At 38.4% G+C, this 72,089-nt stretch overlaps 1 protein-coding gene across 7 annotated transcripts; it reads right to left on the minus strand.

Annotated features, from left to right (window-relative positions):
• Positions 1-8,468: 8,468 nt before the first annotated feature.
• tfec (transcription factor EC) lies at positions 8,469-41,438 on the minus strand. 7 transcript variants are annotated; one of them, XM_084710986.1, is made up of 8 exons: positions 41,317-41,438; positions 18,300-18,554; positions 17,463-17,564; positions 15,178-15,298; positions 13,272-13,328; positions 13,082-13,157; positions 11,831-11,978; positions 8,469-9,466 (listed from the first exon to the last, which is right to left on the minus strand). In XM_084710986.1, the coding sequence occupies exons 1-8, from the start codon at positions 41,341-41,343 to the stop codon at positions 8,978-8,980; spliced, it is 1,275 nt and encodes a 424-aa protein (XP_084567112.1). In that variant the 5' UTR covers positions 41,344-41,438; the 3' UTR covers positions 8,469-8,977. The 7 variants fall into 7 exon arrangements, with proteins under 7 accessions (XP_084567112.1, XP_084567111.1, XP_084567116.1 ...); XM_084710985.1 differs by lacking the exon at positions 41,317-41,438 and adding an exon at positions 24,920-25,109; XM_084710990.1 differs by lacking the exon at positions 41,317-41,438 and adding an exon at positions 24,294-24,384.
• Between the last annotated feature and the right edge of the window lie 30,651 nt (positions 41,439-72,089).

A 72,089-nucleotide genomic window follows, 5' to 3' on the forward strand; every position in this document is an offset into this window, starting at 1 on the left:
TCAATACTTTCATTAAGGTAAAGGGTATTCATTTGTATTATTCTGCCCCCTGACTTTGACTTTCATCAATTCCTACACTACGCTAATTAGATTTGTGTATTTTTTCCCAAGTTTGAGAGGAGAAAGGAGAAAAAAAAATCATTGAGAATCAAAATGTAAATTGAGCCTTTTGAAATTTCACTCATGCTGACTTTTTTCTTAGATACTCTTCATGTTTTTTTAGCATAGCGAAAATCTATATTTACCTTCCATAACTGCTTTGGCCAATTACCCGTAAACATCACTCGCCGCTTTGTAGTTGGGAGTGACTGTACTTGGAAATGATTGATTGGCTCTGTCTTGTTTGCGGCGAAAGATGAGATGCAAGCGGGGGGACGTTTCGATTTCATTACAGCGAAACACGCACTAATAACACTCTAAAACATTAATTCAGGGAGGCTTTGATGAGAAATCCATTTGGGAAGTATTGGCGTGTGTGTTTTTAGACTGGTCTGTTTGCTGTATTATTAATGCATGACTTCAAGATTAGAAAACTACATGTAAATGATTTTTGAATGATACAACCACACAAAACAGTAAGATTTTAATGGTCATAACGAGGCCAGAGTTTTTCATCATTGCATCACAAACACAAAAGCTTCTGCTCAGCAACTTTATAAAAGGTCAGTTCACCCCAAAATCAAAAATACATATCTGTCCTCTTAGCTATAGTGCTATTTATCCACCTAGAAAGTTTTGCTGTGAGTTGCTGAGTTTTGGAGATATCAGCCGTCTTCCAAGAATGCGGCGACCCAAAAACTACAAAACGCCAACCTGTCTTTTGTGCCCATGGCCACGGCTGTCTCCTCATGATACAAATAGTTTCTGGCCGTATTCCTACAGCAGGAAAGGATGCATCTCGTCATCCTGCTTACCTCAGAGGAAACTTTCTTAGCTCCGAGCCAGCAGCTCTCATACCAACTCTTTATCCCTCACCATTATTCATCCTCAAGGGCTCATCAGCTCACAGTAGGCTCATCAGAATTATTACTCCTCCTCTACTTGTCTTTATTATCCAATTTCCCTCCTCTCTCCTCCTTTCTGCCACTCATTGCCAATCAGCCACCTTGTGAGCCAGCCCTTCACCTTCCACTAGGAAACTTTTCGCGCTTTGTTCGCTCTTTCAGCCCTGTTGCCGCTCAGTTTGTCACTTCCCAGTATGTGTCATGTAGGGCTGCAACCACCCATAGGTTCATTATTGATAAGTCTTAAAAAATAGTGAATAGTGAGTCTGAATGTTCGAATGTCTGAAGATTTAGGATTTGAAGTGACAAAGACAAGCAGTAAATCCTAACATTTAAGAAGCTGGAACCAGCAAATGTTTGACATTTTTTCTTGAAAAATTGATTGATTATACCAACTATTTCTAAAATTATGCCCCTGATGTGTGAACTTAACAACAAAGCACAGCTATGAGTGAGTGATAACATGAAATATTTCAGATTTTTGCTGAAATACTGAACAAAATTATGATGAAAAGATTAGTATTCTCAAAATAAGACCTTAAATGTAATGAATTTTGTTTACAAAGGTTTTAATTTTGTTCTTTTCCTGTCTTAGTTTTCAGGTTACAAGTGGGTTAAGCCTATTCTAGGTGATATGAATGTGAGTGTTAATAATAATTTATAGTGTTGAAGTACTTGGTAAATAATTCTTTTCTATTCTTTTCTTTTTTTTAAACTTAGTCTTTTATTGTTGATTTTTTCATCCATATATTTGCATGTACAACAATCCACATTTAAGACAAAACAAAATTGTAAAATAAAAATATAAAATACATGTTTGGGAGTCGCATCACCAGCAGTTCATCTTTTGTCTTAGTGTCTTAATCTATATCGGTTGTTTCTGTCTGTTGTCTTTGTCGCTGTTTTTAGCTTTGAATAATGTCCATTTCTCCCACTTTTCTTCCATCTGTGCTTGTTGTAGTCTCAGGCGATGTGTCAATTTTTCCATTGTGTATATTTCTTCTACAATCCCAATCCACTGGTCTTGACTGGGAGGATCTTCTTTACCCCATTTCCTCGTAATAGCTTTCTTACCTGCTATCAACAGTATTTTGATCAAATACTTATCCCTTACTCTTATAGTCTCTTTAATAAAATTAAAATTACAGAAATATAGCACCATGTAGCTCATAGGAATGTCATACTCCAAAATCTTTTGTATAGTTTTGTGTACCATTTCCCAAAAGTTCTGTACTTTATAACATTTCCAAAATATGTGTGAGTGATCTGCACTCACTGCTCCACATTTCCTCCAGCATGTTAAGTCGGTACCCTTATACTTGCTCTTGACCTTGGGTGTAATAAAAAACCGAATTAAATTTTTCCAGGAAAATTCCCTCCATATCCGTGAATTGGTGGATGTTTGATGATTTTTCCATATATCTTGCCAATCCTCATCTGAGATTTTCACGTTAAACTCTGATTCCCATTTGTCTTTTATATACTTAGTTGAGTGTTTATACACCATCAATTTTTGGTATAGAGCAGATATGATTTTAATTTTTATTCCGTTGTATGAATTTATTATAATTTGAATCACACCATTCATTTCCATGGAGGGATCCACCCTGATTTCCTTTTTATAATAATCTCTTAATTGGAGGTACCTGTAGAACTCATGCTTATCTAAACCATATTTATCTTTCATGTTTTGGAAACTCTCCAGCTCCCCGTCCTTCTGTAAAGTGTACCATGCTGTGACTCCTTTGTTTATCCACTGTTTGAACCTTTTATCATACATTGCTGGTTTAAAATTACTGTCAAATGCTACCCATTTAAGCACATCTCTTTCTTTCTTTATCCTGTAGTTTTTCAGTACTCTGAACCATAATTCCAATGTAAACATTGTAATTGAATCCATACAATTTTTAATTTTCTTGTATGCATCCTCATCTCCAATTATGCTCTGAATTGGGTATCCTCCAAATTCTTTCTCCATGTCTTTCCACTTGGCTGTATAATCTGGTGTACACCAGCATACGATATGTCTTATCTGGGCAGCATAAAAATATTCTCTGAGTTTTGGGAGTCCCATACCCCCCTTATCCTTTGGTAGCTGGAGAGTTTCATACCTTACTCTAGGTTTCTTACCTCCCCAAATGAACCTTGATATTATCTTATCCCAGGTCACAAATTGTGTTTGGGGGACCTCTATAGGTAAGGACTGGAATAAATAAAGAAGTCTTGGTTGTACATTGATTTTAACAGTCTCAATTCTTGAATTGAGGTCTAGGGGCAGAGTAGACCATCTCTCAATGTCTTTTTGTATCTCTTGACTTATCTTATTATAATTTGCTTTGTAAAGTTTGGACAGTCCTTTAGTGATGTTAACCCCCAGATATTTAATTTCCTTTGTATTCCAATTGAAATGAAATGATTCCTGAATCTCTTTTGATGGAGTATAATTAAGTGCTAGAATTTGTGTTTTTGAGACATTAATTTTATATCCCGAAAGATATCTGTACTTTTCTAGGAGGTTCATCAACACAGGTAGTGACTTATCTGGTTGTTCTAAGAAGGTTACAACATCATCAGCAAAAAGTCCTATTTTGTGTTCCTTGCCATTTACTATAACCCCCTTAATTTCTTCGTTTTGCCGTATTGTTTGTGCCAGTGGTTCTATGAAGAGAGCAAATAGGGTAGGTGATAAGCTGCATCCTTGTCTGGTTGATCTCTGAATATTAAATTTGTTAGTCAGGCTTCCATTTATTTTGATTCTCGCAGTGGGCTGATGGTATAATGTCTTTATGCACTGTACTGCTTTACTGCTGAATCCAAATCGTTCTAACACTTTATATAAGAATTCCCAGTTTACCATATCAAACGCCTTTTCTGCGTCTATGCTTACTAGTATAGTACTTCGTTTTTTCTTTTGTGCTTGATCTACAATATGCAGTACTCTTCTAATATTGTCGTGTGTTTGACGTCCTCTTATAAATCCTGTCTGATCTTCCTCTATCACTTCTGTTATAAAAGTATTCAATCGGTTAGAAATAATTGTTGTATATATTTTATAATCTACATTTAATAGTGAAATTGGTCTATAATTCTCACAATGTTCTTTATCCCTTCCTGGTTTTGGTATGACTGAGATGATAGCTTCAGCCCATGATGGAGGTATTTTATTGTTGTGGAGTGTCCAGTTAAAAGAGGCAGAGAGTAGTGGCGCCAGCTCCTCCCTAAACATCTTGTACCACTCTGCTGGGTATCCATCACTACCCGGGGATTTATTATTCTTCAATGTATTTATTGCATCTTTCACCTCCTTTACTGTAATATCAGCTGTTAATGTCTTATTTTGTATTTGACCTATTGATGGTATATCCAGTGAATTTAAAAAAACTCTCATTTCCTCCTCATGTGCGGATGTGGGTTGTGTATATAATTTCTCATAATATAACCGAAAGATTTCCTCTATTTCCTCTGGTTTATCTATTAATTTATTTGTATGAGGATCTCTGATTTTATGAATATTATTTAACACTTGTTGTTTGCGTATTCGCTTTGCTAACAATTTCGCTGCCCTTGAACCTGCTTCGTAATAATTTTGTTTCAAGAATATGTCCCTTTTTTCAACCTCATCTAGTAATATGTCATTTATCCTTTTTTTCATCACATTGATTTCTTGATATATCTTTGGATCTTTTGTTTTCTGATAGCCCTGTTCTAATTCCCTCAATCTCTCTATATTTGTTCTATATGACTCTAATTTAACTTTTTTTTCGTGTGCTGTTTCAGCAATCAATTTTCCCCTGAGAACTGCCTTCATGGCATCCCATAATATTGTTGGGTCTACTATTCCATTGTTATTGTCTTCTATATATCTTTTTATTTCTGCTCTTATTTTTTCTTTTCGTCTTTCACTGTTCAGTATTCCCACATTCAATCGCCATATAGTATTTCGTTTTCTATTTCTTAGGCATAATTTTAAATAAAGTGGATTGTGGTCTGACACATCTGCCCCTCCTATCCTACATTCTTTCACTCTATGTTTATCACCTACATTCATTAAGAAATAATCTATCCTTGAATGGACTTTGTGAGCCGCTGAGTAATGAGTGTAGTCTTTTTCTTTAGGGTGTAGGCTTCGCCATATATCCATCATTCCCATCTCTTTTAATGATACATTTATAAATTTTGTTATCTGCATTTTAGTTACTTTGCAACTTGTAGTATCCATACTATGATTCATAACTACATTTAAATCACCTCCACAAATTAAAATTCCTTCTGTTTCTACTGCTATAACATCAAAAAGGGCCTTGAAAAAGTATTTATTGCTCTCTGGAGGCGCATATACATTTACCAGTGTAACTTGTTCATTTTCTACTTTTCCCTTTACTATTATATACCTTCCTTCTTTATCTTTGATTTCCTTTTCATACTCAAATTGTGTTGTGTTTGATATTAATATTACCACTCCTCTCCTGCGCCCCTCTTTGTAAGTACTGTGATATAAATTCCTGTAACCATACCTTTTTAATTTTTCGTGTTCTAGTCTGGATAAGTGTGTCTCTTGTAAGAATAGAATTTGTGCTTTTTCCTTCTTCAACTTTGTCATTACCCTTTCTTTTTTCAGTCGTGCATTAAGACCATTCACATTCAGCGACATTATCTTGATGTTGTCAGTCATAATTATGATTCACTACTCCCTGAAAATGTGCTCCCAAACAATGCAGAACAAAATAATCATGAACATCCATTAACCGAACATAAACCACAGATCTGGCAAACTTCCAACCTGGGGGTATTCCTTTACTTCTCCCCAAATCCCCGTTGGTGGGTGAAGGGGAAATCCTCATCTTTAATAAGGGCCCCTCCCTAGACCTTGAACTACACCCAATTTGTGGGGTACCACAATATCTAGACATGTCCAACTTAAATAACTCGACCTCTCTCAGTCGGTTTTTAACATATTTTATAAACTAAAGAAGTCTGAATGTTTTCAGATATTCACACTGTGGATCTCTTCTTTTATCAGTCATTTTAACCCCTATATGAACATAATTCCGTACAGTGTTTAGTAGTTAAACTTTGTTAATTATTCTGTTGTGGTCTTTGTCTATACCTGTTTTTCCATTGTCCACTTAGTTGTCTCCTTCCTCGAGTAAAACGTTTCTAAGTTCTCCACTGGTAGTTTTGTAGCTTTTCTCTCGCTCGATGCGCCGTCCCGGGTCCCCGTTCTTTCCCCTTCACTCGTTGCCACACCTCCGCTCCTCGCTGCCTCTCCTCCGCCGTAGGTGGTGCGTTCCCACCTGGCTCTTCCACATTGTAGCCTCTCTCCTTCATGTTCCGCGCGGCTTCCCTGGCACTTTGGTATATCTTCGTTCCGTCGTCCCAGTGTATCCGTATTTTAGCGAGCGGTGTCTGAAAACGGATACCTTTTTCCTTAAGTACTTTTTTAATGCCCGCATATGCCTTTCGTTTCTGGACGATTTCTGATGGATAATCGTGGTCAAAATATATTTGTTTGCCCGCTACTTGTATCTTTTTCTGCCAGGCTTTCTTCAGAATCATTTCTTTCGTCTCGAACTGTAGGAAGTTGACCACGATTGATCTGGGGGCAGCGTTCAGAATCGGTTTTTGTGCGAGGGCTCGGTGGGCTCGCTGGATCTGTAGATCGGTTCCCTCAGGGAGCTCGAGCTCGGCTTTTAAAAGTTCCTCCAAATATCTGGTTGTGGAGCTCCCTTCTATGTCCTCTGGTAGTCCAAATACTCGAATATTGTTTCTCCTTGATCTTCCCTCAAGGTCGGTCAATTTTTCTTGCATTCGACGTGTTTGCTCCATCATCTCTGTTATAATATCGTTAGCGTCCGTCCTCCACTCCTCAACCTCTGCTATGCGCGTCTGAGCTTCGTTGATGCTCACCTGTTGCGCCTGTAGCTCTCGGTTGTTCTCTGTTAGCTTACGGTCTATTTCTTGTCGGAGACTGGTTATTTCTTCTTTCATCTCCCTCTTCAGCTCGTCTTTAAATGTGGTCAGTTCATGGCGTAGCTCCTGTTTCAAGTCCTGAATATCTCTACTGATAGTAGCTAGCCCGGTTCGCAGCATCTCCGTGTTGTCGTGTCCATCCATTTTCTCAGTTGAATCTTTTTCGTGTTCGCTGACCTCGTGTTCGGAGATTTCTTCCATAACAGCTTGCTTTTCGACGTTGTCTTGCTTTTTATTATTTGTCCGACTTCTTCTCTTGCTTGTCCCACTCATATCTTATTTTTGTCTGTCGAGTTCTGCTTCGCTGTGGGCATATTTTACCCGACTCTGGAGAGCTAGTTGACTAAGCGTCTACCCTCTCCGCCATCTTGGATCGCATCCTCTATTCTTTTCTATGATTAATTCTGGTATTTTATCAAAGACAGCAGGTAACATAGATCATAGGTAACATGTAGAATCTATGTATTAACCATTTAGGAATAAAACTGTATTTAACTTTTGTTTGTCATGTTGGTTGATGGTGTATGAATCCAGACTTTGTGTAAATGTCTTCTGTGAGATGACAACAAGAAGCCAAAATCAGGTATATCAAAAAAAATGGGGCTTTATTATATCTTTCTCACCCCTGCTAAGAATAAAAAAGGTAACATGTTAGATAATAATATATATCTTTTTTATGAATACACGGATTAAAACATATATAAATACACAAACACTTATTTAACAAAAACACTTAAAAGACACAGACAAGACCAACGACATGTTAGGCATTGCGGTGAGTACATCAGTTAAATGTTCATATCTTTTTTTAAAGACAAAACTGGGAGTTCGAATAAGGCACATCACACAATTACAACTCCGACTTCAACTAGTAAAAATCCTTTTGTGAAGCAGTAGTATTTCCATCTTTAAAAGAACAGTTTTGGCAGTTTTTCAGTGATTATTTTGGGTATTTTGTTACAGTGTACAGCTACCACAGTGTTTACCCCAAAAAAACAGTACACTCTTAGAAATAAAGGTGCTAACTAGAGCCATAAAGGGTTCTTGGACTTCTCATAGGAGAACCCTTTTTGGTGAACCGTCTGTGAAAGGTTTCACTCAGAACCCCGTTCTACAGAGAACCCTTCAGCTGTGTCATGGGTCTACCCAGAACCCTCTCTGGGGGTTTTATCGGAATTTTTCCACCCTCTAGGGGTGTTCACAAGAACCCATCCAGGGGTTTATATTTCAAGGGTTACAGCTGGAAGCCATCCAGGGGGTACTATCAAGAACCCATCTGTATTACAAAGGTTTTATCTGGAACCCACCAAAGAACCTTTTTATATTCCAAGGCTTTCATCTAGAACCCAGCCAGGGGATTTTACCAAGAACACTTTTACATAATGGTGCAAAGAACCCTTAATGAACACTTGATGAAAGAGTTATTCAAGGATCTCAACAATCCTTGAAGAAATATTTCTTCAAGAAAGGGTTCTTAATGGAACCTTTAGAGCCCCTGACAAACCCTTTTGTCAAAAAAGGGTTCTTTACAAGCAAATGGCTCTGGTTAGAACCTCAGTTCGTCAGGAAGGACCCTTTTGGAACCCTTATTTCTAAGAGTGTCGACATGGTCATTTACATCTTGTACATGAAGGCTGATAAATGTCTCCCTTTTTCTTGTGAGTCTGTTTCTGCTCTGTCCGGGAGGCAGAGAAACATATCGATTGTCTATAGTGAAGTTTAAAAAAGAGCAAGTAGATGAGCAGGAGGTCCGTGAGCAGTTCCTGGTCCCGCTGAGCAAAGCTTTCTGGGCCAGAAGAGCTCTAACACCCACCTGATCGACAAGAATACACACTTTATATACAGGTGGCACTTTGAGGGTCTCTGTCAGGTGTGTTAGCTGTCATTTAAATTACTTGTAACCCAGGAGTGGTCATTATTGTACCCCCAGAGCCATCAGTCAGTCTTTTAAAGGCTCTGTGGATGCCCTTTACCACTGGGGATCACAACCGAAGAGGGCGCCCTTATAGGTCGTCACCCTCTGCAGAGCTGAAGCTGCTTCTGCGGCTGCTGTCTTTGGACGCGGCTCCGGGCGAGCCCGCTGAGAGGAGCGGGTCGGTGCCGAAGGGCGAAAGTGGGTCGTCCATCAGGATCTCGTCGAGCCGATGCTCCTCCTTGAGGGTGACGCTGAAGAAGTCTGTGAAGTGAGACAGCGGGTCGGAGAACGTGGTGCAGCCGTCAGCGCCGGGGATGTGATCCTGCGGGCCGCTGGCGGCAGGCATGGACGGCACGCCGGACACCACTATTCTCTGGAGGTAGTCGCTGTTGGGGTCCTCCTGGTAGAGGGGCGGCTGCTGGGCTTGCTGGGCCTGGGGAGATGACTGCTGCTGTTGCTGCTGCTGCTGCTGCTGCTGCTGCTGTTGTTGTTTGAGGAGATGGGAGGAGAGTTCAACTGTCCCCAAGGCTGTAGCCATGTTTGGGAGGCCATGTGCTCGTGCCTGGATCTCAAGCTCCTGGAAGACAAAGGAAAAGAAACCATTAGTTAATGGTCTAGGGACAGACATGAATATTTTTAAGCACTGGCCCCACAGGCAACCACGCCCCTAAATTTGGTAGCCAGTACATTTTTGGTGGCCCAAATGTAAACTTGTGTAAAAACAATACAGGAAAGGCAATTTAGCATTACTTAACACAGCTGTCCTGAACTGTGACTCTTGTGTTGTCCACTTTTATGAATAATTGAGATGTGGTGTTTCCTGAATTGTTTCAGTTGAAAAACAAGCTAGACTTTTCAGCTAGTTAAGGAAACTGGTATCACACACAGCAGAACATTATGTGTTATCTCAGACTTAAATCCCTGCTTCCATTCACTCCTAAACTTCGCTGGTGTATTGTTTTTTCATGGTCCACCATTTGGGATCACGTTAGCTGTTCGAGTAGTCTAAGGGCCATTTAAGGGCATGTAGGACACCAAACCGTCCAGCAGATGTGTCATGGCTCTACTTAGGTAGGAACCTTTTGTCAGGGTTGTTAGATGGAGGACCAATAATATTTTTTAACCGCTACGCCTGGCATGCCACATCAGGTGAAACTTCTCTTGTTCTATTGGTAAAAAGCTGGATTTATGGAGCTGTATGGATGCTCATTTTTCTTGTGTTAAACACGTTGAAGACAAGTAATGGTGAACAGCAAATAATCCACAAAAAAACTGAAATGTTTGTGTTACTGTAACATTGTGCTGGCAAAGGCTCACAGTATTGAGGTAAAACTTAAAAAGATAAAACTGGTCTATGTGAAATATGTGATGGTCACAGAGTAAGTTTTCGTGGCTACGGGCCATTGGGCCATGGTTAATGTCGAACCCCTTGGAACTCTTTCTGAAGTGTTGTTGGGGAAAGTTCCTCCACACCTCAAGATAATACCTGAATAAATATCTAAAAATGTGTGAATTTCCAAGAATATGAGTAGATTATAGCGAAGAGTATTATCGGGACAATCACCACCACACCTTCTCCACGTCTCCTCCACACACTGAGGTAAAGGCTTGTGTGCCGCACAAGGGGAGTTTAGGTGTTGACACACACGCTCTTCTCCCACACACACTCTTATCACAGACTATATGATCAGCAGCCTGTTTGACCTTTGTTAACTGTTACTTTATCGTCAGTGGTGGTCAGAATTTCCTGGACACTTTTGTCATCTTTTTTTGTGTTTTTCCCATCATTGGATTACACTACAAGAAAACATAAACCACAAACTGTGAGTGTGCAAAAATGTGCAGGTGTACGTGTGCATGCATGTGTCATCAAGCAGCCCTTCAGTTAGTGCTCATCATCTATTTGTGACCTTCTGTTTTCCCACAGAAAGAGCTGAGGTCATTGTTTTCATTCATCAGGTAATTAGCACTGAGCTTTGAGATTAGATCAGAGATAAAGGGGGGTGGAAGGGCTTCGTGTAAACAACAGTGCGGGTGTGTAGTTAAGCTTTTGGGGTCGTAAAACTTTGGTGGTGGAAATTAGCAGAGGTGAGAACGTCCTAGGGATGAGTGAGTCAGGTGGGGTCTGATCTTTGGCATAATGAAACTGGCCTGTTAGGACACCCAGAGGAGGCTGTTTTTAAATAAATCACTGATGTGAAAATGGAAGTCAATCCTGCCCTCTGACTAAGTGCACAGGAATTAGTGGGACATAAGTGAGTTGACTGGCCAACGCTTTGTATTGTATAAACTACATTTTTTTGAGGTGGGACACTTGTTTTGTGTTAGAGGAACATGAGAAGCCGTCAAGACTGTGTACTTGTCAAACTGCATAATACATTTTTTAAGCATCTCATAGCCCAAGTCCAAAATAGTTTATTACCAAGCTTATAAAAATGCAGTTGTAGTTCAAAACTATAACTGTATTGTCCTGTAAATAACATCCAATATTAATCTATAATGGAGTCTTACAGTATATTCATATATAATGTGAAATAATCTTGATTTGTAGGTCTCAATATGCCTTGTTGCCCTAAGTTTACACCTTCACCTCTCTCACAGGATAAGTTATATAATAATAATAATAATAATAATAATTTAATCTTTAATACTGCAAATTTCCCCTGTTGTGGGATTAATAGGGGATTATTTTATCTGAACATAGTTTTATCTAAAGTACTGTAACAGCTTATTAATGATTTTGTGTTGTGTGTTTACAACCCAATTAATTTTAATAATTATAAACCATTAATAAATCATTTACAAAGGTGGTTTTATGAGTTAAGGATTTCCTCATAAGCTCTACTTTTGTCATGCTTTCTCTGTGTATTATAGTGATTTATCAGTGTTGTAGCACTGTGTATACGATACTAAATCCATTTAGACTGTTATATTTTATTACCTGGATCCTCAGCACCAGCCTCCTGTTGGCCTGCTCCAGCTTCTTCTGACGGCTCTCCAGCTCCCGAGCGTGCTGCTGCTCCTTCTGCAGCCACCTTATGTACTCCACCGAGGCCTTCAGGATGGTGCCTTTGTTCCAGCGCATGTCGCTGCAGAAAGAAGAAATGTTAAAAGATAACCTTTTACACAGAACCCCCTGATGTCGGCAGAATATCCTCTGCAATAAAAAAAAAACGGGGGGAAAAGTTTTAACACAGAGGTTTCTTCCCTTTTTATGGTATGAATAAGAAATGGTGATTTACATGGGGCAATTATTCATCCTTGGACATTACATGGGGACACTGAATGGGAATTTTAATAGAATAGTTAAGTAGCTATGTGGAAAGTCCATTCTCCTACCTCCTTGTTCAGTAAAATTAATCCTCGAGTAAAAATAGGTGAGGGAAAATGAGCTAAGTAGGAGGACGGGGGGAAAAATGGAGCATTGGACTCGAGGTGCTAGAGTGCAAGTCATTCTTTTGCAGATATTATTGCTTTTTTAAAAAAGGGAAAGGGGAGCTACTGCAGTAAAATAGTCCTTTTCCACACAAGTGAGACGTTGGTCTGATCAGCACTAATAATCTCTTTTATCCCGTGTTAATGGCACGACGACAACGTCAACCTCCCATTTAAATTCGAAGCAAAGTTCAATTGCGAAAGATGGCCGGCCGGATTTCGATTCAGCTCTGCGCTCCATCTCTATGTTCCAATTGTGCTTCAAACTTTGATTCAAATGGTGTGGCCCGCTTCTTTGCATTTGACCCCTTCCTCATCATTCATGCTTTGAGCTGAACTGCTGGGACCCAGTGAGAGGATGTACAGCTCTTGGAGCGTCGACTACAATGGGAGTTCAAGTGCACCCTTGAAATATGACTGAAATGTGCTTGAGTACTCATTTGAATTCAATGAACAACGTTTTGAGTGTCTTTGTGCTTCGAATTTAATATGCTTTCCCAGCCAGACAAGGTCTCAGAGTTGTTTCAGTGACATAAAGTGAAGCAGTGGCATTGTTTCAATAATACACTTAGATTAAAAAACAATTGGCTTCATTAAATTTTTGAGTTTCAAGTCAAACTCTTATGTTTTTAGATAAATTAAAATAAGTTTTAACAGCCCATAATCTTTATTTTAGTTCGTATCAAAACTTAAGGCTGTGAGTTTGATTCAGAACTCAAAAAGAATTAGTTTTTTTTGACAGGGTTTTGCAACTTACGGGTCATTTGACTTTGGTATGAGTGTCCCCAGCTCTTTAATCCTGTAGTTGATGTTGTATCTTCTTCTTCTTTCAACTACGCAAGAAAAAGAAAATGGGCATGCAATGATTAGGGCATTGTGAGGCTCACCATACCGTGTGTTCAGATGATAAACCATGAAGGAGTTGAAAGGCAGTGGGAGACACTTACTCAAATTATGGTTGTCCTTTTTCTGCCTCTCTTTGGCCATCACTCTTGTGTCATGTTCTGTTAAAAAAAAATCACATAGGGGAAACGGATTGATTAGCAACGCACACTAATTTAGGAACTGAAAGACAACGAACACTAAACGTCACAAAAGGTCCAGTGAGGAGACGCACAATCAGTTATTTTGAGGGAGTTCAGCACTGGGGTCACCCGAGTTACACACACTGAAAGAGCCCAATTTATCCCCCTCTAGCATGTCTGAAGCTCATTGTGGAGGAAAAAAAATGGTGATCACTTCTAAACTACTTACTCCTTAATTAAGACAGTTTAGTAAATTCACTAGTCTGCCCGGGAGAGGGACAAAAATGCCAGTGCATCCATATTTGTATTCACATTCTTCCAAATTACATAATTGGGGACCTGAGATTGGATTTCCCAATTTGTCTCTGTTGATTCAATCAAGACAATTTAAACTCTGTGTAACAGCCCATTGTCCTCTCCGCCCACACTCAAATGAAACAGATGGCAATTTACTTATTTGCCCGTTGAGAGTGAAGGGTTCTTCAGGCATACTTTCTATTTCCTAAATCAATTAGGCTTCTCTGCTTGATGCATGACATTAATAAGAAACGTCTTAAAGGGCCCTTTGTTTTTTTTCTTTAGCGCTGTGACGAAATGACTACACGTTTCTACGGCCTATTAACAGAAGCGATGACAAGCAGGACAGTGTTTGTCAAACCCTGGATACAAATCAGCATACACATCCGTCTGACACAGGTAATCGATTTTATCAGGAATAGACACACACAACACGTTGCCTTTTTTAGCTAACACAGGTACACTCTGTTCTTAGCACCCAACCAGAGCATCAGTTGACCCGTCCTTAGTTCCACCCCCTGTCGCAGAGCATTGATCAACTTTCTCCTGGCTTCTTCCCTGTACTTAGATATTGCTAAGTGCTAGACTCATCCATTTTGAAAAGAAAACCAAATTTTGAACATGGTCAAAACATGTTGCTGGAGGATTTGTAAAAGTGACGTATACAGTCACATCTTAAGTTAGCTAATGTTAGCAAAAAGTTTCCAAAAGCATGCACATCCAAATGTGATAATAAATACTAGGCGCTGGACAAAAGTACATGTCAAAAACAGGAAAAATAGAGTCCACACACTAGATGATGCTACCATGAACATGTATCCAATTTTAGCAAAATGTTAGCTTACTAGCTAGCTAATCTGCATCAATCATTAGCTAGCTAGCTAGTTAGAGACAACGTATCACTTTTCTTGTTATCTTTATTATGTATTATTTGTCATATCTGATTCTAAAGTGTCTCTGGGTGACTTGAAAAGAGCTTATAAAATATATTATTTGTTGTTTATTACTGTTCATTATCTGAAAACTAATTTTAAGAAAACACTAGCTCAGTAGCTGGCTAATCTACATCAACTGTTAGCTTGCTAGTTAATATAATAATTAATATACAGAATAAAATAACACATCCAAATACGGTTGATGTAAATAGCTAGCTAATGACTGATGTGTGTTAGCTTGCCAGTTAGCTAGCATTTTGTCAACAATAACTGACAGATGTAACTAGCTAGCAAGTGATTGATGTAGATTAGCCAGATAACATTGGCTAACTTAAAATGTGATTACACGTCACTTTTACAGATCCTCGCCCAGGAGATAGTATGTCTAAGTACAGAAAACAGGAGAGGAGAAAGCTGGCCCAGGTTCCACGAGATGCTTGTTGTTTAAGAGAAATGTGCCTTTTTTTGTTGCTTTAATTCCCTGAGGTGCCTTATTTGAACAACCAGAATGATGTGTGTGATTTAACCTTTACAGCAAGGATAATAATTCACTAATTGGTTAGTTGTTTGATCAGTGCTATGGTATGAGTTCATACCTGTGTATTCCCTTTTTACAGTGAGCTTTGTGGGGTTAGATGTGGGACTCATTCCACCATTAGGGGGGTTCATACCTTGTTCACCCCCATAGACGTCCAGCATGCTGCCACTGAGGGACACCTAGGAAGAAGACAGAGGAGAGGGAAGAGACAGAAAGAGAAAGGGTCAGTCACAGGGGAAGCTTGCAGACACATTTGCATATAAACACACATGCCTTCCACACTTTAACAAAAACCACAACACAATGTTGTTTTTAGCTGCTGTGTGGCTTTGTTTAGTGTTGACAAAATGACAAGAAGCAAGGTGTGTGATCAGAAATGGCTGTCAGGCCCCAGGCCTCTGGCTTTGGACTTCCCAGCAGGGAAGTTGGAGTATCCACGTCTCCCTCAGCAGGACAGGGCAAACCCAGTGCTGTAGTCATGAATTGTTGCTGTGCTTAGATTGCCTTGTCTTGAATCACAAAGACTAAAAACAACTCGACAAGAACATAACCTTGCTGAAATCAGGTCAACAAATGGTTGCCATCCAGCCTTACTCCATCTAACACTGACTTTCACCCCAGGCTTGCAGCCCTCTGAGGTTTGGTACAACCAGACACGGTGCCTTGATCTGCTAATGCCACCATTTTCATTCAAAGTGCTCCTAACACAGATGTGCTCTGTGTTGAAAATAGCATCCCATTAGATGAAAAGGCTAGCTAGGTCAACTGCTTGAACAGAGGCAAAACTGTTTTCTTACGGGTGTCTTCTTGTCTGGGAAAAGCATGCATCAACTCTGTGATAAGACGTCTTTTCACGGACTCGGGGAGATGTCAAGATATAGCGTGCTGACACACATGTGTGTCTAATTCGCATTTGTGCATTTATGGGAAAATGCTACAGAAGCCACCATGCATTCCAAGATGCGCACAGCCAATTTTGTCCGCGACATGTGTGTCAAATCTAACTACGAGGACTGGTGAGTGTGATAAGGCTCCATGTCAAGTCAAGAGGAGTTGGGAGGGAATGGAAAGCAAGAGGGAAAGAAATAAAACAGAAGAAACTGCAGACATTTCAGATATCGGAAGCCGGTTTGGTTTGCATGCGTGCCTTTTTTTTCTCATTATCTCAACAAGATGGGAGAAGAAGAGGAGGAGGAGGAGGGGACAAAAGTGCTTATCAAAATGAAAGATTGCAACAATTCCCCCACTACTCCTATTGTAATCACTTCAATCCCTCTCTCCATCTGTGTTCCTGGATGTGTTGACACGGCGAAACGGCGTGATGCATCGTACTGTATGACTAATTAGGATGAATTGATCCATTTAAGCATGGTATCATTTCTGAACAAGCCCATGGGGAGTGTATGCATTAGCCCAATCCAATGGCTCAGTAACTCTCTCCAACAAAATCTCTTCTAACTCCTCGCTCCTCTGTCGCGCTTCTGTCCTCATTTGGAACCTACTGGCTCTCCCATTCCTCCTCCTCCTCCTCCTGTTCCCCCTCACTCCTTACCCCCTCCTCCCTCATTCCTACTCTGTCACAGTATCTGTAGTGTTTTGCTTCGTTATCTGTTTGTATGATTCTTTGTCTGCCAATATCTCTCTCTGTATTGAAGGAGTTAGGCCAAATTCCCATCCCACAAACTCTCTTTGTATTTGGTCAAGGTGTTGCTATGTTCTGGCCTTGTCCCAGATTTTTGCATGAAGTTTTTGAATTCCTTCTTGGCTACAATTTCTAGTTGTTAATCTTTCCTAGAATGGAGCTTAGTAAGACAGTTACTATAAATTGAGTCATTGAGTATACACCCATGTCCAAAAACTTCCTTTTTAACTTAATCTGCATTGTTGATCTTCCTGAGTAATGTGAGAAATGTTGCTAAGCCCCAATGAACTTTGACTCATCTCTAGACTTAAGCTGACCTCAACCTAAGGCAGGTCCCTTTTTTCCCAAGCAAGTCAAGCCTGTGCCTAAATGTTTGGGTGGATGAACCCCACTTTCAAGTCTGGTTCAACTTAAAAAAGAAAAAGAAAAAAGAAGTCATTAGTCAAAGCTACCACAAGTGATCTCGAGAAAGGTCGGGTCATCACCAACCCAACGTCTTGGGTTGGAGGCTCGGCCCAGGTTCTTCAGAATCACTTGTAGAAGGTTTAAGGAATTTAACTTGACATGAACCTAACTGCAGTAATCTGAGCAGGTTAACAAACAAAGGCTATGTTGCAGAAATCAATACAAAAGACCTTCAGACTGTTGGTAGTCTTAAACAGTGTTAGTATGTAGCTGTAGTTAATGTGATTCATACTTACATTGTTTTGCATTATGATGTTAGGCTCCATGCAATCCAAGCCTCCATCATTGAAACCGGATTCAAGACTAATTAGGTCATCAATAACTTCATCCATTGGAAACTAAAAGAAAACAGTAGTTTCAGTGTACTCATGGACAGACTGATGATGTTTGTACCAGAATTTCAATACTGTCCAAGTCGGATCTTTGGTAAATCTCAACATTCAAACCAAAATAGACACGAGAAAAGGGGAGGGACTGTCCGGAGACTAATCCAATAACAGACAAGTTCTCCACTGCCATGTCATTCATAAGTTAGTTAGCGGCGTTGGCGGGAGAAGCACGCATCTGTTATCAAACTAGTTTCCTCCTTTGAAAGGGTTCTCTCATCAGAGACTGCATGTCTGAAGTTATTGATGAGCACATCAGAGAGAAGGGGAGATCAATAATGGCATCACTTTGTTTAGATGATTAGTATGAAGAGCTCTCTGAGATTTAAAGCCAATCCAGATCTAGAATCTTACAGGTTATTGATACTTGTGTGATGTTGACTGTCTATCTAAACAAACTGTCAGCCATGATTTATCTCTCCTAATAACAGAATTAAGAGGAACTAGGACAATCTTACAGATGGCATAAAAGTGAACACAGAACAAAGTATTTCTTTTGACAAGAATGTGAAGTGTTGACAGGAAAACGTCAAGATTGTTGTGAAATCTACAAAAATTATGACCAACAGTGCGGACATATGTGACCCAGTCTGTGGTTCATATTTTTTGTCACAGCTTGGCACACTTCTTTCAATTTCAGTTCCATATATTCACATTCACACTTTCTTTTTCAATAACTCCACTCACCTCACTATCGTGATTGGCCATCGTGAGCAGAGTAACGGGGCTGTTGGGATTGCTGCTGTCACTGACGGAGGCCATGTGTCCATTCCTCATGATCGGCACTGTGGCCAGCGGCTGGCCGGGGGTGTGTGGGTGCGGAACGGCGTGGCCCTGCCCGGCCGAAGAGGCCAGCTTGGAGCCCAGCGTCAAGTACTGCTTGACCTGCTGGTTCTGGCTTTGGTGGAGGTGGAACTTGGAGTTCTCCAGGTGGCTGTGTACCTGCAGCAAAAAAAGACAAAAACAAAAAAACACACAAATGATGCACAAGTTCATTTGAAAAGAAGTGAAAAGAAAAGAGGGTGAGAGGTTGGAAAGAGCGCTGACTAACAGCAGAAGAGGTGCTCACAGCAGCTGTCAGCTTTGCGAAAAGATGATCTAATTCAGTGCACAGGAATAGTTGAGTCAGTATTTTCCCATTGTTAGTCATTTTTGCTGAACAAATTTACAGACATACAACGGTGGTGTATTTTGTTAACACAGTGAGTCATGTTTGACATGCAAACAAAGTGTCTATGACAATTAGGACTCAATCTGAAGGCCATTCTTCAAGTCAAGTATCATCATATTCGATATATTTAGTGCCAGTTTCTGACTGAAAAATGGGGTCAACAACATAAACTTTTTCCCACAACTGATCTTAAGTTGACAAACAAAATGAATAACTCTTTGTTACCATCATATTCTATCGATCTGCATACATACACACGTATTACATACTGTCTGAAGTCAAGATTACTCAAGCAGTAAGAAAAGCTTTCCAAATATGGTACTGTTACTATAGAAACATGATAACACCATTCAACAAAACATGTTGCTCAGAATTTTTCTAAATTTCAGTATCCTTACATTTGAAGCTCTGGTTGCGTCCCGCATCGTGAAGTAACTGCAGTCAGTTAAGTGTGGCATTCTCAGAAAAGCAGATAATCTTCAGACTGGTTTGTTTTGGTGGAGCAGCAGGTCAACTTTAGGGATCCAGGTCTGCTGCTGCTGCTGCTGCTATCCTGTTGATCTGCTGACTTCTCAGTGACTGTCTGTACTTCCCAGTCCCCTACCAATGTCTTATAAAGGGCTCTAAGTGAGCTAATTAGGCCCAAAGCTGGGGGTAAGCCTTTATGTTGCGTAGCATGTTAATCACTTCAAACACTGGACTGTCAGATCACCCAGGGTTTGATCACTGCAGGATATCAGCTTTTAGTGTCTATCACTAATTCATTTGGACCGCCCTCTTCTGTCACACTGACCAATCAGCGGTGAGCTCCCGAAGTCCTCTGCTGCCTGCTTCAGGGGTTGTGGCAGCACAATTGACCCTTGTTCCCCAGTGGGGGTTTTAAATAACTCTTCTAATGCCATTTTTAACCAAGCCTTTTCATTCATTCATTGCTTTCAATGTAGACAGTTTAGTATTATCAGTTTCCCAAACAATAACGGCAATAAAGTTATTTTGAGGACTTTATTACTGTAGGTTGAGCGTTATTTTTAGGATGAGCTTCTCATCTAAAAATGTCTAGTTTACTTACTGGTCTTGCGCTCACAAAGAAACTCACTGTTCCAACTTGCTTTATTAGTTCGGGAGAATTTCTGGAAATACTTATTAATAATCTACACATTGTTAGCTGATGTATTATAATATTAGTCTTGTCAACTGTGCATTGTCATCTTGACTGCGTCTTCTTACCCAGATTTTTTTGTAAGTTCCTCTTGAAAGTATTCAAGTCACTCTAGTTCTGTGAGTCTGTCTGAACTCTTGTCTTATAACCACATGAATATTTTTTCCCTGACCTCAGCTAATCAATTGGAAATAGAAGAAAGTCTGATAAGCAACAATGCAGTTGTAGTACTTGAGCAGATTTATGGACTGTTCATTGTGACTTAACTTAATATGTGAAACTGACTGATTAAAGGAAATGTCATATTAAAAAAAATATTTTTAATTCTCTTAACCATCTCTCCATCTCCCATATTAATAATGTCACAGTTAGAGTACATTACCATACCCCCAAAACAAGTGTCATTTACAGCAGATTCTCACTCCAACATGTCAAACGTGTCAGCTTGACCACTGTTCCTATGCTTTCAACTATGACGCGTCATTTCGAGGAGCGCCCCTCTAGGATTATGTTTTAAAGTACCAACAAAGTCAGGTGACGTATCATAAAGAGCGAGAAATTCCGTGTATGGAGGAGGTGGGTTGGAATGGATGTGTCAAACAAACTTAGGACTTTCACCCAGGAAACCAGGGTTTGTATCCCTTGTGAAACCAAAAGTCACTGTTGTCTTTTAAAGGCATTTCATTGTGTTGCGTTGCATTACTTATGTAAATAGCATATTGTAACCCTAGCCATGATGTTTTCCTAAGCCTACCCAATAAGTTTTGTTTCTTAAACCTAACCAAATAGTTTCCTTGCCTTAAGGTCACTTGTTTCAGGCGACATTACGGCATCCACTGTCTATACTGGGAAACAACAACGACCACCAAGCTAGACACCTACATGCTTAAAATGGCACATTAACACTTGGGTCACTAACAGTACAAATGTAAACAAGCTAGCAGTTGTTACCCTTCCTTTTGCAGTAATTTAGACATTTTGATGCCAGGGCTCACCTCCTAATGTGCAAATGTACCACCAAAGCAAGCTACCACGGTCGCTGTATCCAGGGCACCATCCAAGATAACTGTGATCCATTTAGAGAAATACAAACCAGCCAGAACCAGAGTTTCTTTAGCTATATAAGACTATCTAAAGCTCACAAAGCCACTTTATTTTTGTGCCTTTATTTTGAAAGTCTATCCTGACATTGCATATTTATTATTGCTAACTTGATGTTGGAGCCCTGCACATGCTAAACTGATGCTAGAAAAGTACCTACAGCGTCATAGTTAGAATTTTTGGGCCACTGGCCACAAGCTGGACATCAGAGTACGTAACTTTTTCTAGTCACCTCTAGTTATAGAATTGATGCTAAATGCTAAATACTAGTATTTAGCCAAAATGCTGAGCTACAATAGCAGAACTGGGAAAGAGTCATAAAGTCAGCTAACTCACATATGTTTAGATATTTACCTTAAGTTTGCTGAAATGAGCTAACACTAGCCACCATTAGTTGCTGGTCCTGCCAGATCAGATCGGACTGTAGCAACAGAACCCCTTAGTGAATTCAGTTGAGCAACAGTGCCTTTTATTGCGTGTGATTTCAACTTTTAATTTTTAAGAGGAACAATGTCTCATTTCAAAAGTTACATCACGTCAGAAATTGCTGGAAGTGATTAAATGAGTTGCCCTCAAGTATGAAGCGTAATATGTTTTTAGTTTCATGTTAAAGCAACAGTGTAAATGTAAATGTCACCAGCACAACACTGCAAAGTAGTGGTAGGGACTTTTGGCTACAGCAACTTTGGCATAGGACTTTATACTAAAACTCAGCATTAAATTCTCCTCGTCAGCTAGACTAGGTGCCCTTATTCACCCAAGTAAGAGGAGGCTCATCACAATACTCAGCCTGTCAGTGGTGACTGGGAGCTCTTATCTGACTCCTCCAGGCCAAACAAGATGCCAGTTGTTAGCCAATCAACATTTTTTTCCACTACGGATAGCAGGAGGGATGCCTTGACTGCGACACACCACATCTGCTTTGTGTGACAACAGTTTGTCCTGGTTTCACTTCAGCTTTCTCACTACTGTAAATGCCGGAGACACGCTTGTTATCCACTTAAGGGAATCTGATTAGATTTGAGAGGTAATGGCGCTTCAGTCACCGAGGCCAACCTTGACAATGGCCGGCCTGTGCATGTGTGAAGAGGACATGCTGAAAATTATCAATGCCCGCCATACACACAGGACGGGAATGAGATAAGAATCTAATCAGTCAAGGCTCAAGTTTGGGATTGTAGTGACTATTCTGATGTTTGAGACACTTCAGTTTTTCTCAATATGGCCACTGGCACCTGCTACAACAATTGAGGCTGTGTTTGTGGTTACTGGTGGAGAAGAGGTCACAGGTTCACTTTCCATTTACACACATTTGCACAGTTATTCCTAACATGCAAACCTGTGGCAGATTATGTACGCTCTTAGAAATAAAGGTTCAAAAAGTGTTCTCCCTAAAGAGCTGACATTCTAACCAGAACCATTTGCTTCTGAACAACCCTTTTTGGAATAAAGAGTTCATCAAGTGTTCTCTGGAAGGATAAAGTTGCCAGTAAGAACCCTTTTTGTCCCAAAAAAACATTTTTGGAATGAAGATTTGTTTAAATTCTTGAAGAACTCTTTCATAAACGGTTCTTTGTGCCATCATATTAACGGGTTCTCTGTAGAACTCCTTGGATGGTTGGAATATAAGAGGGTTTGTCATAAAATCTTCTGGCTGCATTTTTGTAAGCCCCTTGGAAGGTGGAACCCCCAAGAGAGGGTTCTTGGTGGAACCACTGTGTCATAGAAGTGTCCTCATTTAGAACACCTCAACCTTTAATGTTGGGTTCTAGGTGGAACTCTATTATAGGGTTCCAGGTGATACCTTTATAAAAAGTTCTACCAGGAGCCAAAAATGGCTCTCCAATGGGGACAAGCCCAAGAACCTTTATGGTTCTAGTTAGCACCTTTATTTCTAAGAGTGTATTGTTTAATTTGTATATAAATGTATCTTATTAGTCGGTGCATTTGTATTTTGCCTTTCTAAAGTTTTTAATATGGCCAATATTTGATGCAACAAAATATTCCTTAAGTTTATTTCTGCACAGTTTGATTTATGTTTCATAAAGTTTGAATAATAAAATTAGGACGTTAGGAGATCAGCTGGATCGTCGTGACTTCATTATCTTCATTAGAGACATTTAAACCACTGGCATGAGGATGTCAGAACCAGACAACACCCAAGTTCCACTCACACAGCCTTCTTTCTCAATCAAACTTCTCCTAACTCCTTCACTTACATAATTTTAGTGCTTGTAGTGATTTTAATTACACATGAAAGCAGCATGTTAAACAAATCTAACAGATACTCTACTGTGCTGTCCTGTCATGTCATTGCGTGTGTTTTTGCAGCGGTTATATAGAATAGGTATCTGATTAATATGTGCAAGTACACAGAACTGCAGCTGCAAAGCATGTCACAGCAAATCTCTCATTTTCAAGAGGAAGTAACACCCGTATCCTGCATTACAGAAAATATATTCCCAATTATATTCATGATAAAAATTGCATTCTCCACAATTCCCCACTACACTGAAAATAATTTCTCGACAAACTTTAACAGAATAAAATATAGGAAATACACAAATGAATTAAGTTTTTTTTTTTTTCAAATTAAGTTACCAAGTTACAAACTCAGTTGTTTTAAGTGAGATGTACTCAATGACCTGACCAACAGTTTGCATTAATACAAGGTAAATTTAAGGCAGGTCAACTTGAAAGTTTCCAAACTTTCAACTCTATTATTTGCTTTACCCAAAAGTAATATGCTGCTGCTTAACAACCAAGTAGCATGATTTCAGGAAATGTTGTTTTTAGTAACCTTAGTGGGTTATTTCAGTTTGTTAAATATATTGTATGTAATTGCTAATGTTAGCCTGACTTAATGTTAGCCTGACTTAATGTTAGCATGACTTAAACATAGCTGGTTAAATTCAGTTGTTGGGGGGAAAATGTGGAAAAGACGTGGATGACGTCAGACGTACAGCACTAAGAGAAACCTAACTAATGCGCTTTCATTGAAATTAGAATAGGAACGTTAAGTGTGTAATATCAAGCTGTTTTAATCAACAATGTCACTAAATCAGAAAAACAAGACATTACTTCAACTACTGACATACACTGTTGAGTGTGAAAGATAAAAACACAGCTTTAGATTACAGGCACACACACACTCAATTCTAAATCCTAGAGTCCAGTTTAATATATCCTTTCAAATCCTGACTTCTTCAGCCTCTATTTGTAAGATATATTCAATAGTGGTGTGATTTACCTCTGAGTTAAAAGGTGTATTTCTCTAGTCCCATTGAAATGCTGCACTCGCAATGCCATTGTAACAGACAAAACTGACAGGTGTTTCTCCTAAATGAAAAGCCTCTTGCATAAGTCAGTTTCAGTCTTGCCCAAGTTCTCCTTTCACTTCAGAAAAATCCAACAACTTATGAAACACTGGGCGATGGTGACATTAACTAGCTGTACAAATTATGGACAAAACCCAGTAGGAGGTTTGGATTCATTTCTGCAAAAATGCTGTGTTTTTACAACATATTGACACAGTTCGGGAATGCAGAGTAGCAGCGCTTAATTATCTTTTTTCCCATCTTGAATGTAGAGATAAGATGAAAGTGGAACAAAAAGCCTTCTCAGACATGCTTACTGTATTTTTGCTGAGCCTGCTAACCAGTAAATAGCTGTAACCACACACCCTAGATTGTGTAATGTGAGGGGAGATAAGGCTGGGATAGCAAACTGATCACAAAGTTTGCATTCCACACTGACTGTTCAGTTATTCTGCCTTTTATAAAGTGCAATTTCTCTTGCATGCACACGCAAACAAATGCACACAAAGACACATGCACGTTTCTGTATCTGATTTGTCCCCGAATTTCCCTGGCCTACCTGTAGAAGCTGGATCTCTGTCAAGGTGATCACTTTGACCACGCAACAACGACTCATGGCTCCCAGAGTGGCGCCGTCTCCCACCACAGGAGATGCAGATTCTTACAGGAGAGCAAGAACTGTCACGGCGACAGCTGTGTCTCACCGAGACCGGGGCAGAAGAAGAGGAAGAAGAAGAAGAAGAAGAGGTGCTGCAGCCTTCTTCCTGAGCTTTTGCAGAAATATCGGAAAGGAAGGCATGACACATCAGCTTATTTGGGAGCTGCACGGGCCGTTTCCTCTGTGTGTGTTCGTACGTGTGCGTGTGTTTTTGGTCAGGGAAAGGCCTGACAGAGGCAGAAATACAGATGGCAGTTAGGGGGGTTGGGGTGTGTGTGTGTGTGTGTATGTGTGTGTGTGTAGGGGTGTAATAAGTTGACAGAATGTGAGTTCCTGCTTGTGGATCACCACACTTTCCTTCCTGCAGAACATCCAGCCCAGCTCAGCACATTCTCCCAGGTTATCTTCACGACACCCACTTCCTTTGGAAGGCTTTTGAACCATCAAACTACAGTCACAGACTCAACTAGGGAAACGCACAAAAAATATAATCTGTGCATGTGTGCAAATGTGCTAAAGTACACAGATGCACACTCCCGCAAAGTTGTTATCATGTCCCAGTCACTGCCAGGCCACAACAGGCCTTCCCAGAAAAGCTCTCACAGAATTCCTAGACACAGCAAAACTGAACGAGGTCACTGTAAATCCTCCCAGCAGTCCTAACCTTTAGATAATAAAAACAATCAGCTCAATCAGAAGCCAAAAAAATACTAAATACAGGAAAGTGTAGTTCAACTTTAAAGTTATAAGCAGGGTTAGCAAAACAAAACAAGATAGTGAGGATATTTTTGTTAAAGCAAGTTTTCTGACAACTTTTTGCATTTTCAGGTGTAAGCCTGGGGTAGTGTGTGCTATGTTTTCTGCAGCTAATCTCGCATATTACTGGACCCTTCAACCTGATATTGTTTACGCACGTTGAATAATTCATTTATTGAGTGCTCATTTTTATACATTAAATTTGTGTTACTGTTAGAGAATCTAATCAGCTCTATGCAACAATATTCTGAGTAGTCACAACTTCCAATAGGACATGCAGGCTCCAACCATCAAGTGTAAATTATTTAGAATTTCAGCTTTTGTGAGTTTCTCCAAAAAAATATATTTCTGTATTGATCATATTGTTGTAAACTACCTTGCAATTGCAATTGCAATGTTATAAATAAATAACAATATTTAAATTTATTATATAATTTATTGTTTCTTTATTAAGTTTATATTGTTAAGTGAACCATGGATGCTGAGTTACAATACCATTACACTAGTCAATGCATCTTAAATAAAACTGAGGTCAGGGATGCACCTGAACCCACATATGTTTTTGGGAGAGCACAAATAATGCGATGGAATTAAATAATAAGCAAATACAAATAAACATAATTTTTATTTGGGGGTAAAAAAAGTTTGAAATGATTGACATGCCTGTGCGTCAGTTCCTCCAAATCGATTCATATCATCGTGGATGACCGTAACATAAAAGTGGCCATTCTGTTTGCAACACAAGATTGTAACTGTTTTGATTCATAACGCTTTATTTTCCTAGTTCTAACTTTTAAAAAATTATTCTAATACTAAAAGTTTCTAATTACAATGAAAAACAAAACTTTTTCAGTTTCTGCTTGTTCAGTGTCCTGAGGTCAGACAGGTCACAGAACCTAATTTAGTTTTTTTTAGATGAAAGGAACAGTATGTATATGTATATTTCATAATTAATCATATCCCAAACTTAATGTCTTGCTTTGAAGGATTGCATGCCAATTTAACCCAACTTTTGGTATAAACCACGCCCATTTCTGGTCTTCTATCTGAATATGGATGCAGAGACAGATGGTTTTGTTGGTTGAACTGATACAGATAATGACATCTCTTGTTGTGGTGGCATTGCTCTAGATGCAAGTTTTTTTTTTTTTTAGTGAAATCCTGGGTGGTCGTGTCTCTTAAAAATCTGAGAGGCACCAATTTCTACTCACAGCTGACTCAACGCTTATTGCAAAAATTAACTGAGAGTTTTGTATATACACTAATAATAATAAACACATCAGAGCTTAAATCGGGGACACTGAATGTAATAAGGCAAATCGAATCACAATGATTCAGTTAAATCAAGCCTGCGCAGATTATGTTTTTAAAGAATCATTTTAACACTGTAATGCACAATAAGCTCATGTCTCCTCTCAGCTGTTAAATTGCAATTTGTCTCACACGTGTCCATGGTGGATGATTTCATTAAATAAAGAAAGCAGGTCTTGATACTATCCGGAGAAAAGAAGTTCTCATCATAGCCAAACAGATTGATAGCCTTTACAGTCTCAGTCAGCTGGATGGGTGAGGATTATTTATGCTGCTATGTCCAAGTCATTTTGCTGCTATTTGAAGGTCAACAAGACACTCTTCGTGTTTGCTGCGTCTTCATGAAAGCGCCTGTCTCCGAGTGCCTGTTTGTGTTTTGTATTCCTAAAACTTCACCATTACCCACGTGTGTATTTGTCTGCTTTCTTGTTTATTTGATGTCCGCCGCGTGTGAGCAGTCTGTCTGATCTAGCCAAATTCCTGGCTGGCCATTTTTGGCTCATCTTGGGGCGAGCCACAAGTGCTCACCTTTGTTAGTCCCCCTGCATGGCATGTTTTAAACATCAGGGACTTCCTGTAAGAGTTGGCCTGCTTCTGAGACAACACTTCAAAGTGCAGCTCCCACATCTGAGGACTGTTTTATCCTGCTAGAAAAGGAATGCATAATGGACACGGCACCACTGCACTTTTAATGATTCTCATATGAATTAAATATTATAGCCATTTTAACTGGATTACATGTGAAACTATGTGTGTGCGTGTGTGCTTGTTACCTTGATGAAATATTGAATTTATGAAAATGGTCTGCCTCAATACTGGTGTAAAAATATAATTAAAACTCATACTTAAAGTAACGATGAAAAATGACGTAGGTACCCAGTGCAGTTTTGATTGTAAACAAACACGATTGTACTGATTTGCATTTAACATCTCTCACCAAAACACCTGTGGTATGCCCTTAAGCCCTAACAGAGATTTTAAATGTCCTACATCAAAGTAAACATCTGCAAAGAATTTTTTATCCGTAATTTCAAAATCACTATTTATATGATAAGTTTTCTGATTCTGGCATGCACAAGCAAGTTTGTGACAGTAGAACATGAAAGACAAACAATATTAAGTAGTCGATCTTTACTTTAAAAAGAGTTCCTGGTAAGACTTACACTGGTCATTACACTGTCATATATCACACCTGTTCAACACTGTTCTGTCACTTGTCATTTTTTAATGCATAGTTGACATTGTTTGAGATGTGTGCCCAAGTAGTGCCATTTGGACCTGTCATAAAGATGTCATTAAATATTATAAGGTCTGTTTGATGACCAAGAACAGTACCAGGGTGATTTAGCTGACAGCCCTCTGGCGTTATCTATAGCTGGTGTTAACTTGTTAGCTCGGTTAGCCGTGGAGGTTTTCTTCCTGGTTGTCTTGGTTAATTTCAAGTTTTCGTAACTTAAGACATCCCAAATAATGTCAACTTTGCATTGAAAATGACATAATCAACCAAATCAACACTTAATGACAACAGTCATAAACATTCATAAAGTCTACTTGATGTTCATGAAAGGTGTTATGACATGGTTATGACAGTGTAATGACAATCCTATTCATATCCCTTCATTCATACCCCCTCAAACACAGTGTTACCCAACAGTTTGATTGACTATTTAGTAAGTAAACAACAGTTTTCTGTAGTCATGGCTACAGATTTGATGTTGACAAGTGATAAAACTGTCAGAATAGTGTTATTATTTAGGAAACAAACTCAGTTTTTTTAAGTAGTAGCCTGTGTAATTGTATGAGTGCTAAACTTTTATTTTAAAAATGTAGTGATTTAGAGGATATAAAAAAAATAAATATATGTACATGAGTACACACACCTTAAACAACATACTAAAGTATGCTATCAAATTATTTCTATTTTGTTACTAAATCATTTACTTCCAATAACGAATATTACATTGCATTACAGCAGTTTCAGTCAACTGAAAGACTTGATAAAGCTGAGAGAGAGAGAGGGAGGAGAAGGATGAAGAGGAGGATGCAGTGCAGTCTGTCCTCACGGTCAGTGCAGAGGAGATGCGATTAGTCGAAATGGAATAATACAATTTTTGCTGCTAAATCGGTTAGAGCGCATTATTCTGCGTGAGCACTGAGAGGGAGCTTGTTCACAGGAACACCTGAGAGATTAGACCTTCTACACACATGTACATGTGCACACACAGCCCTTCACAGAGACACATGCAGCACACAGACACTAATGAAGGCTAGCATTTTACGCACATGCCCTGTTGTCAGATTAGTGTGGAACCTGTGGAACTGTATGTACAGTATGCCACCTAAACTAGTGTGTTTATGTGCGTTCAGTATCAACACTAACTTCTCTGGTTCATGTATATGCAACACAGATGAAGGCCAAAAGAAGGGACACATATTTAAAGAGTAACTGCAGTCATACTTCATCAGTTAGAGCAACTGTTTCAGAATTTAAAACTAATCTCTGTTCTGTAAATTCAAATGTATTTATGTAAACTGAAATTAAATAGAGTTTAATCAATAAGGAAATGCTTAGTTACTCAAATCAAAATTAATAAATAAATTAATAGTGCTGTTGAGACCTAGTAATTATGAAACAAAATGTTACAATGTTTGCTAGGTAGTTCAAAAGTCAAAACAAACAAATAAAAAAAACGTTATATTGTTTGCTAGCTAGCTAAAAGGTTAACAAAACATTCCTCACTAAGTAAAACGTTTTTAAAAACTTAAATTGTTTGATACATTGCTAAAAAGTTAACTAAATGATATATTGTCCTCTAACTAGCTAAAAAAATAGATAGCCTACTCATGATGGCTCACGAGAGAAGATCTATCTCATTTTTCCTCCTTTGAGAAAAACTTGTTGGCTGGATAATCAGGAGTGGAGTGACACATTGTTAAACTCAGTTGGGTTGAGTCTGTCCCTTAACATTCTTCTATGAACTCGATTATTTCTCTCAATTTACCTCAATCAGGTAGCTATTTTAAAACTGGAAGTCTAGGCTTAAAGTTAATACTGGACTAGAGTTTAAAGTTTTAGTGCAGACAGACTTAAATTTAATCTAATTTTAGAATAAAAACTTAACTGTGGTTCAAGGAGAGGTTTAATTAAACTCAATTAATTTAAACTAGTTTGGTTCAAGTTAAACCATGACTTAATTGGTTGCAGCTGGGCCTTAGTTGATTATCATCAGGAGGCTGGAGGTTTCAAGCTTTTATGTCCCACCTGTGTAAGGTGCATACTGGACCATGGCTGACTTCTAAACTGGTTCTGATATCATAAAAATGGTAAACTGAGATTTAAGGTGAGGACAGAGAAGCCTCTCCTCCATGAGCCTCCAGAGGAATATGATCTGATCGTATTTGTCCAAATGGAAGCAGAAAACATGACAAGAATTATTATACATAAGCGATGAAATGGCCAAAAATATCAGATAATAGAGGAAGTTTTTCCAAGCCATTGAATTTTGTCCTGGGTAACCTATTAGAGACTGATAAAGTTAGGCTCTAATATTTTAACTCAATATAACAAAATATTAGACAACATGATGTAACAAATTAAATGGACAAGTAAGTTAGTGAAATAAGCGCTGTTTCTGACTTCTGACTATATAATCATGCCATAACATGCAAGGCAAAGGGGTCATTAGCAAACACCAAGCTAATTTAACATCAGATGATAACATGTTAGTAAGACATGCATGCAATGCTATGCAGTGCCCAAAGGTATTTATCATTTTTGGAAACATTTGGGATAACGTAAGCACACAATCCAACAAAATACATGACATTTTTAGACATTTTAACGCGGAAATGTTAGCTATTACAGCTTTAAGTTAAAATATGAAACCAGCAAATTTGCTTGCACTGTGATGAAAGGGCAGCCTAAACAAATAAAGAAAAATCCGATCTGATCTTCGCCATTCAAAGGCACATCAAAGCCACAAAGCTGCTGAGCAATACGGAGCAGAGGATTGTGGGTAAACTGCCGTGCGGTGGTTGTGGTACTGAAAGGGACACCTCATCCTTGACCCTCACTGTCCAGTGAGCCAGAACAGAATAGAGCGGTTGTTAGCGTTGCCTCTCTGAATGATGTCAGAAAGCTGTACTGTAGACAACTTTAATCTCTCACTTTGGCAGACAGTGAAAAGAAGCCCCCGGTGGGCTCCGACTATAACTATGAAGATGAAGTCTTATTAAAATTATGCACATGATTGATTGCGAGACCAAAGTAGAGGCCTTTCAAGCCTGGGCAACAGCCTAAAGACAAAATGCTCAGTACACACAGAAAGAAATCCATGTTATACCCTCAAAAGAAGCTTATGAACTTTGACTCAATGTACCTTTACCAATTACATGCTAAGCCCCTTTTAAAAAGAATGCATGTCAAATGCAGTCTAAATACACTTACTGTTTACTCCAGGTGAATGGTGTCAGGGTAACACATGTAAAGCTGCTTTACTGGATCTATTTTCTCACACTAATTCAATCAGTTTTGGAGCTGCATATGTACAATATGTAATATGATATAGATGTAGGCTAATGCGTATATTATATTAAACTTGCATCAAAAAATGTACACGCTCTAAAAGTTAATGTGATCCGATCTCATATATTTGCAGTATAGTTGCATCTTCGATGGCAGGATAATTAAATGTACTATAAGGAGTTTGTATCTGGTTATGAAACAGTCTCAATTTAGTTCTAATGCCTATATATGACCTACATAAGTGAACGAGACCATCAGCCAGAAGATTGGCTGTTTTATTCTTAATGCCTGCCACCAGTTCGGGTTCTGAAATCAGATGAAACGATTTGCAGCGGACAGGAAGAGCCTGTATTTACATTTTCTGAGACAAAGTTACAGTGAGGAGTACGTTAGCCACTTAAAAAGAGCAGGAGCAGGAGATTTTCCTTTAGATAATTTTATTTTTGACATATTTTTTGTGATTATGGTGGTGAAGACACTATCGCTATTGTCCACAGGGGCCTCCAAAATCAATATGAAAGTTCCTTGTAGCTGTTTTAAAGCACAGCGTGCAAGTTTACAATATAAAAATACTGCAGTAATATCTAATATATTAACACAATATAAGAGTTTTGGCAATATGGGGGTTGTCATTTTGTTTTTTGTTTTTTTTGCAACCAGGACATGCATGAGTTTTGTGATCCCTGTGTTGCACTAAACAGACTCGCTGAGAAGGACTCTCGTGGTAGCCCCGCCCTAAAGGCTCCCCTGCTTTATTGTCTATTTTATTTCATAATTTACAAAATGATCATCATGAGAAGAATACTTGAAACTACCGATTGACACCACAAACTCATTATGAAACTGTGTATTGTCATAAATCAAGTGTGAAGTAGGGTCATTTTCCCATCAGTTTACATACAAACAGATCCCTTGTTGCAGCCAGTGGAGCTACAATGGAAACACTTGGAAGTATATCAGAATAATTAAAAAAAAAAAAGTAAGAAAAAGGTCAAACACTAATCTTGTTACTCACCATTAAACTCAGCAAGCTACTGTGTGAAGAAAAACAACAACAACAAATGTGAGAAAGTGTGACCAAGAAATGAGTGGTGACCTCAGCGTGAGGCCAAGATGACCATAGATCCAGCAACAGGGTGGATGGACACACCCACTGATTCCCACTGATGTGTTATGAGCCAACACCACATCCAGTGTTTTGATTCTTTGTCTTTATCTTTGCGAACACGTGGTGGAGTAAATGATTCAAATTGGTAAAATGTCAGTGCTACACAGTGTGGGCTGTATGTTTTTAGTTAAAACCCAAAACCTTGGGTCCGACTGTACTTGACTTTATAATGAAAGATTCCTCTTAATCATTCTTCCATAAAATAATGTCATACAAGATTTTAGTAAAAATGAATGACAGCGACTCATTGTTTTGAACATAAGGGCTTTAACATATTAGTAAAAATAAATATTGGCTCTGAATTGAAATGCAGCAATATTACTGTCTCATTCCAGTAGATTTACCATAGTATGATGATCTGAAAATAATGACAAGAATGAATAAAGACTCAATAAAAGAGATGAATTGGAAATACATTGATTACTGCCCATCCTTTAACTTCATTGTGGGAAATTAAATGATGCAAAAGCTATTTAAACAGACAATTAAATCAACTTTGACCTTACCAGAACCAATAATGTATGGTTTGTGCTGTGGACAAAGAGGTGTTTGTTTTGCTGTGTTCGGCTATATTTGCGCCCCTGCTGTTTGAATGAGTAAGCGTCTGTGACAAAGGGAGCGAGCGGCCGCCTTCCCAGAAATGCACGAGAGGTGAGGAGAGGTTTTTGGCTCCGCTGTGATCTTGCTTGTGCACGTGATGAACTGAGATCTGAGTCGAGCGCGGACAAAGTTTCCTCTTTGTGCTGATGATGATTGTGATCTGAAGTAAACAAAAGAATACCCAGTACTGTAACTGTGTCAGGAGGAAGGCAGATAAATGCGAAACAAAATTTTTAAAATGTCGGGGAAGTTTTGTCTCGCTATTTAATTTAATACTGGCTAACCTTTTAGAGACTGATGAAGTTAGGCTCTTTATTCTAACTCAATATAAATAATTAAACATCTTACATGATGTAACAAATAAGTGGATTATTAGGAATCTATTATAGCAGATGTCGAATTGTTAAAAAAAAATAATCATAATAATAGACTGGTAAAAATTCTAACCCCCTATTCTAATCCTCTGCAAGCGACTCCGACGTGTTTTCGTACATTTCCCATGTATTTGTTTTAGCCTTTCTAAAAATGTTTTCCCACGTGACGTGACATAGGTTTCTGCATGATGGTGTTGCTACATACTGTATAAACCCCCTTGCTTTGGTTTAGTGGAAGTTTCCTTTTGAAAAATCAGATGGAACCACCCTTTAAATGAACTGTTTGGCCCTTTCTATGCAATTCATGAAGATATTTAGCAAAAATGGCAGTTGACCATTTGTCCAATACTTTTAGCAAACTATTTCAACTGTTTATCCATTACTCTCTGCTAATTACTTCAACCTTTTTTCCCATTCATTTTTAGCTATTTCAGCTAGTGAATAATTAAGGAGACTAAAGTGTAATTTATGGTTACTGCAGTGTGTCTGGTATTTATGGTGCAGAGGGTCTTCGCGGTGAGTGCTGACCTCTGCAGATGGCCTGTATAGGGTCTGCACAGATCTCCACGCTCCAGTCAAAATGTGAAACAATGCCGTACTCTATTTGCTCAATCTGACAGCTAATGAAGGCGTACATGGATTCACCACGCTGCCGCCGCAATGCTTTACATCTTTGGAGAAAAGAGTCCTGCCATGAACTATGCACATACTGCACAGACCATAAATTAACCTTCAGAGTGACTGTTTATATTTTCTTTGAACGTGTTAAGCTTTGCATAAATCTTAAGTGAACTACAAAGACAAATAATTTCAAGACCAATCTTTGGCAACTGAAGTGAAGATCAAACTATTTTTCATTGCAGTTCATCTGACCTTTGAAGCTTAGCTTGGCATCAAAAAAGTGGATACTTTTCCCCCTAACCAACATGAAGTGCATTTGCGGGGCTAAATTTGCCAGGCACTGTTCAAAAGCTTTTGGTGGGGATATATTGATCCCCCGCTCTTAACTTGATTGTGGGAAATTAAATAATGCAATAGCTGTTTAATGAGAACTAAGCAGAAAATTAAATCAACTCTGACCCTGCCAGAAATAATAATGTATGGTTTGTGCTGCGGACAAAGAGCTGTTTGTTTGCTGTGTTCAGCTATCTTTGTGGCCCTGCTGTTTGAACGAGTAAAGTTTCTTTGACGAAGGGAGGCGGCACTCTTCTTCCCAGCAGTGCATGAGAGGGAGATCAGGAATGGAAGTGAGGGGAGTGTGAGGTAAAGACCAGAAGAGCTCAGTATCTGTTCAGTTTATATAACCTGCATCCATCATTACAACATAGTTCTTACGTCCTCTTGTATGCACTATTATGATAATGTTTTTCCAAAGTTTAAATGTAAATGAATAATATAACAGTTGTAGTGTAGAGCACATAAATCTATTTTTTCCTTTTTAAAAGATATAATCAATATGATTTTTTTTCCAAAATTTATTTTCCGGTTCCTTTATTGGATCATGCAAGTCTGCCAGCTGTCCTCTCTCATCACTCCAATTGCCAGTGTCGCTTAAATTGGGTAATTAGCTGTGCCTGAGTTCAATTTATTTTCTCCACCATTTAGTCACTGCCAGTTTTAAAGTGTCTTACAGAGTTTTCTCTTATCATCACCAATTCCCCCGCTGTAGACTACCATGTGCCTCCACTGATGCACATGCCAGCCACTTCGTTTTTGCCAAATTAAGTTCCCCCGAAGCTGCAGCAGCAGCAGCACCAGTCAAATCAGGATGGGTCCGTCACAAGCTTTACACGCTGGACTTGAATGACTTTAACCCAGAATTGAACTGGTGTGTTTGGTTTAAACGCCCAACCAAGATAAAGCAACTGCACATCACCTGCTCGTTCACAAAGGATAACTGTCTCCATCTGACAAATCTATTTTGTTTGAACATCTGATACTAAGAATTGAAGCCTCTGTGTAAATAACTAGCAGCCTGCTCTTTCCCTAACTTTAACCAGTTAATTGCTTAAACTAGCAGTGTCGCGATATACTGGTATTGACAATAACCATTATATTTTTTAAAAATTAATCACTGATATCATGTAGATCTTAAACATACTGTATGCTCTTATATAATTTCCACTTCTTTCCATCCTTTCCTCCACTGCCACCCACACGCTATCTTTTCACTATCCACTGAGTATAATTGTGCTTTTTGTACAGTTATGGTCACAGACTCCCTCCGCCTCCCATAACTTATATTTTGAGTGTAATTTATTATCAAAAAGAGACAAAAAAAGTAGATCTGTAGATATCATGATAGTATTACCTCATGAGGTAGCTGGCTTTGTAAGATCATTTAAAAATCCATCTCGCCAGGCTTCAAGGTATCTGTTTGTGTCCGTGCCAAAAGTGACGCAGCCAATCAGGCGGGACTGCTGGCTGCTACGGGCATGGTTTCACATGTGCTGACAGCAAGAAGCATCCATGGAAACAACTAGCTAGATGGTGTGTGTTATATCAGAACTGGAGGACTGGTTTCTTCATTGGCAGGAGAACAAAAAACGGCACTGAAGGTTTTTCTCAATGGAAAGGTGTTCTCACTCTTCTCCCAATCGGCTTCGGCCAGTTTGATCTGATTGGTTGAAGTTAGCCCAAATGGTTCAACCAGTCACCAACCAAGTACTTTTTAATTGCCTTCCCTTTTCCATACAGTTTCTAAGGACAACGTCCCAGATGGGTTTGTGTAACTAGCCACCTGGTGTGTCAGGTTAGTGGTAACATCATTGTTGTGACATCTTTTGGCCACAATAATCATGTTGTGAAAATCTGATGTCATGACAGCTCTAAACTTAACCAAGTCCATACCCTCAAAGAACAACATCCATATATCCTTATGTCCACTGAGTTTGCGTCCCATAGACCAAGATTAACCATACTCTAATTATACCTTAACCATTTGTTATTTTCTATAACCACAACTTTTTTTTTTAGGTAAGACACAAACTCTGGCCTCTAGTGTCAAAGTCCTGGGCTTTGCATGCTCTTTTATCCACCACAGTCCCCTCCCTCAGTTCCAGGAAAATGACCATAATCCTTTTGACACTCAGTGTTTAGGATTATGAGAATAATATGTGGATAATTATACGTTCATAATGCAGTTACGGCAACAGGACATGCCAGTCACGCTTCTAATTTTAACGTCCCATCATACAGAAATCTTCTTTGAATAGTAATTTGTATCTAATTTGTTTTTTTCCTGAAATAATGTTCAATCACACCTCCTCCTCCCCCATTGAAAAATCCAGAATCTATGAATATTTAACTGCTGGTCACTTGAGGTCTCCTTCTTCACTGAAAAATCCAGTCTTCGAGTCTGAATAAGAAGTTTCCATCTCCATACTGGACCATGACTGATTTTAAAACTAGTTTTGATCACACAAAATCATCTTGTATGTGTTGAAGTTAGATTTGGTGTGAGAACAGAGAAACCTTCCTCCTTCTGCAGATGAATGTGAAAAAGTATCAAGCTCCGCACATACTGTAAAAAACATTTAGGGGTTCTTTTACTTAAACATACTCATTTCAGTTCAATTCATTACAGTTTAGAAAAGATGTATTTTTAAATTCATCTAGCACAGACTTTTTTTTTTTTGACTAAATCCAACTGAAGCTCTGTGCTCACTCTCCTCTGCTCCCACCAGTGTCAATGTTCAAGCATGCGTTGCATTTATTCTACTTATGCGTTGATAATGCATGCATGAACTGAAACGAATGCTGCTTTACTGTTTTTTCCTGCTGTCTGTGAAGTTTTCACAATGACAGATTTAATCAGAGAAACAAAAATTACCATGAAACTTTGTTGTAACTCTGTAATTATTAATAGCATCTAATCAATTTTAGCTTTGTTTATTTGAGCAACACAGTCCAAACTGGGGGCGTAAACGTGCAACACTTTGCAACAGTGCAAATTCATTAGGGATTAAAGGGACCTCACAGACGGTTGTGCATATTTTAGCCCATTACACACAAACTGTACACTGTATACTTTACATTACAGCTTAGCATAAGTTTTTAGATTGATTTCCTACCTTTGAAACAGCCATTGGTCTCAGATCATTTCAGCATGTTATAGATATCAGTTTACTCAAACGTAGATTAGGTAATCCATCACACAGAATATCTATCTACTGTCTCTCTATTTACGTCAATGTTATGTTATCTTTATCTTTATGGGATAATATGTAACAACATTTAGTTTTTGAACACAATACAGTAAAAATCTTAGACCTCGGAATGTCCTTGAACACACCACCAAGCGAGAATTTTGCTGTCTGTCTTTTTATCTGCAATACAACATCTCATTCTGTTGATGTATATGTAAACCAATGCCAGTTTTGTAAAATGGTTTCATGGTAATAAAAAAAAAAAAACTACAGAATTTGAGTAGAATCAACTAATATTTTATATATATGATGAAAACCTGCTTTGTGTCTCCTAACTGTAAAAAAGTTGAGTGAACTAATTTTCAAGGCAAATGGCTTCACTTATTTTTTTAGTTCAAGTCAAACAAGTTTTGCTGATCTGTAATCTTTTGGTTTGACATAATTTATTTTTCCTGGTCAGATAGGAAAAGTAAATCATTTTAATGCAAGATTATAGATCAGAAAACTTTATTTTTTCATTTATTTCAAAACTTCAGAGTTAGAGTTTGATTCAAAACGCAAAAATTTAGTGAAGTTGCCTCAAATTTACGAGCGTTCTCAACTTTGTATGTGAAGAACTGACTTTTCAAACTGAGAAGATGTAAAAGGAAATCAAATTTGTTTGTGATATTTGTCAGTGACATTGGGAACTTGTTGGTTCAACTTAATCTCTTTCTGAAGTACAAACTGAATTAATATGAAGTTTATTTGACTAGAAAAGTTTATTTGCTTTAAATTATTACAAAATAACCTTAGTCAACTTAAAATTTTGAGTCAGTTAATACTACTACTACTACTACTACTACTACTACTATTACTACTACTACTACTACTACTAATAATAATAATAATAATAATATGTTTGTTTGTTCATTTTTTTTGCAGTGTGTCAGTTACTGAGATTTGTAGGTACTAGAATAAAACAAGAAAATCCTTTGATCCTTAATGCATTTTATCTGGTACAAATTGTGAGTGAAGTTAGCATAGCCAACATTAACACCCTTCCTTTTGTGTGTGTGTGTGTGTGTGTGTGTGTGTGTGTGTGTGTGTGTGTGTGTGTGTGTGTGTGTGTGTGTGTGTGCGTGTGTGTCTGAACTATCCAGAGGTCATGAGTGCACTCTGCACTGAGGAAGAACTTAAAGCAAGTCCCATCAGAGCAAATGATGTTGATTTATCCTTCCACTGTTTCCCTCCTTTGCTCTCTTCCTCTGTCTCCATCTTATCTCACTCCCTTTCTGTCTTCCTCTTTATCTATATCAGCCTCTCTCTCCATCTCTGGTTATGTTAATGATCTGATGTGCAGGCAGAGGAGGCACCTGTGCGAGGCTAACGTGAGACGACACCAATCGTTTCATCACAATGGGGAGCCCCAGAGACCAAAAGACTCACTTAAAAGGCGTATTTCAGGGTATTAATTGCTTGACATGGCTCACCCAGGTATGGGAAACCTTTCGTAAACCTTTCGTATGGCAATTAAAGGGACCAGTAGAGAGAGAGCACTGTGCTGTGGATGGCTGGAATATTTCAGAGTGTGTAACAGGCGGTGTGGTATTTCTCACAAAATCACGTGTGGTGAGCAGACAAAGTTATGGTGATTGAGTTAGCCACCCCTCCCACCCCTCGCTCTTTCATGGTGTGTCTGGATCTGTACATGAGTAGGAGTCATTTCACATGACCTGCAGTTTTAGCCAGGACCAGGTTTTTAATCCGACTACCTGGTATCATACCTGGTAGTGGGATTAAATGAGTTACTAATGATTACAAAATACATATTAAATACACACGCTAAATCCGCCTGTAAGTATTTCCACGTGCTATTCTAAAGAGAATTCACTTTACCAAAGCCAAGAAAAAGACAGAATAGGTGTGTTTTTACAACAACAAGGACTGATTTGTACCAAACTTTTAAACAAGCTTTCATTTAAGAAAGGTTAAATGTATTCATCTCCTTAAACATTAAAATAACTGCCTTTTTAGATAGATTGAGCAAAATTAAAAAGTTCCTCAAAGAAAGTTAAGGGACAGACTCAACCTAATTGAGTTTTATGATGGATCTCATCTTTATTTCACTCAAGTTGATACTACGGCCAACAAGTTTTTTTTAAAGGAGAAATTATGAGCTTTTCTGCTGAGCCATCATGAGTAGGCTAACTAGGCTAACCAGCTTTTAACCAAGCAAGTAAACTATATAATGTTTAGTTAACTTTTTATCAGCTAATAAAACTTTTTAGCAAGTTAGAGAATAATGTAATATTGAGTTAAGCTAAGAATTTAGCGAGCTAACAAACATATAACATGAGTTTTTGTTGATGTTGTTGTTGTTGTTTACATTTTAAATAGCTAGCAAACAATACAGAGCACCTGAAATTTCATGGTTTTCCCTCTTTTATAGTACTAGGTCCCACTAGCATTCAAATGTATACACATATATATAATATATAATAATTATCTTTTCTTTCGATCAACTGATCGATTAATCAACTAATCGTTGCAGCTCTAGATTTTTGTTCCTTCAAAGTTCTCAAAGTTTTACCAAAGGTATGATTTGAAAAACTGAGTCTGCAGTATTAATACAGTATTTAACATTTTGCCATTTTGCCATAAATTTAGGGAAATTATCAAATGCAATTAAATCTGTCTTCAAACACTGGTGCATCTCCAAAATGTCAACTTCTCATGAGCTAAGAAAAAAAAAGTTTTCTGCTGTATGAAAGTGCAGTTTTGAGATAAACCAAAGCATTTTTAAATGGTTTATATCATATACATAATCTGTATATTTTATATAATTTATAATCTCCAAGAAAAATGTTACCTGGCATAGACATAATGAAATTAATTTAAAAAAACCCCTCATTTTTAGAAAGCTGAAACATTTTTTAAACTGTATCACACTATTATCAGTTATTATTAACAGCTCATTACTTAATTTCAAGCATCTGTACTCATACAGACAGTTGGCGAGATCTGTTATAACTAGAGTAATGTTTTCTCTGCTGCTGCTTACGTCACCTGTCTCAGAGCCTCTGCTACTTTCAGGGTTGACTTATTTTAATACCACTTTGAGTTTGTTTGAGTCTAATTCTCTTTAAATCCACAATAGACCAGATTTGACACAGGTGCCTCTTTCATTTTCCTCTCACATTACAACAACACAGCATCATCATTGTCCTTTTACAGTCATCTGAAACAAGGGTGCTTTTTATCTAAAGCATGCAAACACATGACACAAACATATTGTTTGTAAAGTTGATTTGAAGTCATGGAAATCTGCACAGAAAATGATTCGATCATTTTTATGTTGCATGTCACATAACCGTCGTTGCTCAGTTTACCTCTGAAAGCATCATGGCAGAAGTAGGTGTGTCAGCGTCACTTACCTGTCCGTACCAGTTATATTCCAGCATCGTGACGACACTTGTGGCGTTCACAAACCCCCGCGATAAAAACTGGATGGACTTGTACGCCCCTGAACAGCTAAAAAAGACCTTGATAATCGTGGCCTGTTGCTCTCTTCTCAACCCAACTACACAACTCTTAGTTCCCCCTGTGTCGAATTGATGTCGTCAGGACTTTGGGGGGCCTGGCAAAAGCTAAGCCATCACACACACACACACACACATTTTTTTACACATGCACTGGCAAGTCTTACACACACTCACTCACACACACCCCTGTTGAATTTTGGCACTCCCGGGGCTTACGACCTGTTGATAATGAACCTGAACCCATTATTTTGAGTCAATGAATTGAAAGAAATAGGGCAAAGAATGAAAGCCACAGGGCCAATTAACGGCATTCTTTGATGTATTACCCTCGCTCGCCACTCAACCAGACCGCTCTGCGCCTTTTGTCTTTATCCCCTCTGTTATTCATTAATTATTCTGAGCGGGGTCAGAGTTCGTGTGGCTAATTGTGCAGACCGTCTCTCTTTGAGGATGGCAAAAGATTCGCCCAACACTGACACTCCCCCTGACTGTGCCCAGCCACCTTGAATTATGCCAATTATTCCAATTCTTTGATTTTTTTTCTTTTACTAAGCTGTGTCTCTTGTTTCCCCTCCCTCCTGACTTTTCATAGTTCAGTCTCCATCACCGGAGTCTCCCTCTCTCTCTCTCTCTCTCTCTCTCTCCCTCTCCCCCTCTCTCTCTCTCTCCTCTCTGTCTCTCTCTCACACACACACACACACAAACAAATGCATAGTATTTTGGCGAGGATCTCTCAGGACAGTCAAGGTCATGTAAGGCTAAACTCCAGCTCGGATCACATTTTTATAGACCTCATGCCGCTTCTCTACATTATGTATTACAGTACAATTTCACTCAACACTTCTACATGTTTCACAACACATGATCAGAACACTTTTAACTTGTTGCGTGGGTATAAGAACAAGGGATGTTCTTTAGCCATCTTTTCATCAAATATAGCTTCAAATAGGGATGACTCAGTGCCACTTTTCATGTGAGAAACCAACACAGCAGCCTTGAATATCTAAAACATTTGTAAGAATACACTTTGTTCATTAGCCATCTAAAAAACCATCATGCTCAAACTGTGAAACAAATATTCTACTCCCCTAAATAAAGAAATACAAAGCCCACGACATGACTCAGCTATGAATACTGCTGCTTATTTAAAATTTTGGTTGTCATACATTTGAACAGTTTGTCTAAAGTCAGTATCACGCTCGTGTGATGACAATGTTCAAGCAAAATTAAAGCGTCTGTGTAGGCACCATCTTGTCTGCACTTGTCAGCAGTAAATAAGCAGCTAAAGTGTACAGTGGATGTGTATGAGAGTGCAGCTGGCTGCATTCAGACCAGGCAGATGTTGGCGATCAGAGCAGAGGGATTAAAGTTTAGCAGTAAAGCTGTCCGGTGGCAGTAAATGCACAGTATCCAAACTCTGCAGAAGAGGTTCAAGAAGTTCCCATGTCTTGTGTCCCAGTTCCTAGCTAAAGTGAGTAGAGTGAGCTGCTGCTGTCTGCCAAGTTTGCAAAATATGGGTAAAAATACATATTCAGTGCCTTTTCGCTCACGTGCAAATGAAAACTGCATCTGACTCGCTTGCAGCCAAAACAAGGGGTTGGAGGTTCTGGTTGGCATTTTTTTTTTTTAACCCTCAGAGCCAAACTAGCTATTTCCCCCTCTTGTCAGTCTTTATGCTAAGCTAAGCTAATGGCTGTTGGCTGTAGCATATGCATATTTACTGTACAGATATTAGAGTGGTATCAGTTTCCTCATGTAACTCTCTTCAAGAAAGCAGACAAGTGTCTGATAATGCCTTTAAGAACACTAAGAAAAACTACACCTTCTACTATTTTGCTAATCACAGCAAAGTTAGTAATAATGGACATTATATGTTTGGTCTCCTCCGTTTAAAACACTGCTCTTCAAACTGAATGAAGTCTTGTTTCCACAGTTCCCATCACTGCTGAAAAGAGTTTGTGCCTCTGGATTTTTCACAGTCTGAACCAGTTTTAACGGGCCATTGGAAACGCATTACTTAGTTTAGCATGAAGATCAACTATTGTGAGTCGCACCGATGCTTCTACATTTTTACAAAATATCTCGCCCTTATCTATAATGTGGGATTAGGTGCAGCATATACAACGTACAGCCCTTTTCTTCAGGCATATACTATGCATGTTCCCTCATTTACTTTCAGTGAAAAGAACTGGTTGCACAGACGCCCTCAGAGAGAAAAACTATTCGACATTTAAAAGGAATTCCAAGAAAATCCAGGAGACAAAGGCAATGAATGAAGAGAAAGAGAATTGTAATCAGATCAGGAAACATCTATGAAGGCAGCCCATCTTTAACATGATTAGGAGAATAGACAGCATATAATGGTTTAATTATGTGTTTGGCAGTTTATACAATAATTCCCTTCATCCGAACCATGAATAAATACAATTAAAAGGTCTCTTAAGGCTTCGAGCTCCACAGCATACTACACTGTAAAAACAGCAAAGAAATGCCCACTATTGGTAACTAAGTGATAAGTTTTTTAAAGTACAAAATTTCACTGATTTGACATAATTTAAAGTATTGGTCCTACAGACTTTCATCTAGTATTCTCACACTATGTGATCCATAACAAAATGAAATCTCTCCAACATAACTTTGGTGAAAGCATAAAACATGCATTTCAGTTGAATGAGATCTACACAGTAACTTCATTGAATTAAATGTATGTAACAGGGTTTTTTTTTTGTTTACAGTAACTGAAGTTGTTGTCACCATGGTAACTGTAAAAACCAAATATGACAACAGCTCTAACCTCAGACAGAAAAAATGTCTTAAGAAAACAGAATAAAATAAGAATTTATGACAAAGAATTAATGACTAAAACTAAATTGTCTTTAGTTTTTTTTGACCACATTTAGACTAAAATTAACAGTCAAACAGATCAAATGTGACCAGTCTAGGCTACGTTTTGGTTTAAAACAGAATTTAATTCTTTAATAATAATGCAATTATTGATCTATTAACTCACTGACCTAGATTACAGAGATTATAGCTGTATCATTTCCAGTTTTATGATAATTACCTCCTCAGTCTTTTAGTGGCTCATTTGTCCCTGAAGGCCATGTAAGGCCACTGAAACCCTACGCTAATCTTTTGTCTCTTTAGTCCCTTTGGATGTGTTTTCTTCAAAGGGAGTCCCATGTTGCACCTCTGGCCATGGCCAATCTTGAAAGGTTAGGTCCTCAGGCCACGTCTGCGCCACTGACGCCACTGGCTAAAACACTGTGTCCCACTCTGACCTCCTTAATTTGGCGTGTGTGTGTGTCTGTGTGGGTGTGTGTGTGTGTGTGTGTGAAGCTTTGCCTATCACGACTGCTCATCTTGTCTTTCAGCAGGGAACAAAAGGGGAGCGATGTTAACAAAGGGCCCTGATAAGATCATGTAGTTGCCACAAGCCAAAAACAAAAAGGATACAATAAGGTAACAAGCTTTTTGGGTTTTTGTAAGTCCTAGCCTGGTGTTTCTCACTGTCTTTTGGCTAGAGGACATAGCACCGTTGATCATATCTTGTGGTTGCTTTCATAGCAGGAAGTTTTTGATGCAAGTTTGTATCCTAGTGTAAATAATAGGAAAGTAATAAACACAGAAAGTGCTGGTTTAGCTTGTTTTTACCAATAAAAAAAACCCAAAAAAGGTTGATCTATTTGCAGTGCATGCTGACGTCTGTGTTTTGTGTGTACCCACTGTATAACCAAACCAGCTCTTACAGAGAGAAGTTATAAGCATTAGTCTATTCCTAAATTTTTCGCTGAAAAACAATCACATTACTCTTGTCATTTGTTTTATGAGGTGTAATATCATATGTCCCTCTATTTTTACTCTACAAATTGGCAAATTAAATTAAATTAATCGCCAACTATTTCAGGTTTAACTAATTTTTAAGAAAAAATGTCAAAATTCTCTGCTCCCAGCTTCATAAATGTGAATATTTATTGGTTTCTGTATTCCTCTATGACAGTAAACTGAATCAGTTTGGGTTGTGGACAAAACAAGACATTTGAGGACATCATCTTGGGCTTTGGGAAACAACTGTTTGATTAATTGAAAAATCATCTACAGATTTTTGCCAGGCATAAGCGATAAGGCAATCGTTTGCATACATGTGCGTTCGTGCCTGCATGCATGCATGCATGTGTGTATTATTATTATTATTTTTTTTTTTACCTCCGCACAAGTGATAGCAGTGGGTGGACCATGTGCCAACACATTTTTGTGAACATGATATTTCAAGAATGCCTTGAAGGTGTTTCTTCAAACTTTACACAAATGACCACTTGGATTCAAAGATGATGAATCTGAGTCAGGTCATTAGAGGTCGAAGGTCAGGGTATATGTGACTTGCAAATGCATTATGTCAAGAAAGCCTCGGTGGAATTTCTTCAAACTTGGCACAAATGCTAAAGCTAATTATGACAAAATTACAAATTACAAATGGGTTACATCTAAATATTCTTTTCAGGTTGTCTACTGTGTTATTATTGTTTACTGAAATATGACCGCGTAGTACTTATTTGCATTATACTGCATTCATACATACACTACATGCCCGCTCAAACACACACATACACATAATCTAAAAATTCTCAGTTAAGTATCCAAGAATACATCACACAGTTTGTTACACCAAGCACAAACATACCCACACACACACAAACACAACACACTAGGGGTTCCCGAATACCAATTATGTTGTTCTCTCACCCCCACTCTGAGCTTACCTAGCCTCCGGGGAGACCTCCACCCCACTCTCTCCATCCTTAAATACATATCCCTAAACCCAGTGGGAAGCCTCCACTGGTCCCACACACAGTCCCTGCTTACTCGCTCCCTGACGCTCACTGTCCACTTCCCCAGCCACACACTAGCACTAGTGTACCGTTTTTTTTCCTCCCTTTTGAACCCTATTAGTGCGTGAACTTAGTTTAACTGAAAAAGACTGTCGACTTCACTCAATTAGGCCTAATAGGATTAGGTTGCCGGTATGGGCCTGGAGGTTTAAATAGGAATGGAATTTTGGCAAACACCTGCTCTATCCATTGCATTAATCTTATAAAGGCTATGGAGTATGCAGGGGCCCCGGTGACGCCCAGGGTTGAATGGTTGGATGAATGGCTGCATGGGTTTTAGCTCTGATGGCATCACTACCAGAGGAAGCGTGGTCCAGTGGTAAAAGAAGGCATCAGTGAATCAAAAGGTTGAACACACAGTAGGTAGTGAAATGCATGTTGTGAACCAAGGAGTGTTTACACGATGCTACGAATGCCAGCAGCATGACAAGCTGCTGAGCCTTGAAAATATTCACCTTTGCTGTAGTTGTCACTGTCACTTTTTACTCACCTGTCCCACCACGGCGGAGCAGGGATGGGACAAATAGGTTATTATAAACAGGTTTCAACATTAATGTTTTGCTTTTTAAAAAAAAAAACGTAGAAATTTGGAGTTTGTGTTTAATTAGACTCAGTTGGGTGAAGGTAGCGTTCATTGTACTATAAGTGGTGTACCACAAAAGAAACAAAAGAAGAAGATACTGCATGCACACATATACAGGTAAAAAGAGACAGCAGCAGCAAAACCTGACAAGCATGCAAGATGCTGTTGGCTCTTGTTTAAACACTCCAGCGATGTTTCCTGGAAACTTGATGTGCCTTTGAAAAACAATCCCATTTTTTCTGCCATGCTCACAAACTTGTTCCAATCAGTGCATACATAGTTGGAGTTTCGCCTACATCAGGTATTGCTAGCCAAATTCCTCTTTCCAGGATATTTGAAATTTCATTTCACGATTTTTGTTTCATTTTCTTATCTATACTGCACACATGCAACTTTCCACAAAGACGAGCAGGAGGAGCAAGTACTCTACCTCCTGCTGACATTTTTACATTCAGTATATGCTGATAACACAAACTATCTGTGAAATTGGGCACTTGTAACCCATAACTTAACCATTTCTTCTATGGACATTCCATATCATATCAACTAAAGTGGGTTCAGAAGAGTCCCCCGTGTTTTCAGCTAGGAGAATAATTATTTAAATCGATTTAAGTACTCACAGCAATTATGTTTAACACAATATTATTTTTATCAGCTTTCAGTAAAATTATATCATAATTCTATCTTCTCTAACTGTAACCTAATAAGATTCAATAAGGGATTAGAAATGATTTGGATTTGAGAGGTGGATTCAATACTGGATTCAAATTCGATAAAATGCCCGTAACATGATCTTTATAGACATGAGAAAAATATAATTGTTTAATACTTCTATCAGCTATATTAACCATCCATAGCTTGAAGAAGGAACAACCCTCAAATAAGATGACTCGCAAGATATGTGTATATCATTCAAGTCATTCAACATTTCTGTCTCAATTTAAGTCAAGACTGACACCAAGGAGCACCTCATTCAGATGCACAGAGAACCCTTTTTATATGTATATGTATTTGTGAATTTCTTTTTTATTTGTTCTTCAAGTTTACTTCAAGATTATTGGATGATGATTTGTTAGCAAAGCACTTAAGACAGGTAACATGAGAAAACTTGACAAAAAGCCAGTTTAGGCTTAATTCTGTTTTTCTGGTGTGATGACAAGCCTAGCAATGTGGATGTCACAATCTTGAAATGACACATAGGACTACAAAGTTGGACTAATGGGAGGCTTTCCTGTTCTTGCGGTTCAGTTTGTGATTCATAACACAGACAGTTATAGCCAATCTGTCACGTTCAAAATCTTTCCAACACTGAGAAAACGGAGAAATGCCCAAAGTAGTGCCGTCTAAAACTGCCACAGGGTGCTAACCCACTCCGGTGATGTGGGTCAAGGGCAATGAAGGCGTAAATGTAAAGGAGATGGGGATAGATAAGAGTGGAAGTATATGGCTTGATGAGGCCCATGCTGTTAAGATAATTACTAACAGTCATTGTCTCTGAGAGCACTGAGAACAATGGCCTTTTACCACATCACTGATCGCTTTACTGCTTCATCTTATTCACACAAAGCCTTAATCACTTGAACATTTATCCAGTCCACCTGTGTGAGATATAAAGAAACATTTTGAAATATTGTTTTAGGCTTTTATCTTTGTATGAAGCAGTAAAGCAAATGAACATGATTTTACACAGATGCCAATTGACGTATGTAGGAGTTGCTAAACATAAAGGATATGATCTGCAGATCAAAGTGTAACTAATACATAAAATTCATGTTAAGCTTTAATAAAAATAGAACATCAATTGTTAAAGTTAAACAACACAGCAACAACATAGAGCAAGTGACATAAAAAAAAAGTAGAAAAGTAGGTCAAGAACTAAAAAAAAGCATCAAACAGTTACAAACTCTAATGACAAAGGTGCAATCAGGTTTTCCATCTAATCTTGTAAAAATCAATTAGGGGCCAGTCTGAAGCCCCAGACACACGCTATGCACGGCTGCATACACAGCTACATTTCCTATCAGCTGATGCGGTTAGCTCTCAGAGACTTTATCTGTACCAATCAAAAAGAGAAAGATGTATGTAAAAAAAGAAGAAGAAGAAGCTGACTTTGGCCATGTTCAGACAGACAACAGCGGCTCCCTCATTAATTTTAATGGGACTGATATGGTGGCTCAGTGGGGCATCCAGTAAAAAACTGAACCTGGCTCAACTTTTGCTGCAATTCAAAGCAGCCTCACCCATCAAGGCACTGCGTATGTCGATCATATATGTGCAAGCCATATTCATAACGCCTTGCAACACTTTGCCTCGTAATCTTAATGATAATGTATGTAAAGAAATGCCACTTTCCTGAATTGTAAAGTCATATCTATTTAGTACTAAACTAGTTTCCTGATTACATTGTGGTGCCAGACGTACCTTGTTACCAGTGCTAACTTCAGAAGTCAGTATCTGTGACGGTATCGGGGTGTGTTAGTGCTATCATGGCTAACTGTCACATCTGTGAAGGCCCCGCTGATGCTGAAAGGTGCATACAGGTTTTGGAGCAACATATGCTGCCATCCAGACATCTTTTACAGAGACGTCCCCAAAGCACATTCTGCATGAGTTACAACAGGTATCAAGCAAGGACGGGGAAGAATTTCGCTTTCAAAAACTTCATCAATTTGTGTCCTCAATTCACAAATGCTTGAGTGTTGTTAAAAGAAAAAGTGATGCAAAACATGCCCCTTTTTTGGAGCGTGTTGTTACCGATCAGGTTGCTGGACACACAAGTCCAACACTATGCATTATTGAGAACTTACTCGTTACTGTTTAAATCGGCAGAGATGTTTATGTGGATCTTAAGAAAAGTATAATTCCTTCCTTCTATAATGAGGATAGTCCATGTCATGTGTAGGTTTCTGCATGTGTTACCAGATGGTAGTAAATGTCCCAAAGTGTAGTCAATCCTCTTCGTTACTAATCACCATTCTTCCCAGGGGTGTCATACCAAGTCTCATACCAACACCTCACAATGTCTTTCCCGGAGGTCTCTCCATGTTTCTAGATGATGTGAATAGCTATCTTGGTGGCCTTGAAACCCCCCACTGCCCCACCTTGAGGGATTATGATATGTTTTATCCAGAAATGGCCTGTGTTTTTGTTCTGCGTGTCAATTATCGGGACAGTCCAATGGCTTGATCTCCGCCGTTTGTAAGAACAATCGGCATAGGAGGAGGTCAGGGGTGAGCTGGAGGGGTGATGGTGTGTGTGTTTGTGTGTGTTGGTAGGATGGAGTTATGTCTTGTGTTAGTCACTTAAGAATTGAACGTGAAAGATTTGGAGGGCCTCGCTGTCTAATCCTATTAGTGTCTTAGATTACCCTGCCATATCAGAAGGGGTCAAGGGAAAGTCCTCTGTGGAAAATCTTTCCAAAAGACAACAATTTCATCATCCAATCATGTAAAAATTGGATTAAAATTTCAATCACAGGCAACATCAAAAGGTGGTTGTAATAATGTCTTGTGTTATTATGTTGAGTTGTTGAGTATGTTGTTGAATGACAGCCTGTTCATTGTCGCTAATCTAAAATAAGTCATTAGAAGAGCAATAGTAACACTTTTTCATGCTTAAATTTTTGACTGACTTCATTTTTTGCCATAAAAATGCACATTTCATCTTAATGTTTGAGGCCCCAGAACTTCTCTAATTGACCCATCCAGTCTCACCCCTTTTTGCTCTGTGCTCGATCCCATATGAATGGAGATAAACCAACTGAAACACCTTTCAGTATAACCCAATATAGTTCAACAGCACCAGCATCTTTAAATAAAGACTTTATGCAATATTAAACAGCTTTAGTTCTTAGATCTCTTCCCCGATGTCCAGTTTAATTTATTCACCAAGCAACCTTTTTACCACCACTGGCTTTTTATAGCCACCTACAACAAAATCTGTGGGCTACAAATATATGAATATTTTTAAAATGTAAACAAAAAGTGGCATATTTCTTAATTTTTCATCAGAAATACACATTACAGTGAAGATATCCACTGTAGATGCGCAAAACAGGCTGAGATCTTAACATGATCACTGCTGTTCCAGTTGCAGAATGACTGTATTGTGCCCTCCTGTCAAATGGATTTGGCATACTTGGTATTGAGAAAGATCTATAGTCACATCTTAAGTTGGAATTTGGGCTTTATTTAAGGTCTAGCTTGCTAATTCATGCTGACAAAAACGTGGATGTTAGAGTTCTGAGATATAAGTGAGTTATGAGTGAGTTTAACATGTTTAAAATAGAAAACAATGTTTCCTTTACATGTGTTAATGACAGCTCCATGGCACCTACTTAAAAAAGCCTTCTTCATTAGTTTCCTAACTACAGTAAACCTACATTACCTATGTATAGTCCTTTTACTGTACAGGGGTTAACTGAGGAAAAACAGTGAGACTGTTGTCCCTTTAGAGATAATTGACACAATTAAAGTCTGAAGCTTTATTTAATTATGACTAATTTCATTTACAGTATGCTGTGTCAGACTGCTAGCGTGCAGAGAGAGAGTCAAAGACCAGTTTAAGTATAGTTGGTGTGTGTAAAAGAAGAATGCCCCAAAACTATTAGCTGCTATTTAATAATTAGTGTTTTAGACAGATCTAATAAGCAGCTATACTGTATGTGAGTCTAACTATCAATCTGATGAATGGTCTCGTCAGTCTGCATACCAATAACATGACTTTACACTTTAAAATTGCATGATACGCCAATCCTTAAACAGTTGTAGTTCGGTCAGGGTTAGGTATCAAAACTACATGGTAAGGTTTCTGAAAGGATCATGGTTTGGGTTAATATACGTATGTTATATTTGGTGTCTTAAGTTATGTATTCAATTTAAATTACATTACATTTGTGACGCAAGTAAGTTGCGCACATAAGTCTTTAGTCCAGTGTTTGTTTGAACCATCAATGTTCCCCAAACAGGGATTAATATTTTTCCCAGAAACAGAAGCACACTACCATGGGAATCCCAGGAGCTGCACTTGTTTTTAAGATGTATCTTCAGATACCGTGTTCACAGAATGCACACATCGTATCTTCATTGTTCAATATTTTGAAATATTTCCATGCAAATCTAATGGCAGAAATCATGTTGTGTTGGTCTAACTTATGGTAGAGACTGCACATTACTGCACAAACTGCAGATTTAATTAATAGTGCTTTGTGTTGATTAATTAAGTAATTAAAGCTTTCATTGTGTTCCACCAGCACATGCACAGCTGTTGTTTTCTAAATATAATCCCATATGTTCTGAATGTTTTTTCCCATTTTCCTGTAATAATATTTCCTGATAAATGGTAAATGGTTTGGATGGGTATTCCCAGATATCCCGTTTCCAGGGATTAAACTTGACCCCACCCTAATCCATTGCACATAAAATGACACACAATTTCTAAATGGCCTGAAATGATGCATGAAAAACAAAAAAGGCATCCTGACAAAAAAAAAAAAAAGTTATTTAGTGGCTGTCACATCATGAATTGGAAATGGATTGTAATTATAAATACTAATTGTGTGTCTGAAGATTGACAAAAAAAGGACTAACTAGACTGTCACATGTTACATTTAACAGTAGATACAATATACAAAACACATAAGAAAGGAAAGTAAGATCTGTATTTTCTTTTATTTAGTTAGTTAGTTAATTTAATAATTATTTAATTTGTACAATTTACCATGCAATTTCTTTCCAAGTCATAAAGTTATGTATTATATGAGGGACTCTGTTATGACCACCCTGCAGTTCAGGGTCACTGAGTTTAAATATGGTTGACATGCCTACAGATTTTCAGTGAACGTGACCAACGCACGAAGCTCCAGCTGAACCTTACTTAACCTTAATTGCGTGCAGTCGCTGATGATTGCTGATGATGTGTTTTCCATTGACACACTTAATGTTTCCAGCACATTGTTCCATCTATCTCAATCATTACTCTGGACTTCTGTCCGTCTCTATCCCCACATTCATTCATCCATGCATCCAGTCCAGTCCAGCAGGCTAACAGCAGTCCAGTTGGGCCAGGCACTCAGCCAGTCCAGTTGGGTGGTCCAAACCAATCACCGCTGCACTCCCATGCTTTTGCTTACTGGTGTCCCTGCTGCCCTAACACCCTCCTCCTTTTCTGTGCTCTCTCCCTGTCTCACGCATTCCTCTGATTTCTTATCCGCTCTTCTTTCGCACTAATCTTGGTCAAGTCTTTGCCTTTTTCTTCGGCTGTCTTCTCTGCCATCTTCACTTTTTCCTCCTAAAATGTTTGCGATTCCTCCCTAGTATCTCTGTTTCTCTCTTTCCTTTTCCATTTTTGCCTCTTTGCAAGCCGTAGCTCCACTTCCTGACTGGTTTTAGACCAGTTTTCTTCCTGGCACACCATCTCAGTTCTCTCCCGGTCTGTCACTGGTACCACAGGGTGCCATAATCCAAAACCTGACCTCAGGGCTCAGGTGTTTTTGGACAACATCGGCTCCACTCAAGTGTTTTTAAGCAAATTACTGAATGTCTTAGCTGTAGCTGACCCTGTCGAGGGACTAAGAAAGTGTTTTCCAATGTGGATCAGTCATTTGCTCTGTTGTCGGGTTGAGCTGAGCGAGCACTGCATATGTCTTTGATTGCCACAGTGTGTAGAAACTGGCCAGCTGAATTTGTGGAAATTTTTCGCATGGCTTCATTCACCAACCGACAACACACTAAAGTTATGTGTCTGTTTCCACCATGACTCACAGGCTCTGCCATGGATATTAGACAAGGAAACCTTGAGCTGTAGTGTTACTCACAATGTTGTGTGTGACAGAACACACCAGATTTGGATTTGGAACATACTGCTGGTCAAACACCACACTATTTGCACAATTTAAAACAGTAGACTGAGAGCATTATACCAAGCACATTTTAAGAATGTAGAACTACAATTTTTCTTTGAATCACCTGAAACTTAAGTGGCTTACATATATTGAAACACTGGGATTTTGATGATTATATTGACAGGTTTCCTATTAGTGAGATGCATGCACATGAAGTGTAGAAAAGAAACAAAAATGAGTGAGCGTTTCAAAGGAGATCAACATTACTCCAGCTCATAGTGCTAAATTAGCTATTAGCTGCAGCAATCTGGACATAGACAGCTCACACTTTTAATGTGTGTTTATGGCTGCCTATTTAATGCATATTTAACATCTATGATCAATGGATTGGTATTTGGTTTGATGTGCGTTTTGAGCTTTTTGACATGCTAATGGCTCCTATGGAAAATGCATCATGTTGTTGTTGTTGTTGTTGAAACAGGTGTGCAGAGTCTCGTTCCATGATGCCATGTGGTTGTGCTCAATGCTCTTAAAGGACCACTGTGTAGGATTTAGGGTGGGTTCACACCTAAAGGGACGGTTCCTGAATCAAACCAATGCGAGGATGAAACATTGTCTAATTTTTCAGCTGGTCGTTAGTGTGGCAAGTGCAGTATAAATTTACTTTTAAACTGTATTGTTACTGGTTTCCATTAAGTTGTTTCATTTCTAAATACTGAAAATGTCCAGAATTAATCTATCCTGACATTGTTGCAGCATGTTTTTACCCCTACTGTGTACACATCCGCGATTATTTCTAAAAAGGAAACCCAAATATGAACCAAATATACATTTTCAGGAAATCCATAGCTGCTTTAATGTTCCTGGTATTAGTATTTCCAGACTTTTCTTACTAGCATCATGGAAGCAATTCTGTTATTTGGAGGAGGAATTTTCCCCTTCTTGACCTTCACCTGCATCTATCTAACCTCTCTTCAGGTACTGAAGGGGGCAGCTCGTACCTTGAGGCAGTAGCCGACTCACAAACACCCTCACACGCATTTGCACATGCACACAAACACACACACACACACACACACATCACACACCAGAGCAACTTTAGCACATGAAAGGCCTCCTACAACAGCGAGAAACATACTGCAACAATGCTTTGAAGTCTATCAGTCATCCACCTAATGTAGGGATGTTTTCTGTTCCTCCTCCTCTAATAGTCTGATTCATATCTCCCTTCCAGAATTTTCCTCCCTGAAGCCTAAGAGACAGTCGATCTGGGAGTCATTTGGCTCCTTTCAAAATAGCCCCGACGTATCCCAAACATCCAAAATTCAGTCTCACTTTTGCATCAAAGCAAAGCAGGAAAATAGATCAGATTTTTTAAACCCCAAATGAGGTCTGCAATCTTTGTGCAATCAAAAAAAATGCACATATATGCAAGAGCACATGAATACACACAGCATGCATACATCCAATGGCATACAGTAATTGCAGTATAGCCAGTTATGGCTCAGTGATCTGTCAGCACATTGTGTGGGGTTCTTAGCTGCCTGGACAATGGTGCTACAATCCCCAGAGACAGAATTCCAAAGAAATGACCCCTAAAACACAGAGTTCATTCAAGTGGTTCCTGACGTGTGTGAACAGCAGCAATATGGTCACAATCAGGCCAGTATATATTAGCAGCAGACGGTTACACACATACTGTAAGCACGCAAATATACAGTCTCAGAAATAAAGGTCCTAACTAGAACCATGAAGGGTTCTTCAAGGATCTCAGCAACCCTTGAATAAACTCGTCCTTCAAAAGAGTTCTTAATCGAACCCTTAGTTTTACAAAGAACACTTGATAAACTCTTACTTAAAAAAAAGGGTTCTTCGCAAGCAAATGATTCAGGTGAATGGTTCCACACAGAACCCTCTCTTCTGTTCTATCCAGAACTTTTCCACCTTCTAAGGGTGCTAAGAAGAACCCACCCAACTTGTTCAACAGAGACCCCTTTTACGTTTTGGTTTTACCTAGAAACCCATCCACAAGGTTCTGCTGAGAACGTTTTTACCATCCAAGGGTTTTACCCAGAGCCCACCCATCGTGTTCTACTGAGAACCCTTTTATATTATAGTACAAAGAGCCCTAGACGAGGGAAGGGTTCTCCAAAGATTTCAACAATCCATTAAAAATTCTTTCAATTAAGGTTGTGGGTAGAACCTCAGCCCTTCAGGAAGAACCCTTATTTCTAAGAGTGTACTGCCACTGAAAGGAGCATTTGAGTTAATTTGATGTAATATTAGTAAAAGAGGTGGCCTGTAAATGAGCAGTGATCTTCTCTGTTTCATTAACCTTTTTTTTTTCAAAGGCCTCAACAACAATGTGTCATTGATGTTGTTTACATGCAGCAGGCAGGAGGAGGTTCTCCAGAGGAGGCCCGCTGTGTTTACGATCTGGTTGGGTTTCATATTTATGACAGCTGATGCATTTTCTGGAGCTCTGTAATTATACATGTGACAAAATTGTTTTTAACCTGACAGCTCAGTAATTATCTATTTGTGGTGATGTATGGGCTATTAGGGGAGGTGTGTGGATGAGAAAAACTCACACTGATGATGGATCTTTTTAAACCGCAGGTGCTAGTTGTTTGCATTGTGATCACACTTCTTTGTCTTGACGCCATAAATGTAATGTGATGTAAAGAGACCAATAGGAACCATGGGAGGGTAATGCAAACAAAGTGATGGAGATACACTGCAGCTAAAAGACTCTTTAAGTAATAGGGGGTTTTTTTGTAAGGAACATAAAGGCACTTTTACAACCATTGTGTTGTAGATTGACAAATAAATAAACTTTAAACCTTGAATACATATAATAATATGTGAATGAAACAAAGATGCAGATGCATCCTATGTATATATTATATTATAATGCTTGTTTAAACTTTGTCCCATAAGAAAATGAACAAAAATAACTTGTTTATGTGTAACTGAAGATAAACCATAATAACTGCTGTTTTCTAAACCTTTCATCCAGAGCTATCTGCTCACCCAGATTTAAACTTTGGTTTGGTTGTTTGATGGTGAAGTACAATATGTAAAACCAGTGGCTTTCTCATCAGCCTTAGCTAAACTTTCTGTTTAGTGCTAATTTACGGCCACCAGACCGTCATGGTTTGACTGGGACTGTCTCGGTTTCAAGTTTGGTGTCCCGCGTCGTGACAGATATCTGCAAAACCCTAAAATGTCTTGTTTTTCAACGTCCACAGCCATTTTTCACCACAATTAAACAGGCTGCGTGGGTCCAGCCACACTTAAACGTGACAATGACAGCTCAGCAATAGTCGACAAAGAAACTGATTTGATGATAACATCGGACCAACGCTATTTTAGCAGTAATTCTAATGTCTTTCACTTTGCACATGGTCACATAGTTTAGTTATTAATGTTACACAGAAGCATTTGCATTGCATTGTGTTTCAAGGATACAAGAAAGAGAAAGAGTTGAGCTGATGTACGTAGAGGTCTGTTTGGTTATACGGCAGCCGCCTGGTGTTGTTTTCAGGCGGTTTTATGGAGGTAAACACAGTGAGCGTCCATGCTAAACAGGCGCTGCGCTCTGGCTAACATCAGCATGTTGCTGAAGTTCAGCCTAACCAAGCTGTCAGCATGACTGTAAACTCTTATTAACTCAGTCATGGATAATGCTTTGATACTCATGTTCACAGTGTTGCCATGACATTCTGTTGTGGCCTACCTTCCATGTGTTTTGGGGTTGGCGCCACACACTGGGTTGTGCTCTGCTGTAGGCTCCACCGTAGGGATACTGAGAGCGGGAGTGATGGACGGTGCCACTGGGCCAAGGAGAGCAGAACTGAGGCCAGCTATGTGGATGTGGTCCAGAATCATAAAGACCCTGTCCTTCATCTCCATGATTAATCAGCCACTGGTTATCTGGGCCGGAGCTCGACTGGAACATTTCTGTATCCTGAAACTGGATGTGAGGAACAAAAAAAAAAGGAACTAACAATTAGTCAGTAAATAAACCATTTATGTAATTGAATTTTCAAATTATCCTTATTAAATCATGATTTATTATTGGGTTTCTCAGTGAATATCTTGTTAAGGAGAGAGAACAAGAGGGCAGAACAGAGATGCACAGGTGGATTTGGTTGTATGTGTACTATGCTCATCTTGAAAGCTCAATAGTTTCTTATTAACACCTTAAAAGAGCACTACAGATTCATTTCTACCACATTAGTACATATTAGTCTTAACATGGTACGTCTGTCATGTCCACACAATACTTATCTCCAGCAGAATCCTTTACGTCTGCCTTCAACTCACATATTAAACATCAGCAGAGAGGCTACCCAGACTTTTGTCTTTTACTTTTTGTCTGGGAGCCCCACTGTCTGTGAATTCTCTGATAGCTGCATTTCCATATCAAATTATCCACTTTCCAGAGGATTCCCTCAAGTAAGTTCAGTCCGAAAACAATGCTATCTTGCTGGGGTTTATCTGTGAAATGAACAAATGGCTCCTCATAATATTTGTTGCGAGTTTAATTCTATACAGTGAGAATGGATGGACAAATTCGATTAATAGCGTGATTGAAGTAACGACAAGCAGCACGCTCCAGATCAAAGCTTTGTGGAGGCCGTGGCTTAAACAGAATCAGTTGACAGAAAATGATTGGAAAAACATTGTTGCCAACAATTCCCTTTTTTGTAAATATCATCCATTCAGCTAAATATGGCAAAGAATGTATTTTCTTTTTCCTTCATGTGTGCCACTGAATAAGCCAAAGAATCTTATAGAGTCAGAGGAGTGCCATTAAAAAAAATGTAAGTCTGTCGAAGAATAATAAAAACAAATATGGAGAGAAATAAATAAAAGAATAAATACATGTGGACATATAAGGACAATAACAAATATATATGTATAATTATAAGATTTATAATTTAATTTCTAATTTAAATTCGCTTTAGCAAAGCAGTATTCATGTGTGCAGAAAACTGACAACTAACATCCGGGAATAAAAATCAATAACTTACAATATATAACAGTAATGTACAGAAATAAAAGCAAAATAAATAGAAAAATAAATGTGTAAACACATGAACATGTTTGTAATTATTCTTTTGTATCTTGTTATTTGTCTATATATTTTCATTTATTCATTTTTTTAAATTTCTTTTTTACATGCCCACATTTTAGATTTATTTGTTATTTTATTTATTCCTCTAGATACTTCCCCATTTATTTATTTATTTATTCTTTCACAGATTTGTTCTTTTTTTTCATTGCACTCCTATGACTTCATAGGGTCTGAGATTAGGAGAAATAAAAATGGAGAACAGACAGTTGAGCTGCAACAATTAACCAGTTAACTGACTGTTAAATTAATCGCCAACTATTTTGATATTTGATTAATCAATTTGAGTAATTTTTCAAAGAACAAAAGTCAGTAAACTGAATATCATTGGGATATGGGTAAAACAAGACATTTGACAATATTATAATAATAATAGATGGTACAGATGTATAATGTATATTGCATGCTTTGCTTGCTGCTTTTAATTAACTTGAAATTCAGACTTTCTTTTTCACTTCCTTTTGAGTCTGCAAAAGCTGGATAAAAAGGTCCAGCACTGAACATTACTGGTGCTATGAGGCAAATTAAAACAGACCACTTAATTTCTTTGTTGAAGGCTGAAATAAAGGTGATGGGCCACAGCTGGGATGCACCAGAGAAACATGCCCAGAAGGCGTCAATAGCCGAAGGTCCCCGGGGGAGCCGAGGCCGCAAGTATGAAAGTAAGTAAGTATTTCATATCTATATTATAATATTTGAGTGCAAATTAGCTGTCAGTGCTACTGGAGTACTGAGGGAGGAAACATGCAGAATAGGAGACTAATACATTTGCTACAATGCAGAACTGATCTGATGAGAAGTGAACACAAAGAAAGAAAGAAAGTGTAAGAATGTGTGTGATTCTAGTTTCCGCCTCTCTCCTCTCCTTCTCCTTCGCTCTCCCTGACGTGGGAGGTTAATTGGCAGGACGTACAGCTGTCTGGCTGTCCAAGCATGGTGTTAACAGCGTTTAATTGCCTTTATTCTGTCGCCAACATTGCAGAATACCTTTGCTGCAGAATGTGCCAAGCAGCTCTTGGTGCTGTGTAGAAATGTGTATAGATGACGTGGGCTGGGCATGAGAAAACAGATTTTTGTAAACGTAGAGAAGGGGTTTTGTCCACCTAGCTACATTCCTGCAAGTATGGTCATTTTTGAACAACTGGTGTGTTTGTGTGGGTTCAGCCTGAGTCTTTGTCCGTGGTTTGTGAGCGTCTCTGTTAGCCCATGAGCAAGGCATCTTCATTAAATAGCAATTAACTGGCTTAACACAGAGAGAGTGTTTTATGGGTATGGGAATGTCACTCAACTAGACTTTTGTCACCCAGTTACTCCTGCACCAGCCGCAGTGTGTCTATAGGTCAACTGGTTCATAAATGAAATATGTACTGGCAGAGATTATATTGACCTAAAACCATTCAACCATTAACTTTAAAATGATTATTTTTCAGATTAAGAGTGGCTGAAAGTACAATGTGATTATTGCTGAACACATAGCTGTAATTTCAATCCTAAATTCAAATGATTTTTTCTCATGTTCCAGAGACGCCCCTTCACTTGTTAAGTGTCATTAAATGTAAATGTAAAATATATATATATATATTTTATTAGTATTCTATTACTTTTTATTATATAATGCAATACATACATTATATTCTATGATAATACATAAAATAAGGTAACACTTTATATTAAGGTACCTATAATAAGTGTTAGTTAGGACATAATAAGGCCCTCATAAGATGCTTATTAACATTAATATGTGATAATAAGACAATATAATTGTTAATAATAGCATAATAAACATGTTTATTTTTAGATTATAAGATCAGTTAACTACACATTTTGGGCTTTAAAGTGCGAACAGTGCTTATTTAGGTTATTCAATCTTTTATTGCAGTTGTTAACATTTACCCATTATTTCAATTTTTTTTTTTTTTTTTTTACTATTTTCAGGCCTTTTTCCTCCACTAAGAACTGGCAATAAATGTATAATAAAACATATAAAAATCTAAGCAACAAATGCTAAGGTTTAAAAATGTAAATGTAAATTAGTTAACCTCAATAAATGTGACTGTAATCAACAATTATAAGAAACTCACAAGGCTTTTAATAGCATCCTTAAGCAGTCTATAAACTGTTAGCAAGTTTCTAATGTTAGGCTTGTCTAAAATATATAGTGTCTGTCTGTCTGTCTGTCTGTCTGTCAGTGTTGTACACCTACACAAATCCTCACCCACCCACGTGGAGACAGGAAGTTTGGAGTATCATTGCTGAGGATTTTCTGAGTGTCTGTGTCACAGATGAGAAAATACTTACACACACACACACACACACACACACACACACACACACACACTGGTGTCTGCCTCATTAAAACCTTTCCCATAGATGTGCTACTTTGTACAGCTCTCCACTCATCATCACCTCCAATCCGCTCAACCCTTGCCTCCCTTTGAGCTCCACTATTTATTTTCATCAAGGCCTCCCTCTCTCTGCCTTCTTCCTCTCTACCTCTCATCCACAGTGGGCTTTGTTGCTGGGCTGTCATGTATCGAAGCACCTATTTATTTGCTTTTTTCACCGCTAATTCTCTCTCATTGTCCCCTCCCGGCATCCCGGCGCGTTGGGAACAAGGCCGCCGCGAGAGTTTTGTTCCCTGTGTTCAGGACATGAGTCAGCGAGCCAAGATAATGATGAAGAGCTCAGACACGCAGGAGATCCAGCCTCTATCACTGATCACGCCAGCAAAGTCTTCTTATCACACACCCCTCACACAGTGTCATTATTACGCGAGTGTATTCAGTCTGTGCGAAGGGCTGAGGTCACCATTTAGGGCTCCTGTGCGGTTTAGCTGTTCCTCGACTGTTTGTTCTGATTCTAATCACTTAAACATGACCTAACTCGTTAAAGAGGCCATGCAAAATGCGTGTGGCAAAAAAGTTATCGTTTATTCCTTTAGGTTGACTCTGTTCTGTTTCCATAAAAGAGTAATAACCTGCACTGGATTCTGATGTCCAAATTCATTAACAGTGAAGGGATCTGGGGCCAGTTGCACAAAACACCTTAAGTTCTCTCATTAAGTTTGAAACGTAAGGCTTTACTTTAACCTGAGCTGAGGAATTTCTTCAACAACCATGTCAGAAGACATATCGAAAAGATGATACTCTGTGTCAGAAGGGTCAAATTATTGGCGTGCATCAAACAAAAACATCTGAAGAGATGAACCTACTGAAACTACTACAACTGGGTTAAGAACTGTCCAATGCATTATTAAAGCCTGGAAGGATAGTGGTGAACCATCATCTTTGATCTTGAATGATCATGATCAGAGATCATTTAAACGTTTTGTGAAATCAAATCATAAAAAAATCAACAGTAGAGCTCACGGCTGTGTTTAATAGTGAAAGTGAGAGCATTTCCACACACACAATGCAAAGACAACTCAAGGGATTGGGACTAAACAGCTGTATAGCTTTAAGAAAACCACTTATCAGTGAGGCTAATCAGAAAAAAAGGCTTGCGAGGGAGCATAAAGATCGGACTCTGGACCAATAGGTCATGTGGTCCAGATGAGTCCAGATTTACCCTCTTCTAGAATGATGTCGGCATCAGGGTAAGAAGAGAGGCGGATGAAGTGATGCACCCATCATGTACAAGCTTGTGGGGTGGGTTAGGGTTATTTATTTATTTATTATTGATCTCATCACACTTTAAAGTATTTAAGCTATAGATATCAACTAGACTGTGATGGTAACGTTGGCTACCATGAAGCAGGATTAACTATAAATATAGTGTGCATTTAAACTGATGTGGATTTTTTCAAGTAGACCTCTTTTAAGTGGCTAAAAAAAAATTTTTCTGCTGACTCTGTCCATACCAGTTCATTGCTTAGATTCCTTGCCGGTGCTCCTCTCTGCTTCTCCAAACCGGGGGCATGTCGACCAACATATGCTGTAGCTAATATACTTACTATAATTAAGTACCTCATACAACCCCACTTCAAATGATCTGAACTATCCCTTTAAGCTTTCATCTCAGTTGCTGCCTCTGAACAACTATTACTGCATTAGACTTGCTGTTTTGAGAATTAATGGAATTAAAACTCACAGATAACATTACCTCTCTCTCCATCTGAGTGTGCCGCTCTGGTAATAATGATGTTACAGTATCTAATCTCATGTCTACAGCGGCTTAAACAGGGGCAATGGGTCATAAAGGAGCTCTGTATACTACAAACTGGAGGACAGACAAATTGGTTAAACACATGTGAAAGGCATGTTATGCTTACAGTACTGTAAGTCAGAGTCGCAGTCAAAACCAAAGGGGTCAGTGCAAAGTCAACACAGAGAGTCATTTTTTTTCAACACCTGCACGCAGATACATTTTAATTATAGTTATAAGAGAGACTAATTTAGTAAATGGTGGAAAAATGTGTATAATCAAGTTATGTTTTCTCACTAAATATGAAACAGGTGGGGATCTTCATCGCTTAAATGAACCAAGCCAGTGTCAAACAGTAGCTAAGAACTGTTAAATAAACGTCTGTTTATCCGCGTTTTGAGCTGTGTTAATGTTTGAGTCTGACAATGCAGATTCAAAAAGCCAATATTAATTTTGGAAACATAAACAAAATAATATTAACATTTCTGAGTTGGATCCTGTGATCTTTGTTATTAAAGTTGTGGTTCAGATTTTTGAAATGGGGTTGTATGAGTTACTTATTATCTATATTCTAGATAGGTCTAAGTGCGCCCCGGTTTGGAGAGATAGCAGGATTACCAATCAGCAGAGCATGCGCTATATTTGGAATGCTTTACTTTGCCATCAGACAGCCCTTTCCAATGGGAAAATGCTGTTATATAAACCAAATATCACTCTTTCTCTAAACCGTCCAAAGTCCATCAGCGAAATCAATCATTTCGCCTCGCAGAACAGAGCAGAGTTGCTGGTCTATGACTGCCTCGATCTGTTTGTTTGTGTTGTTGTGGGACTTAAGTGAATCCGAGCTATCATTTTAAAACACGAAAGTCACACAATAACACAAACAAACTCCCTGATTGGGGCAGCAGGAGACCAGCAACTTCTGCAAGAGTGATATTTGGTATAATGCTGCTCTGCTGTAAGAAAAGGCTGTCTGATGGCAAGGTATAGCAGAGAAATTATTCTAAATATAACACACTCTTAAACTTATATTGATTTTTTTTAGGTAGACCAAACTTACATCGCCATTCTTAGAATTTTAGTCTGTTGGCAAGATCCATTAAAGATCCATGCAACCAAGTATGAGACTGCATTCCCCAGAGTAAATTATTGTTTTTATGTAATGCTTCCAATATTTTCTTAAATATATTACTTGTAGCAGAGTCAAGCAGTTATTTATCTTTTTTACAAAATTTGATTATACACTGAAGTTATAAGTTGTTGTGAAACACGTTGCACACTTACCTGTTACATAAATGTGCTGACTACTAAAAGTTGCATGACCAAAGAAGAAGTATTGTAGTGTTTCTGGCCTGTTGCATTGTGGGAAAACCAGTCTGTACAAACTTGGACGAGGCAGAGCGTGGGGGGGGGGCTTTGATATGCTTATATACAATGTCATTATGTTTAAAGTGTGGAAGAAACACGGACGGCGTGTGCATGTGCGTTGTCAAATACAATCCTCCTCTATTCTATATATGTGTCTACTTCACAAGTCAATCAGATCCATTTTGTGACTTCAAAGAGCGGCTTCAGGAAGAGGCTGTAGACCGTGGATGAACATTCACTTTCGCTTTTCATCGGTCAAGGGTGCACACCACCGCTGAGAGGAGGTTACCAAAGGCTCACTTTGAAGTCGGCCCTCAGAGCAGACAATGTTTACATTCTTCCAGCACATTACTCCCTCCAGCCCACCGCTTCTCACACACATCTCTGCATCACACTGCTCGAATAAAACTTAAAATACTCAAACACCTAATAATAGTGTGCAGTGACAGTTTCGTAGTTGGTTGACATTATTAGTAGTAGTGTATATCGGTCAGCCGATCATATTGGCCCATCACAACTATATCAGACTATAACATTATCAGTGTATATGTCCGATATGCGCCTATATCAAAACTTTAGTTAAACTTAGAAACCATTTAATATAGTCTCTTAATGAAGGTATTTTGCTCTATTTGTGTTTTTTATTATATAGTTATTAATAGTTTTTCTTTTTGTCACAGGTGTTAACCACTTTTTCGGGACCATTGCAAAAAAATGTGTGTTTATAAATATATTTTCTATATTCTTCATAGTTTATTCTGGAGAATAAATAGAAAATCTAAAAAAAAAATCAATATGGCAAGTATATGTATATATTTGCTGAACTGTGAAGCCTAAACATTTTTTTTCCCCCTTTTTTTTAATCAGGGGTGTCTAACTCTTTTTAGTTCATTTGCCACACACAGCCCGATTTGGCTGGGCCAGTAAAACCACTGCATCCTTCTGAGTGTAAAGCAGTAAAACAGTCTGAAAATATTAACAGGGTTAGGGTTTACAAAATACTTAAAGAACAGCCTGAGATGGCTTGAATAAAATAAGTTCAATTTCAACAATATAAATCAAGAATAGCGGTGCATTTCATTGAAAAATTGGAATTAATGACGTCTTTTCATCCTTTGCAAAGTCATCAAGTGCACTGTAAAAAAAACATACAGGAATTTAGTGTAATCAAGTAATCTTTAATCATTAACTTAATATAAATATACAAGTTTTATTTATTCATGTTAATGAACTTAAATTCTCTAGTATTTCCTTTCAGAAGTTATAAACATGATTTTCTGTAACTTTAAGTCTTTGACTTGAAATGATGAATTAAATGAGTGTATTATACAAAGTTCGATCTACTGATTAATAAAGTTTCTAAAGAGACATGATCAGCATATTAGCAGACTTCCCACAATGCATTGTTGAAACTCTTTTTTTCTTTTGTTTTGTTTGGAATAAATAAAAATTCTATTCAAAATTAGTCATCTTAAACCTTTAAAGCAGTCTGGACACTAACTCTTTTAAGTTAGGATAAATAGTTTATTTCTACACTGTGGGACAGACTACATCATTTGGTGGGCAACTTCTGGCCCCTGATTTAAATTAATTAATCTGAAAAATTTTCACAGAACCCCTGGCAGAGTGCCACAGACCCCTGGGGGTCCCTGGACCCTATTTGAGAACCACTGCACTGATGCATTTCTTTGGAAATGTAAATCAAATCCAAGTTGTCAATCCCAGATTGGCCACAGGATGGTGCTGTATTCACCGATTCAGCTTCTCCAAGTGGTTCACACTTGTGTTTCCTTTTTGAAACTGCAACTTAAGCCCCCGCAAACCATGATTAAACTCAAAAAAGTCCTAAAATATTTGCGTAGGTGTGCGTGTGTGTGTGTGTGTGTTATAACCTGTTTCTATATGACATTACTGGCAAGCCATGACTCACACAATAGTCACTTCTTCAATTATAAAACTCTTGGAGTGCCCTGTGCAAAAATCTTAATGTCAAAGCACCACTGCACACTTCCATTCTGATGCACACTCCTCCATGTTTGCACCCAAACCTCTGCAGCTGTGGCACTGCGCACATCACAGCTACACACCACTGACACACATTCTTTTCTAACTGGGCTTGTCGATAAAAAAAAGACAAGCAAAGCACTGAAATCTGTGCTTGAAGTTTTATTAATCCTTTAAAGTGCTTTATCACAAAATTAATCTAATACTTTTTGCTCTCTATGATTATTTCTGAATTTTGTTCAAGATTCTTCATGAAAAAAATACTACTTAGTCATCTTGGCTGTGACTCATTGCCCCATGAGGCCTTTACACACATCCACGTTATTTAACATACAGCTTTTTATCCACACGGTTTTCCCCCTTCCCACCCCCAAAAACCTGCACACGCACAGCTCTGACAACAACGTTCCCGTGATGCAAGATTAGAGAAGTTCACCGGGTTTTTTTCTTCGTATATTGTAAATAATATCAGGTGACTAAAAAATGAGGAAGGAGCCCATGAGGAACTTTAAAGATATTCCCGCTGTGTCATTCTGATCTCACCAAGCTGCACTCAAACAAACACACAACACGCCCATGCAAGGACAACATGTTGTCAAAGTGAGACCAGGAAACAGAAGACGCAACAAGACACAATGCAGAATTCAATTTCAATTTGCAATTTCATAAAATAATATTAGCACAGAGAGGAGAAAATTTTTACATCTAAACACAATATGTATAAAAGACAGTAAAAAAAAAATCAGGCTGGAATTTAGTGGAATAAACCCCTATTTTCTGATTAATAAAAATAAAATAAAATATTAGTATTTATTATCAGAAGACTTCAGAAGTTCTAAACATGAGTTCTATAAAGTCTTTTGACTTGAAAGGATGAGCTGAATGAGTGTACTTTACAGCTCACTGAACTCAACTATTAAATTAAGTTTCTAAAGAAACATAATCAGCATGTTAGCAGACTTCCCAGCATGCAATGCCTGAGAATTCCCCTTAGACCCTTCTTGTTCTTCAGTGTGACTGAAGAGTTGTTGGTTCAGTGTAATATCTTAAGCTTACTGAACGTGTTTTGTTAACAACAGCTGAATTAATATCAAGTTTATTTGACCAGAAAAATTCAAATTTGTTTTGAATCATCGCAAAATTATCTCAACTGGTCGTTTAAAATTCAGTCAGCTTAAAATTTGAAGGCAGCTTGTGCACTAACTTTTTTAAACTGTTTATTTTTTAAAGTGAGGAATTTAATGTAATGCATGTAACACTATTTCAAATAACTCATGTTGGGAAAGAATAATAATGCTGTTACAATTATTAAAAACATTGATTTGAGATGTCTGTCATTATATACAATAAATAAATGACAGGCCTTCATTTTGTTATTTAAACATTACTATGAACAAACAAACACTCACTGTCATCTCCAAAAATGTCACAGAAACATTTGTGTCACCTAATACGCCTTTACAATAAACTTTAATATGAAAAGATTTAAAGACGGGCATGCAGGTTCTCTGGAAACCGATCTGACTTCACTGGCTAGTCGGGAAAAACTCTAAATTTATCACAATACTAAATAACAAAGAAAAATGACTAATTGAAAAAAAGATTATTTTCATGTGTAAAGAATTTTTTGTTTGCATACAATTTGTAATAAAATAAATACAAAAAATACAAAATACAAAAAAAAAGGAGATAAAATAACCATTATTAAAATAACCAATATTAATCATGTAATATCACAATAGCGACGATATTGTCACAGTCTAGTACCATATGCAGACGTTTTTTTTGAATCGCAATATTCCATACATCCCTACTGGTTAGTTTTAGGGTTCACCAGTTTATAGCTTTAAAAAGCAAGTAATAGTTTGCTAGTCCTTATCTACACAAATGATATGCATTCTTAAATTGGGCATTATATCTACATATCTTTCAGCAAGAGACGTATATATTTAAGAGCCGTAAATCTGTTTTTTATATTCAATAACATTTCAATCTGCCGCTATGCTAATGACTTCCTATTTAGCAGGATGCAGAGAAGTGAAGGTGATGGGCTTCTTGTCCCCCTTCACGTCAAATATCTGCAAGATCAGCTTTTATAAACTATACATTATGTCACATTACCGCACACCACAATTTGCAGAACAATATTTTTTGCATTGCATGTATGGCGAAAAATTGAATCTCAAATTCTCAATTACCTGTAGTTTGGAGGCTATGGAAGACAGGTCCAGTTGGTATACTGTATGTCTGCTTGAGTCCAACTTAAATTATTATCCAAATTTTGCAAAAAGCTTTCTTGTTGATGTGCCTCCTATTGTTGTTAAATCATTACTGGAAGCATGGACTAGTGAAAGGATCCCACATTTAAACCAAACTGCGTTTCCTCTTTCTTGCGCCCAGGAGCGGGGTGCAAAGGGAAGCTTTTACGTCAACCGTCCCTAAATCTGAGACAGAAATAATCACAGATTCTGGCAAGTCATCATGTTACACAATCATGGGTGCCCATAAATGAATCAAATAGTGTTGAGAATCTAAAAAAAAAAAGTTAGAAAAAATGAGCTTTAGTCTCATAATACTGTCTGGTGCATCTAACTTTGTTATGTTTTTCTGGAAATTCTCAACCAAACCAATGGTACTTACCTGGTAAATTACAGCAGCCCCTTCAGCTGATAATGCAGCATATTGTTGTCAAGGTCATTACTAAAAATAAAGGCTTGACTTTCAAGTGTAGGCTGAATGCTGTTAATTTCATATTCTTGAGACAGTTTGTCCATAACTGATCAGCGCTGCTCGACTTGCGAGAACAAAACACACAAGTGTTTTTGGTCAGCTTTACAGAACGGTGACATTTCATTCCGGAGGAAAAGGGCTCCGATATTGCATTCACGGTCACACTGTAATCTGCATAATGACAATGATGAACAGCCCATCAGGGAGGATTTGAGTGAAAAAGCCTCTAAATTCCCCTTCAGATGCATGTTGATTGTGTTTATTCATGGCAGTTAGGTTGATGAGGGAGCAATATGGAGGAGGTTGGATGGACACTTGTTATGTGTTACTGTTAAAATAGCAGACATCTCTCGACGAAGAACAAACAGCAAAGGCAGACTGAAATCAAGGCGTCTGTGAAAGCTCTCAGGAATGCAAATTCAAAAGCACTTCATTACTTGCTTTTTCCCTGCAATCTTGTGTCTGAGAGACTGAACTAAGTGGTTAATCAAGCCAAAAAACCAAACCATGTCTGAGCGGCCAGAGAGGAGACACCTATGCTCACAGACGAGGCCAAGGCTGTGTGTATGGGTGTTTGCAATATGTATTGACTTGTGAAGTAGACACATATATAGAATAGAGGAGGATTGTATTTGACAACACACATGCACACGCCGTCCGTGTTTCTTCCACACTTTAAACATAATGACATTGTATATAAGCATATCAAAGCCCCCCCCCGCGCTCTGCCTCATCCAAGTTTGTACAGACTGGTTTCCCCACAATGCAACAGGCCAGAAACACTACAATACTTCTTCTTTGCAATACGTATGTTCATATTGAAGGTTCTCGTGTGTGAGATTTACAGATATTTATTGGCAGAATATGGCCGAAATTGAACATAATATCGAAAAGCATGTTTTCTTTAGCATATCATCACTGAAAATAGGAATTCCTGTGTTCTTGTTACCTTAAAGTGAAACATTAATAACTACAGAGGGCACAGGTCCTCTCCTCTCCTTTATCTCTCTCTTGGAAGGAGAGGGTGAGACATGTTTCCAATCTGCATGCTCACCACTAGATGCCACTGCACCTTACACACTGGTCCTTTAAAATACATATAACACTGTGTGAATTTTGGCTCCATAGTAGATCAGAAAGTTCTAGATAGTTCGAGGATACATTTTGGACCACACAAAGCTTAATCACAGTTTGGATTCACTCGAGCAGGAGGCTTAAGATACAGTTTCACTACACTGGTGCAAATGACAGAATACCAACCTCTGATGTCAAGTTACCTGGTAGTGAAAGATGAAAAGTTTCTTCAAATACATTTTGTCGACCTGTCTTACTTTTTTTGTGTCACAGAAGTGACAAGAAAGATAAATAGCTCACCGTTATGGATAGTTGCAGGACAGTTATTTATTAGGTTAGCTAGCTCACATGACTGCACAAGGATTAAAGGGTAAGCTTTTGTCAGTGTTGTGTAAATTAAATGGGTTTGTTTGTTTTATGAATAGGCCAGTTTATCTTTGGTTATCATTGGTTTTATTCATTTTGGATTCATATTATCAGGGAAAAAACAACTTATGAAACAATAATTTGGCAGCTCCTCTGCAGTAAGTCTGCAAAACTCTAGTTAAGACCCAGAGTTTTGAATGTTATTTCATTTCAATTAGTTATTAGAAAAATGCAACATTTAAGCAACATTTCTGTAAATGTGCCACTGTTAGCCGGCTAATTTTCTGCAGTCCTAACAGAATGCTAATGTTTGCTAACTAGCACTAATGTACAGCTGAGGATGAAGAGGATTGTGCCGTATGTGGTCATAGTCTAAAGTACTGGACAAATTAAAACCTGATGATGGTGCTCAATGGAAACTGATCACCACATTTGATACAAGTCCTCCTCAGAGAAACAAGGGAAACTAACATTGCTATGGCTAAAACTGACATAACATCAGTGACATTTTCCAGTCATTGAGTTGGTCCCAACAATCCAACATTAGTTCTTGAAAATGTTAGGTCCATAAAGGGCACTCTATGAAACTTGGCCAAGTTAAGAGAAAAATCAGATTTATGACCATTTGCTGTGTGTTATAAATACTGGCATTAAGAAGCACTGTGACAGCTGATATTCCAGCTGATATTCACGTGTTTCTGGCTTTTCTCATTCCCAGAATATCTTCATTAGAATGAGAAATGCAGCCAATATCTTAAGTTCTCTGAGGTTATGTGAGGATGCTCATACCGTCTGTCACATGCAGTTCAAGACCACACAGAAACCAAAACCAGATACTTTTGACCAGCTTGAAGAACTTAAAGAATATGGAGCTTGGTTTTGTGCAAATTTCTTCTCCATTACAGGAAATAGCAAGAATTATTTTCACAACATGTGCATGGAACAATTGAAGAAATACAAATACTGTAGACAGGAATGCGTTAAAAGTGTTAAAAACATTAAGGGAATCCAGGAAATGAGCAAAAACTCCAAACATGCTGAAGAGTTAAGTTAGTATATAGAGGCTCTTTCATACCGACATTCCGCAACATTAACTGAATAAATTGCCTGAACTATTCTGGTAGAGGCAGCAGCTTCTCTCGTTCACGTAACCAAGGCCTTAACACAATTTTAATGCAGTGTGACCACCAACACCAAAGGCACTAAAGTCCTCTGCTGTCTGAAATTAGATGCATTTTACGTCAGAGGGCATTAATGTAGTGCATGTTTGTAGTGGTTTCCTCACGTAATATGTCAGTACGGAACTTAAGCAGCTGAAATGCCTTAACAGATTTAGTGCCATAGAAACATTACAGTAATTTTCACACATAACTGCACAGCAAAATGCCATAAAATTAGAAGTATGAGCCAAATCTGTGAAAGTCTTCCTTGTGAATTCTTACTGCAATTTTGAACATATGTGCAAGGTTGTATGTGGCAAGAAGATATGAGATTATGTTTGTGTCCCACTTGTGCATTCCATGTTTT

This window comes from Lutjanus erythropterus, chromosome 22, assembly GCF_056507025.1.
Source record: "Lutjanus erythropterus isolate fLutEry1 chromosome 22, fLutEry1.hap2, whole genome shotgun sequence".
NCBI classification, from domain to species: Eukaryota; Metazoa; Chordata; class Actinopteri; order Lutjaniformes; family Lutjanidae; genus Lutjanus; species Lutjanus erythropterus.

What these genes read in the sequence shown, in the direction of transcription:
- tfec (XM_084710984.1), bottom strand. Translation starts at nt 19,241, where the DNA reads ATGCCACACTTAACTGACTGCAGTTACTTCACGATGCGGGACGCAACC. An exon ending in ACATCATAATGCAAAACAAT is followed by an intron (nt 15,299 to 17,462) that starts GTAAGTATGAAT and finishes TCTTCTTCCTAG; the next exon opens with GTGTCCCTCAGTGGCAGCAT. An exon ending in AAAGGACAACCATAATTTGA is followed by an intron (nt 13,158 to 13,271) that starts GTAAGTGTCTCC and finishes TTTCTTGCGTAG; the next exon opens with TTGAAAGAAGAAGAAGATAC.